Source organism: Thamnophis elegans, chromosome 7, assembly GCF_009769535.1.
Source record: "Thamnophis elegans isolate rThaEle1 chromosome 7, rThaEle1.pri, whole genome shotgun sequence".
In the NCBI taxonomy this organism is placed as follows: Eukaryota; Metazoa; Chordata; class Lepidosauria; order Squamata; family Colubridae; genus Thamnophis; species Thamnophis elegans.
In genome coordinates this window covers 25,483,856-25,550,568 of record NC_045547.1, presented here as the reverse complement: position 1 = coordinate 25,550,568, position 66,713 = coordinate 25,483,856, and the positions used below count along the sequence as shown (strand labels likewise).

Here is a 66,713-nt window from a genome sequence, read left to right as displayed (position 1 = left end):
GAAATTCATTTAATTTAGTTTGTCACTCATGTACTAGATAAAGAGGAATAAGAATAAACATGAATAACAACACAGGAAATGGGGACAAATAAATGGGGACAGGGACGGAAGGCACGCTGGTGTGCTTATGCACGTCCCCTTACAGACCTCTTAGGAATAGGGTGAGGCCCATGGTAGACAGTTTAAGGTTAAAGTTACTGGGTTTTGAGGATGTTCATTCCAGGCATTGACCACTCTGTTGCTGAAGTCGAATTTTAAGTTTGGAGCAGTTTACTTTGAGTTTGTATCTATTACGTGCTTGTGTATTGTTGCGGTTCAAGCTGAAGTAGTCATTGACAGGTAGGACAATGTAGCAGATAATTTTGTGTACTACGCTTAGGTCAGATGCTAGGCAGCGTAGTTCTAGGTTGTCCAAGCCCAAAATTTCAAGCCTGGTGGCAAAAGGTATTGGAGCAGAACAGAATTTTACTTTAAGCTCTTAGTTTCTGGGTAGAAAAGTCTTAAATGTATAGCTGGAGAGAGGGCTACTGATGAATATGTAGAGATACCTACATTTATACATGGGAATCAGTTTGGTGCAAGGTAATGATTAAGGTACCAGGCTAGAGACTTGAGTTCTAGTCCCATTTTAGGTCTGAAGCTAGGTCACTTTGGGACAGTCACAGTGGTGGGTTCTGGATCCCGTGGCAACCGGTACAGTGCAATGGGGCTGGGCATCCACCACATGCATGCACGTAGCACGTGTGCAGCGCACGCATGTGTACTTACCACCTGTGATGCTCCGCAATGCTCCAGCTGCTTGGCGGAGCATCGTGCAGGCCCCGTATGCTGCGTGTGCGAAAGCCCTAATCGGCTCAAATACAGGTAAGGAGGCTGGGCAGGCGGGAGGGCCCTCCAGAGCACCGTACCGGAATAGTACCTGGTGCTTTCAGCAGGCACAGGTACATCTGTACCGGGGCGTACTGGTCGTATCCCACCACTGGACAGTCACTTTTGCTTAACCCTAGGAAGGAGGCAAAGCCAAGCAACTTCCCCCAAAAAATTGGCAAGAAAACTGCAGGGAGTCATCCAGGTAGTTGCTAAGAGTCAAAAGCAGACTTGAAGGCACCTCCCCAAAAAGTATATATGCATAAAATGTGTGTGTGTGTGTGTGTGTGTGTGTGTGTGTGTGTACTTTTTATTTTCTTTTTTACTCTCGGCTATTCTTATTAAAAGTATTTTCTATGTTTTATTTCCATTCAATCTCAATCTGGAAATGAAAATAACATTTCCTGGATCTGGTCAAGTGGATTCTAATCCACAAAAACCTCCCGAATTACTATAATGAATATTGATTTGTTGAAGTCCATGATACAGTTTTTGCTGTAACATATTCACACAACAGGGATGCGTGGCTCAGTGGCTAAGACACTGAGCTTGTCAATCAGAAAGGTCCACAGTTTGGCAGCTCAAATCCCTAGCACCGCTTAATGGAGTGAGGTCCCGTTACTTGTCCCAGCTTCTGCCAACCTAGCAGTTCGAAAATACTTAAAAATGCAAGTAGAAAAATAGGAACCACTTTTGGTGGGAAAGTAACAGTGTTCTGTGCACCTCCGGCATTTAGTCATGTCAGCCACATGTCTATGGAGATTTCTTAGGACAGCGCTGGCTTTGAAACAGAGATGAACACTGCCCCCTAGAGTCGGGAATGACTAGTACATATGTGCAAGGCAAACCTTTACCTTATTCACAAAGAGCCAACACTTGGACAAATGTTTCTTTTTGTTTTTATAGATAACGTGTTCAAGGGGCACCTGGATCATAATTTCTTTGACACTGTCAAACTATTTCGTTTATACCACTGTACTTTAGCTCAAGGGATTAATAGTTACTTAATATTAATTTAAATAATGCCTCCATGAGAATCTCCAGTTTAATAAACACCAAGAAATGCAAAGTCATTGCAGTGCTCATTCATACACTTGGAAAAAACTCCAACATGTGTGTCCTTCACTATCTTCTTTTTAATCTATTGATCCCCACAAATTGTTTCTAAAATCCCTGTAATCTGTTTGAAAGCTGCATAAGACTTATGAGCTGTCAACAGATTCTTCTTCATTTGTGGAAAGAAGCCAAAAGTGGGAAATTGCCTTCTGCTTTGTAGGTGTTAAGTTCTGGGAGAAGAATGGATGTGAGGACAGAGTGATTTCTAACAGCCCTTTATTCAATACTGCCTGTGAGGCAACTGAACTCACTGGCTGACACAGCTCCTTTGATAGGGAACTGCTCAGCCAAACAACCAATCAGGAAAGAGTATTTTCCTGCTTCCATAGAGGACCAGAATGAGAACGTCAACTGACAACTATACACAATATACAGTACATACTAGCAGGTATCCCATAACACTTGCTTTCTAGATTGTCACAAACGTAATATTTTGAAAATCACACTTCAAAGGATTTTCAAGCTCTGATGAAAGGATCTCCCTCACAGAAGGAGTTTGCTCACATAACAGCAACTGCCTCAAGAGAGGCAATGGGGAGTAACTCAGTTCACATAGCAAGCAAGCTTGAAGAACTTGTTCATTTCTCTAATGTTGTCTGAACATATCCTGAAGTTATGATATGGGCAACTACCAAAGAAGCAATTTTTTTCCAACATTGTGTAATTCATAGTGTACTCATATATTAAAATGTAAATAAAACTGAATAAAAAAACTAAATTAAATTAAAAATATGACAAGGCATATGTGCATATTGACTAGTCCAGGGGTGTATAACTCAAGGAGCTGGAGCTGGCCCATGGGGTGCTTAGATCTGGCCCGCAGGGATGCCCTGGAAATAGCGATGGACCCCCATGCGGTGCCCCTGTCAGCAAAAATGGAGCTTGGGAGGGCCATGGGTGGCCCTCCTGCACTCCATTTTTGCTGGCAGAGGGTTGCAGGAGGCTGTCGCAGCTGAAAACAGAGCTTAGGAACATGTTTTCACTGGCAGAGCGCTTGAGCCACCACAGGCACCACAACATGAGTGACATTGAAATGGCCATGCCCACCCTGGCCACGCCCCTCCCCCCAAGATTAAACACAACCCTAATGTGGCCCTCAATGAAATCAAGTTTGACACCCCTGGACTAGCCCATTCCAAACCTGCAGTCAAGTAAGCATGACCTGCAAAGCACAGGTGGTCCTCATGTATTGACCATTTGCAGTTATGACAGTAATGAACAAAGTATTTTTATGACTAATCTTCATATTTATGACCTTTACAGGTCTGTAAAGGAAAGCTGAAGTAAAAACATAAGCACAGTCCAGGTTTCATTTAGCAAACATTTTGCTTAACAACTGGTCCCAATTGTGCTTATTGAACAAGGACTACCTTTATTAGCTATTAGTTAGGAAAAGCGTCTCTCAAGATTTTTCAGTAGGTTACTAAATGGACTGAAAAACTAGTCAGCATTACGTTTTATACTTGTGAAGTTAGCAAAAAAAAAAGTTAAAAGATCAGAAATTAAATGAGAAAATGCAAAATAAATTCCATTTTCTTTATTGAAGATTGGAGTTTCCAACTAAGCACATGGTGCACGTTTTCTGATACTAGCTAGATTTAATTTCTGCAAGTATTTGGCAGTTGACTTCAGAAGGTCTTTAGGGTCAGTCACATCAGTGCTGATGAGCTGAAGATCAGAATCCATAAAGGTCTACTGACCTTCGGAGTAAGTGGAAATCTGAACAAAAAAAGGTGGATTTATTTGATCAATCTAATTTCCATTGCTCTTCCCCTTCTAAGTTTCTAGCCCTCCAAGAAAATATAAGACTTAGTCCATTTAGTGTAGCAAACACATGCATAAATTTACAACATGGCTAGGAGGACAAAGGCCCAAAGGTATGTTGCCTGTAATACCAGAAAAATAACAGCCATAAGGCCCAGATAGCCTGATCTTTCATTAATCTGTCCAGTTCCCTTTTAAATTGGTTAATTTATCATGAGATGGCAGCAAATTCCACACTATTAATTTTGCAACTGTAATGCAAATCTCTGCCAAATTCTGTGTAAATCTTCATACATACAAGCAATTGCTATACCATAAGGAAACCCAATGATAATTTCACAGTATTTATTAGATAGGTGTTAACAGGAAATTAAAAGGAACCTTTGCAATGATGTTCCCATTTCACAGGAGTAAAATCAGCACAAAATCATATTTTGAATGCAGAGGAACCAGACTCACTGCTAAGCACCTGTAGTTGAAGCTCCTAGAGATACTGCAGATACTAAAGAACCTCTGTATATAAAAAAAAGTTTTATATAATCATATATATGTTCACTAGTACAAATAGATTCAATAGCTTCATTTACTAATCATTATTTAATCATTGTTAATTGAATTGATCTAATTGGTTGACTGTTGTTCCCTGAACTGTGCACAATCAATCATATTTGAGCTTAGAATAATGTGCAAACATTGTCAATGAACACATCCTCTAAGGGTGGAAATGATCACAGTACAATAAGACTCTAAATGAACTAAAGAAATTCACAAAAGGAAACTTTCTTTTCTTTTTTCTCCCCTTGTATAGACTAGGATACATACTCAACAACTGGAGATGAATTGAGGAAGAAAATTATGCTTAATCAAATTTGTAAGGCCATGGGAAACATCTTTCAAGAAACAGTTTGCTAGTGTACTAATCTACTTCCAGAAGTTCAAACTCATATTAGCACTTTTATTTAAGAAATGTATTTATGAAAATTCATATAGCCATTCAATTCACACAGAGCAAAATTCTATATCTCCAAAATATCAGACATGCCTTCCTCGTGCCATAGCCCCAGAGCAGCTACAGATTTCTTGAGGATTGCCTTCTATAACTTTTTCATTTTGATATTTGGATAATAGTTACCACCTGATCAAGATAATTATTGAAAATTCTTTCCAGATCCAATGATGAGGTATTAACCAGGAACATCTATTCTGTATAAACCTAACATTTTGGAGTTGTGGGTGTTGCAGTTTACTTTGGGTATTTATATGATTTAGAGCCAGTTTGGTATTATGATTAAGGCACCAGGCTAGAAAGTGGGAGATGGTGAGTTCTACTTATTCCTGCCTTAGGCACAAAAGTATCTGGATGACCTTGGTCACACACACACTCAGAAGGCAATTATTTATGAACAATTATTATAGAACAATTGTTTCTATGGATTCTCTTTATAATTAAAGAGCCGAGGTGGCGCAGTGGTTAAATGCAGCACTGCAGGCTACTTCAGCTGACTGCAGTTCAGCAGTTCGGCTGTTCAAATCTCACCGGCTTAGGGTTGACTCAGCCTTCCATCCTTCCGAGGTGGGTAAAATGAGGACCCGGATTGTTGTTGGGGGCGATATGCTGACTCTGTAAACCACTTAGAGAGGGCTGAAAGCCCTATGAAGCGGTATATAAGTCTAACTGCTAATACGGTATGTAATTGTAGGTGACTCCCTTCATAACCAAGAGTTATAATCTCTCAAGAGTCCCAGAACTGAAAATATTTTTGACAGTGAAATCTGTTCAGCTCAAAAGCAAATGACACAAAAGATGGAATACAAAATGGGAATGCCATTGTTCACTGTTCAAAAGCCTTCCTCAATAACTTTTTTCTTTAAATTGATCATTACCCGGGTTTTTAAAAAAAGTCTCTTCACGTCAGTGTTGACTCATGATGATTGCCTGGACAAGATTTTCAGAAATGGTTTGCTATTGTTTACTTTCTGGGTCTGAGACAATCCAAGATCATCCAGCTAGCTTTCATGCATAAGGCAGGTCTAAAACTCACAGTCTCTTGGTTTCAAGCCTGATGCCTTAACTCAGGGGTATCAAACTCATGTTGTCACAGCAGCATCATGTGATGTATTGGGACTTTTACCCCCTTTGCGAAACTGGGTGTGGGCGTGGCCAGTGTATGACACATTCATCCTGTGGGCCAGGAGTTTGACAGCCCCGCCTTTGTTGTTGTTAGTTGTGAAGTCATGTCCGACTCCATGGACAATTTTCCTCCAGGCCTTCCTGTCCTCTACCATCCTCTGGAGTCCATTCAAGTTCATACCTACTGCTTCGATGACTCCTTCCAGCCACCTCATTCTCTATCATCCCATTCTTCTTTTGCCCTCAATCGTTCCCAACATTAGGCTCTTCTCCAGTGAGTCCTTCCTTCTGATTAGGTGGCTAAAGTATTTGAACTTAATCTTCAGGATCTGGCCTTCTAAAGAGCAGTCAGGGTTGATCTCCCCAAGGACTGACTGTTTTGATCATCTTGCAGTCCAAGGGACTCACAGGAGTCTTCTCCAGGACCAACATTCAAAGGCCTCAATTCTTTCATGCTCAGCCTTTCTTATGGTCCAACTTTCACAGCCATATATTGCAACTGGGAAAACTATAGATTTGACTATACGCCCTGCCTTAACCACTGCACAAAACTGGCTCTCTAATTTATTACTAAGCGATCATTAAAACATTGGGAGGACAGTGAGAAATAGCATTCAGGAACAAGCATAGGAAGAGTCCACTTCCTTTAAAAAATGTTGAATTACCAAAGATTTCTGATGGGCTATGGCTGCAGGAACTGCTTACGTAATTATAGTTAAGAATAAGCAGCCTGTTAATCCTCTCCTTTCTGTAGCTACCTGGAAAAAAAATCCTGAAAATCTCTGGAGATTTGGGGGAAGTCTCTGCAAACTACCACACGTTATTCAGGATCAAAAAATATCTCCCCCAACTTTTTTGTGGAGGGAAACAAAGGTCTTGAAAAGGAGGGATGATCATATGACCTTACATTATCTTGTTTCAGAAAATTGCTCTTATACCAGTTGAGGAATCATTCCTACAAACAAACCATCAACTCTCTACAGATACTTTGCAGAACAGAGAGCAGGAAAGTTCTTCTTTAACTGGTTCCAAACTTATTTATTTTATGTAGTATACAGTAGATAATCTTTCTGACACATTTAGAAGTGTAATATATGTAAACCACCATTCTTGGTTCCTTGTCTAGATCTTAAAATATTTCAAGTTAATTAAGATAATATTGGTTCCATTTTTATTTAGGTGTGAAAAGTCTTTATATATATATATATACATACATATATATTGGATAACTGTACAAATAACACAATTCCATTTAAACCATAAACAGTTATCACCACAGTTGAGTGCTATCAAATATTTTATTTACAAAACAATTATTAAAACGCCTGATGCCAGATTTTCTTGTAATATCTTACCCATAGGGTAATAAGTCCACCATAATTACTAGGTGCTTTTTATATAATACAGAAGTATAACACCCTATGTTAATAGTTCTTCTACAAAAAAATTCACAAAGAACTATGAATTTGACCAAAAATACCAATGAAAAATAAGACTCAAAATTACAATTTCCCCTTACTTTACATAACACAGAATAGGTTTAAAAAGGCACAACTTTGAAATGTGTATAAATGTAAGGAATTGTCTTAGCAAAGGAGCCCAGGACCAGGCGTTATAAATTGGTTGTCATCTTTTATGATAAGTCTCATACATAGCAATTGCTTTCTTTTTGCTCTCATAAGGTTCTTATCATAGCAGTTGTCCTATAGGAGTCCAAATAACCCTCTTCTTGGATGTGTTTGTGCTAATTTCCATAGTCCTAATGTCCAATATCAAGACTTTGATAGATAATATTTAGGGCTCTTCCACACACCCCAATGGACTATCCAACTTCTAGCTATCCTTTAGATCAGTGTTTCTCAACCTTGGCAACTCCTAACATGTATGGACTTCAACTCCCAGAATTTCCCAGTTAGTATACCATTTCTCTAGATCACCATATTGGTTTACCAGCAACTTCAGCGAGAAAGAAGACCTAAAGATGTGTTTTCCATCCAGGGTCAGATTGAAAGCAATGTGAAGTTATGGAAGGAAGGATTTTACTAAGGCTGATGTTATACATCCAGTAGAAGCAGATGTTTTTTCCTACCTGGTCTTTACAATACACTTCTTTTCTTTCACACATACAGTAATGTTCTATAGAAATGGGGCAGCACCCCTTGTAATTAAGGATGCATTATGTTTAATAACAATAGAGTGATATAAATACTGATAACATAGTACAAAACACAGTAATTTAAGGCAGTGATCATTCAATATTACACATCTTTTCTTTAAGGTGACACTTATTTGATCAATGGGAAAGTGCACCACGATATAAAGGTACAAGTGAAATCCACCTAAACACAACTACCGTAATGTGCTGCTTTAAAAAGCCTCAAATATCATTAGAAACTCAGGGCAACAGTAACAACTCTGGAAAAAAGCAAGTGGAGGTTTTTAAAAAGAGACAAAAAACTTATTTCATTTTCCTTTAGTAAAAATTTGCTCATTCCAATGTGTTTTCCTTAAAGATCATTTACAACGTTTCAGTGAGAAAATATGGATGCTAATCAAACACTGCATGTCAAATATCTTTACAAATCCCAGATATATAAGCCAGTATTGTGATCACTGCATTACATGTTGCGTTGCATGAAGTCATTACTTGTCTGCCATGTGACACATCGATGCTGCAGGAGAAACTATGAAGAGCAGTACAGAAAAGGAAGGAGTTATCTTCCATTTTCTCTTGATTACCCTCCCTCTCAATCTGCTTTTTTAAATTTGGACTGCCTACCTTCCACCAAGAAGCTAAAATAAGCATGTGGAACAAGCATATGAAATGGGAAATGAATATTTACTTAGGGGGGAAGCATTGATATCCTCCTTTTGCCTGCTTGTAATACACTTTAAAATCTTATCTATTTTTTTTAAACAGAAAAAAAAACCCCAGAAGCAATCTGGTTTTAACCCTGGGCTTATTTCTGGCCCATAGGAAAACTGGGTGCTTCTCAGTCAACACTTCTAGCTGTTAAATTGTGTAGGTTGATAATGGTAAAAATGCTAAGCCATGCGCTGAAAAAGAAAGCATGTCCTCCTTACTGTAAGATCTCCCCTATCTATCTTGAGGGACTAGACATTTTTAAACTGTATTAATAGCTGCATTTGAAGGAGGGTTTCAAGAAGCTAACTCCACACAATTTTAACACACAAAAAAAATGGACTCAAGACAGGAAAATTAGAGGATTCTGTTTATGGTAGCTTAGTGTGATGTAGATTATTAAATCAAGACTTTTTTTTTTGATGACCAGACTGGATGAGTTTAAAATCCATTATGCTTCCATGGTGTGCTGAGGAACATAGGCCTGTCTGATGCAGATAACTTCTACTGCAATTGTAGGTTTATGAACAAGCAAAGCAGATGGAGAACATTCAGTGATAATTGAAATGACATATATTAGGGCAGATTTTATCATGTGGAGAAAGACACACAATGAAAGACACACCTTGGCCTACATAATGCTAATAGCAGCACTAAAACCTTGCTTGCTTGGAGGAACCATTGCACTGGCCTAGAGCAGTAGAGCATGCCATGCTTATAGTCACGTGCCCAGGAGATTTCCCATCTTCATAGTCATTACCAATGTTCACATAAGACTTCTGTTACTCTACTAACAGGCATAGACCATTTTGTCTGTGTTTTTTTTTAAATTAAATATGTAGGATTGATATTATTACCAGTCGCGTTTATTTTGCCCATCCTGTGGTTGCTTCCCCATTGATGTAGGCAAAGCCAGGAAAGTGTTGCATGTGCTCATATTCAGAATTTCTCCGTGTGGTTAACGGGGTGTACATGTCATTGGAATTTCCATATCTTGTGGAATGCATTGGTGGACTTGTATAGCAAGGGTTTGCTGAGGGCACCTCCGGCCAGCGAGGTGTAACTGGAGATGGATGCAATCTTGGGGTGCTGCTCATCAAGCATGGCTCCATCCGTGAAGACGGGCTATTGAAAGGGTACTAAAGACACAAAAGTATATTGTCAAAACATTTGTCATGCAATTACAGTTCAGATTCCTCTGTCCCTCCACCCCCCCCTCCACCCCGAAAAAAAATGCAAATTCTGACAGAGCTGTCTCCTTAACTTTTTATGGTGGGAAATATAGAATTATAAACATCTGGGAAAACAAAGTTGGCCTAGGATTTTTTAACCCAGGACACAATAAATCTATCCCTTCTCCATCAAATCAGCAAGCACAAGATAAATAATAAAGGTTTGCTATTACAATTAATATAAATATAATAAAATAATAAATAAATAAATATAAAATAAACATTCCTCTCATTGTATCACAAACTATCACATATTGTACAATTGTATGCAAACATTTAGGCACACATTAAACACTGAATGTTTTAATGAATTCCTAAGTGAAAAGTTCCTGATCTTGTAACTAAAGTTAAGGTGAAAAATCAAGCAAATTGGAGGAAGATGTAAATTCTACTATGTGGGAATAAGCGTTGATGTGAAAGACGTTTTTTCATTCACAGTTTCCATCTTTACTCCAAAGCCTTTTTGCTCCAGATTTCAGGCCTACCTGAAACCTATATCTCCTCACTTAAAAACCATATTCTTTATTTGGAAACAGAGAAAGGCCTAGTTTAAAAAGAAAACATTTTCAATCACACATGTTAATATTTGATGAGTCTTTTCTAGAAGGAAACCTTACATGGATTTATTTTTTTTGCTGAAAGAAGAAAAAATGATATTATAATTCACAGGTTGAGGATTAAAAAAGTTATAGACAAAGTGAGGGCTTGAAGGAATTTGCATGACATATAGGAGGGAGGATTGTAGGGTTGTGTTTGTTGACGAGAAGGACAAAACTCATATTTCAGCCCCCTTTTTTTCTTTTCTGTTTTTTCTTTAGATTTGGCTTTTAATGTATATAAAAGTCTTTAATGTATATAAATAACTTCTTGTATCGTTCATTGAGGCATGACACAATGCATAATACTGGGGCAAGACCATGGCTTCCTAGACCATGGTCTGCATTACCTGGGGCTTAATTCTGGTCCGAGAGGCCAGCCTTAAAATATCAAAGGATCGGCCTGAGGTGCCTCTGCTGGCCAAAATGGGCCACAGTTTTCAGTCTCCATGGCCTCCTGCAGGACTCTGCCGGCAAAAAACAGGCTCCGCGGAGACACCCTTTTGGCCGTCAAAGTACTGCAGGCGGCCATGGAGACCGAAAACGGTGGCCCGTTTTGGCCAGCAGAGGCACCTCAGGCCGATCCTTTGATATCTGGCCGCAAAGTACTGGAGGTATCTTTCCTATCTTCTCCCCTCCTGCTTGTCTCCACCCCCCCGGGCCTTGGAGAACTACCATGCTGATCTGGCCCGCAAAGAAATCCAGTTTCACACCTCTGACCTACGTGAAAGGCTACTGGCAAGGGACAGACTGCACCTCACAAGAACTGGAAATAATATATTTGGAAAATGACTGGCTCATCTTATCAAAAGAGCTTTAAATTAAAATTGAAGGGTGAGACTGGCCAATCTTAATGACTTTTAGAACCTAATGCCAACTAAAACCACTAGATAATCAATCACATAAGGAAGTAGGCACTAAAAAGAAAGAAGAAATAAAAAAATAAAAACACAATGAAATAGAGAGAGATGGAAAGGATGGAAATCCCGGTTACAAAGTAGGAGATATAAGGAACGTACCAAAGACACATAAAGGACTGAAATGCCTATAAACCCTCAAAATTTAGGGAGCAAACAGGGTGAACTTGAATTATTAGTACATGAAGGCAGATACGATGTAGTTGCCATTACTGAAACTTGGTCGGATAAAACTCTGTCTTCTCATTGGCAGTGCAGATTGACAGACAAGAAAAGAGTCTCCTTAAACATGGCCATGGATACAATGATCCATCATTCCCCATTTTATTAACATTCTGAGGCAAGCAAGGCCAGACAAAAAGAAAGGGCTAATAAACAACTGTAAAAACAAGGGGAACAGGGACACAGTGAGTTGTTTCTCTGTATAGCCAGCCCGGTCATTCCCCTCCCCCACTCCCCATTGATGCAGCTGCATTTATGAATATGTCATGAATATAAGAAAGAATAATTGCTGGAAAATAATATGCCATTGCAAATATGTAGTATTTTTTACAATAAAATCTGTGATGGCTGAAACTCCAGCATGGAAAGATTTGTACGGGTAGGTCAGCTAATTGCAAATGAGTCAGGGACTTTTTTTCCCCACTTCCAGTGAAGAGACTATTGAGAAACAATATTTTTAAAATCCGCCTTGGACCCTGCCTGCCTATTAACTCCACCAGTGAAGCATCTATTCAGCCTTGTTGGAGTGTCCAAGGCTTCACCATCTGTGCGGATGCCTGCCCAAGAAGCCTCAATCACCTTTCACACTCCGCATCCGGTTTAATGAAGGGTGCTTAAGCATGCTGATCTCAAAACACTGGGGCCTACTGATCTTTGCGTAGTATAAAGGCGATGTTTGTTGGAGAGCTCTTGACAGGAAATTACCATTTTCTGGGTCAACTCACTTGCCTTCCCCATGCTGTTGAACCTTGACAAGAAACACTGGCCCCTTTAAGTTGGGGTGACTTTAAGCTGATGGTTGTTAAGGCCCTTTCTCCCCCAAATTTGAAATGAGCTCTAGTTCTTTCCTGTTATTGTTTTAGAAAATGCTATTTTAAGTTCTCCTCCCGCCCAACCAAGATTGGGTTCTTGAAGATCAGGCTGAAGAATAATTTCTTTCTTCTTATCCTTCAGCTTACTGGTTGATTATGCAGAATTTAAGGTGTCTCTCTTCAAAGCAAAAATATTTTCCTTATGAATGCAACCCTTAACATGATAAGAGTTGTTTTCACGTTTTAGAGAATCTGATATAAAGCGAAATATTGCTTTCAAATATTTAGCCTTACAGAGTTGTAATATATGTCGCTGGTCTTTTAAAAATGCCCATTGGGTATGGAATGTATGTTGTAAAATCAAGACAAAATACAGATTTTTTTTTAAAAAATGATGTTTTATATATAATATTACAATCCTTGTTTTCCATGTCAAATGCTTCTCCATCTTTCACTTAATGTACAATATCATAGGATTATTGAAATTCAGACTGAAACCAAATTTATTGGTGAATTCAGAAGGCAGCCATATTGGTCTAGTGGTTAAGGCAGCAGGCTAGAAAGCAGAAGATTGTGAGTTCTAGTCCTGCCAGGCATGAAAACTGACTGGATGACTTTGGGTCATTTACTTTCAGCCCAATTCACCTCACAGAATTGTTGTGGAGAAAATAGCCAGAGAAAGGAATATTAGATATATTTGCTGCAATAATAACAACAATAACAACAACAATAATAAATACAAGTCAATTGTATTTGTGAACCAGTCAATTATATCAATGGTATTTGTGACCAATCTTTAAATGTTAACTTGACTGAGTTTCATGCATAATGAATAAAAGAAATGATGATGATAATGATGATGATAAAAACAATGATACCCATTGTCATCGGAGCACTTGGTACCATGTCCAAGAATTTTATAAAACACATCAGGAAATTGCAGCTTCCTGCAATAACACCAGCAAAACTGCAAATAACTGCACTACTCAGAGCATCGTACAACTTAAGAAGGTACTTGGTTGATACCTAAGATGCTGGCAGCCACCCGTATCAACCATTACCACCAGTCAATGGTATTTGTGATGCATTTTTGAAGGTTCAGTTGACTGAGTTTCATGTTTAATGAATAAAGTATATAATAATAATAAAAGTGGGATTACAAAATCCTGCTCTAGTTCAGGATACAGTCCTCTACTGTCCTGTTACTACCCTCTCTCAGTGCCTGGAGGCTATGGGAGCCTAGGTGTATGGAGCCCCCGAGATCCGGGACTTTGCCATCTTTAATTCTGGATGTGGTTGCACTACCCCAGATGGATCCAGTCCGCAAATTAGGGGTTCATGCACACATTTGTGAACTGGTAGGGAAAGTAAGTGAATACCACCCTTGATGGGATACAAATAACTCAACAAGGTGAAGGATGCAAGTGCTCTGAACCTAAGAGTTTTCCCATCCATGCTCCATTTAAAGAAAAAAAAATCTTGTTTTGTTCACAATTATTTTATTCTGCTCAAAAGCAGTAAACCACTGTGGAAAATAAAATAGGCACACCAAACCTGGAGGCCTCTGAAAGTCTCTGAAGGTTAATTGTTTACTGTTCATAAATATTATAAGAATATAGCCTGCAGTTGTCAGAACTTTGTCAATTTTCTTATCAACTAACAAACTTAAAAGCAAATGAATAATCAAACACTGAGTGGGCACATGTGAAAAGGGGCAGAGTTTGATCTTGTGGCCGCAGCTACCACCCTGGTTTTTTTTAAAAAATAACTTCTTGTGGCTGCCATGATGGATGTTTTATTTAACCCAGGTGTCCCAACACTCAGGGCTCTCAATGGATTGGCTTTGTTCAATGGCATGCCAGAAACTGAGCCCTGCAAACAAGTAAAACCCCATTCACGGGATGCAGGCAACACACAAAACCAAGCCCCATCCAGTCTGCAGAAAAACTTCTCTCCATGGAACAGGTCCCTGATGCCCAAAAGGTTGGGGGGGTCACTGATTTAATGTAATGAGCTAGGAAATTGATGGGGGAGGGATTGACACTGACCTGTGAAGAGTTTCTGTGATAAGCTGAGTAATGGAGGGGTGCAGAAATAGTGCTGTCATGTGGTAAAGATGGATATTGGCTCTGCATTGGGTGGGAGTGCTGGTTTCCGTAAGTACCATAGTTGTAACTTCCCGTGTACCTGGAAAAACATAGAAGAATCTTGGAAGTGTGTTTCATACAATAATCCCTTCCCCAAACTGAGGCTAATTGGAAAAGTTAGTTTGGTTTAGTGGCTAAGGCATCAGGCTACAAAGTCAGGTATTGTGAGTTCAGGTCCCACTTTAACCATGAAAGCCAGCTGGATGACCTTAGGCCAGTCACACTCTCTCATCCCAACCCACCTTTACAGGTTTGTTTTGTGGAAAATAGGAGGGGGAAGGGGTGTTGGAGATGCCACCTTGAACTGTTTGAAAAAAATAGTAATGATATCAATAGCACTTGGATTTATATACCACTTTATAGTGCTTTATAACCCTCTCTAAGCAGTTTACAGAGTCAGCATATTGCCCCCAACAATTTGGGTCCTCATTTTACCCACCTTGAAAGGATGGAAGGCTGAGTCAACCTTGAGCTGGGTTAAGATTTGAACTGCCATCTCAGCAGTCAGCAGAAGTAGCCTGCAGTACTGCACTCTAACCACGGTGCCACATAGCTCCCATGATGGGATATAAATAAAACAATAATTCAAAGGGGCAACGCTAAGGATGGGTGTTGTATGCTAATGATTACCCTTTCCTCTGCACAAAAAAAAAAGTATTAACCTACCCATGCTCTTCTCTGTGGTGATAAACAGGTATCCTATGTGTCACAGATGAATGAGGGACGTGAGGACTTCTCATGCAAGGCAGCGGTTGAGAGTTTTCAGCAGGTGATCCAGCAGCTGTAGTTACAGTATACGTGAGAGACCATGTATAGGACTGCATGGCCCCTACGTAAAGCAGAAAGGGTTAGTTAGCTTCAATATCACTTTATAATCTCCACTAAAATCAAATGCAGGATGCTCTGTAGATTTTGTAGATTCCAGGAGGAGGAGGAGGTCTTAAATTTTCAGGGTTGGATACTCCTGCTTTAAACGATTCAGTTTTAGGAGCGCAACTGGGGTCAGATTGAGGAAGACATGATTACAAATATAATTGTAATAGTTAGCTTTGTCTCCTATCAGATTCCAGGGTGGTTTACATTTGCAAATTGTTCCCAGAAGATGACTGAATAGGCCTGGTAGCACAGGAGTTGAAAAATGGCAAAGGCTAGAAGTATTTACCTTCCTCACATTAATATATAATTAATTAGTATACTCATTCCAAACAGTCTTTCCAAACCTTTTCCTTTAGTAAAAGTGGTAATCAGGACTTTATTGTAGGCATTTGCAAGTGGTATTTACTTACTCGCTAAGGCCATTTTCATTACCAAAGAGAAGGAAATTTTGATTGCTGCAACTCATAAATTGCATCTTACCCTGAGGTAAGATGGGCAGCCAATACATTTAATAAATAATGAATAAAAAGAATATTGTAGACTGGAAAATCTGTAGAAAAGACTAACCAAAATGACCAAGGATGGGGATAGGGCTAGAACAACAGAATACCAGTGATGGGAATTTGTTTCCATGTTATTTCTTTCCATTCCAAATGTCTTTTTTCTGTGCTTATCTCAGAAATACATCTGGTTTTCTTTTAAGATTCTTGGAATAATTCTTCTGCAAAAACTGAATGGAAGAGAAGCACTGTACAAAAAGCAGATTGGGCCACTTGCATTTATTAACATCACAAATCTTTCTCTTCATGTGCAAGTCCAGTTTTCCTATCGTTTGCAAGTGTACAGATATTAGGTAATTATGAGTTGATGCAAAAACACCAGTATATTCTTTAAGAGTTGGGTTATGGTACTTGGGCTACAAAAATTCAAAGCTGGGATGTCAGGGGTGTGTTCATCCATGTGAGGCTGTGTGAATCTGAATGGGGAGGAACAAACTCACACTCAATCCTAGCCTGAGTGGCTATGGATTTTTGTCTCTCTAGGATTTTTGCTCTTTAGTCCTAGATGATTGGTGCACAATCTTGGGGGTCATCTTACCTCAATAACTCAAAGAATATGTGGCCACTTTAAACAAGACAGCCATTGTCTATCAACTAGAGGAAAAGAAAAGGATTACCCAAGAGTTCTATGAACAATTATATAGAGAAAACCAAAACTATACAAAGGAAGGAATACTACAAGATCTGGAAAAGTCAGATCTGCGAAAGATACCAGAGGAAATAAAAGATATGCTCAATGAAGAAAGTATCAGAGATAATTGAGAACATACAAGGACAAAAGAATAATAAAGCTACAGGGCCGGATGGACTGCCAGCAGAAATATATAAAGAATTCCAGGTTATGCTTGTTCCAACGCTGTTGGAAGTTTATAAGGCTGTGTTGAAAGAGGCAAAGATACCGTTATCATGGACAGAGCCTAACATTGTATTATTACCTAAGGTGGACACAGATCAGATGTTTATACAAAATTACAGTCCAATCTCATTGCTAAATGCAGATTACAAGATTTTTGCTCTGATATTAGCAGAATGGTTGAAAAAAATCCTTACAATGTTCATCCACACAGATCAAAATGGATTCCTCCCCAGAAGACAAATTAAAAACAATATGAGAATTATGCTGAACATTCTCGAATATTATGAAGTGCATAATGAAAAACAGTTTGCACTATTTTTTCTCGATGCCCAAAAGGCATTTGATAATGTGAACTGGGAATTTTTGCATCAACAATTAGAACACATGGAATTTGGGGATAAATTTATAAACATGATTACAGCAATATATACAAATCAAAAAGCCAAGGTAATAATTAATGGTGAATTAACACAAAGTATAGCAATTCAGAAAGGTACAAGACAAGGTTGTTCTCTATCCCTGTTGCGGTTTATATTAACCTTAGAAGTTATAGCTAGGAATGTACGTAAAGAGGAACAGATAAAGGGACTAGAAATCAAAAAGGAACAATTTAAGCTACAAGCTTTTGTGGACGATCTAGTTTTCGTGTTAGAAGATCCTATAAAGTCTGGTATGAAACTCATTGAGGAATTGACAGAGTATGGGAAAGTAGCGGGTTTAAAAATAAATATGACAAAGACTAAAATGCTGGTTAAAAATATGACATCCAAATTGAAAGAGGGGTTAACAAAGAAATTGGGTATCCAAACTGTCAAAAAAGTCAAATATCTAGGTATACATTTATCTGCAAGGTGTTGTCCATCAAAGAATACAACTATACTAATTTGATCAATAAAAATAAAAAAGATTTAGAAAAGTGGAAAAACCTACAATTGTCCCTGATGGGTAGGATCGCAGTCATAAAAATGAATGTATTACCAAAATTTCTTTTCCTATTTCAGAATATTCCCATTAAATTAGAAAATGGTTTTTTTAAGGATTTGAATCAATTGGTTTCGAAATTTATTTGGCAGGAAAGAAAACCAAGAATAAAATTCTAAGCTATGCAAGACATTAAGGAAAAATAGGATTTGGCGTACCAGATTGGGAACTTTATTATACTGCGGCCACCCTAACATGGTTAAACGAATGGACAATGTTGAAAAATAAAAGATTACTCAAATTGGAAGGCCATGACCTCCAAGCAGGATGGCATGAAAAAGGATCTGCACACAAATATTTCAATAGACATTACATCAGACAGTCCCTGTTATTAATATGGAACAAAATTATACACAACTATTATACCAAAACAACCATTTGGCTATCTACGATGGAAGCATACATACACCCAAATTTAATTAATATGGAAAATATAGTTACATATAAAGAGTTATTGAACAGACAGGGGGAGATTAAAACTAGATTAGAATTGGCATCACAAGGGGTACAGGTAGAGTGGTGGTCCTATTTACAGATACAATCAAGGTTTGCACAGGATAGGAAGAAGGAAGGTATTGCCAAAGATTACACAACATTAGATAAACTTTTGATACAGACAGAAAACAGATTGATCAAAGTGTTGTATAGATTTTTGTTGGAACATAAGCTAGAGGAGGAACATGTCAAAGAAACTATATATATAAGACAAGACAGCCCTTGCCAGCTGTGCTCATTTCTTGATCAGGAGGCTGTCTAAATGATCACTCATACCTAATTCCCTCACAGATAGATCACAATACTGTGCTTTGCATGGGACTATCCTTGAAGACCATTCAGATGATGTAGCTCATACAGAATGTAGCAGTATAGCATGCTTTGGGCATGCCTTGGTGTGTTTATGTAACAACACTATTCTGAGAGCAGCACTGGTTGCCAGTTAGCTTCTGAGTGCAATTTAGGGTGGTTATGACCTATGACCTATGAAGCCCTTCCCAGTGTAGGGTCTGGTTATTTGAGGGACAGTGCTGTCTCCCATGGTTTTTGCCCATTTGGAAAGATTGGATAGATTCAGTGTCCCAAAGGTGTTTCAAGAGGCAAGTGGACTTTCTGGGTTTTTTTTTTCTTTGAAGATGTTTCTTTCCCTACCCAGAAAGTCCAGTTGCCCCTGAAAAAACACCTTGGGGACATCTGTGACCTGGATGACTGAGACTCTCCATAGACAATGTAAGCCACACAGAGTTGCTTAGAATTGGGTAGAATCTAAATTTCATTAATAACTCGATCAGTATATCCCATCCCTAATCTTCCTCCAGTTTTATTCAAAGGATTTGTTATGGCCTTTAAAATAAAAATGAACTTTGCAGCCCTACGCCTAATAATTCACCGATGCTACTGATGATTGCATAGTCTTAAAAAATTCTATTTTCATCCTGTATAAAATTGGGGTGAAATGAAAATTTCTTCCTCCCTTCTTCCTCACAGTTTTAGGTCAACATTATCCTTTCAAAAGTCTACAAACAAGCACTTCTTCTTAGCCTTACCAACCTGTGGTGGTTGCTAAGCCAGCATACTCTGGGGACTGACTGGTTATAGGAGAGGGAACGGATGGAACATCCACTGAGGTGGCAGATTTCGCTGGAGAGAAAGCAACAGGGGAGGGACTCGATGGGACAGGTTCTGCCACTATGATCTCTTCTCGTACTTCAGCTGCAGCCAGGAGAAAAAGGAGTAGAAAATATAAACATGAGAATTATATCCCAGCATTCTTTTCCCCCCTATTCATTATTCCCCTCCCACAGGATGCAACCACCTCTTCAATAAAATTATAAATGAATATGGCAAGCTCTTAAAACAAACTTTACTTTATCTCAAGGCACTTTAGTACAAACATCTGTCATGCCTTAAGACAGGGATGTCAAAGTCAATTTTATTGAAGGCCGCATCACAGTTGTGTTTAACCTCAGGAGGCCGGAGCGGACGTGGCCAGCTTGACTTCACTCGTGTCGGGGGCGCCTGTGGTGGCCTGAGTGCTCACGCAGCCCTCCTGAACTCTTTTTCCCTGGCAGAGGATTGCAGGAGGCCGTCACAGACACCTAAGCTCTGTTTTCGCTGGCAGAGACACTCTAGGACGATCCTTCGCTGTTTCCAGGGTGGCCCCCTGGGCCAGATTGAAGCACCCCATGGGACGGATCAGGCCCTCGGGTCTTGAGTTTGACACCCCTGCCTTAAGTGAAGCTTTTCTGGTGGGCCAGTCTTTCTCTCAGCCCAACCCACCGCACAGGGCTGCTGTTGAGGGGTAGGGGAAAAAGGAGGAGGAAGGAGTATTAGTGATGTTTGCTGTCTTGAGTTATTTGTAAAAATACTAAAGGTAGGACAAAACATAAATAAATAAATCAACAAACAAATAAAATTGCTAAAAATGAATATTAATTACTGATGATATACATAAAATAAATAAACCTAAATCAAATGAATTAAATTAATTTTCCGGAGTGCTTAGTGTAAATAATATAGTGGAACCAGTACATGTGCATTGAGAACATCTAGAATGGGAAGTCTAGGTTCAGACAGCTGAAGTTAACTGCCCAAACTATCTGGATATAACAGGAATTTAAATGTAACACAATTGCAATGCATCAAATGGGAGACAACTGGTGGGAACTGAGATGTTCTGGGAATGCTACTGCACAATAGCAGCTACTTTTGAGAGTAATTTGGAAGCAGCTGCGATTTTAATGTGCCTTTCTGATCTTCAGGGAAGGACTTGTTGCTATTTTGCTAAAGTGGGAGAGAGAACTTTGTATAAAGCAGTCTTTGGGAAAGTTTGGTGGCCACTCTTGATAAGTCTCCCCCTTCTGTATGATGCATCAGCTTATTAGCCTATAATGCCTTTCGCAAAAGGCATTATGCAAATATAAAAATTATTGAATATCAAGTGTGGCAGTAAAAGAATTGAAGATGATAGTTAGGGAAGGGAAAATCCCTGTGATAACCCTCTCTCCCTTGGTGCCCTAAACACATCCTTATTTTGCTGAATGGTTAATCCAGACCTGAAACAAGGCTGCAGATGCGAAACAGGAGTTCTCTGCTCTTCAGAGATTACATAGGGAAGTTGACACACTCTTCTACTTGGAAATCAAAGTTTTCTGAACTTTCTATGAAATAAGTTTAATAGTTTCTAAGGTTTCAAGCCTGCAAACTCAAGGGTTACCTTTGCCCTGATTTAGACAAGATAAAGGGAAAGCTCTAGAGGTGGGTTCCTACTGGTTCAACTCGGTTCGCCCCTGTTTGGCTGAACAGGTAGTAACTCAGCTGGACAGGCGTCCAAACCAGTTTTATCGGCGGTGCCATAGGCACTGCCATTTTGTTTTTTTGTTTCTGCACATGCATAGATGCAATTTTTTACTTCTGCATATGTGCACGTAGCGTGAAGCGCATCCTTGAGTGAACTAGCAGTAGAAGAAGCTGTAACCCACTCCTGGAAAGCTCATATAGTATAGTCTTTTGATTTATAAAACTTTCATCTAGCCCACGGGTGTCAAACACATGACATCAGATTGCCATCATGTGACATTTTGTGACATTTCCCCCATTTGTGGAGCTGGAGTGGGCGTGGCCTGTGGGCGATGCCTCCAAATCACGGGCTACCAGTTTGACACCCCTGATCTAGCCCATAATGTTCACTGGTGCTTCTAGACCAGCTCCCCGGTCTCTAACAAAGATGTAGTAGTTCTTTTTATCTGCAAAGCATCTTTGTAACTATTGAGCGTTAACCCATAACCCAGAGTACAGAAATACAAATAATGGGGAATTGTATTAAGTCAACACCAGTTAAATTTCATTATGACTTATTATAATGTGTGAGCATAGTCAGGCCTAATCAATTTTTGTCATTTGTACCACACACAAAAGTAGATGTTCCGTTGCCACATTTTTTCAACTATTCTAACAATAACAAACACAGATAAACATAGGACCATTTGGGGCGGATTGATGTCACTTCCAGACCTTGATGTAACCTTACCTATTCCAGTGCCACCTTTCATCGCCCTCATCAGTTCATTGGCTCTCTCCTGGCAGTGGAGTGATTCTAACAAGTACAACACATAGTCATCAAACATCAGGTGAATAAGGTGAAAAGATCCTGGTGACAAAATAATGTGAGGAAAAAAGTGAATGCCATTTGCATGAAACTCATTGGCATTTACAGTCCTGCTATTACTCACTTAATTGTGAGCCCCAGGGGAAAGAAAAAAGCTATGGTACCCAAGGGAGGCAGTGGGATGAACAGCTCTGGTTGCAGGCAATATGAGAGGTGCTACCAAAGACCCAAAGAGGCTGTCCATGGGTGTGAAGTTGCACTGCTCCTGCCCTCCTGCCAATCAGTTGTTTATAGACAAAAATGCTGTTCCTTTGAGTCAGTTTTGACTTCTGGCAGCTGTTCTCATGGTTGTCTCAGCCTTCCATCTTTCCAAGGTGGTAAAATGAGGACCCAGATAGTTGGGGGCAATTTGCTGACTCTGTAAACCACTTAGAGAGGGGTGTAAAGCACTGTAAAGTGGTATATAAGTCTAAGTGCTATTGCTATTTCTTGGCAGCCTTTTTTGAAAGTGCTCAATATTTCAAGGGCTAAAAGAACTGACAGGGCCAAGTTGATCTATCTGGTTAGAGTAATACTAGAATCAAGAGTTGTTGATTCCTGGCCTCATGCTTTAATCACTACACCAAACTGGTGGTTAGCAATAAAAGGAAATGTTATAAAAAAGAACCATTGTGGTTGTCAAACATACTGGGCACACCAATGAATTAACTGCAAATCTAGGGCAATCAAGGAACTTGCTTCATAATAAATATGATAAGGTCAATCTGCTTTGTGTCATCTCACTTTGGTGCTTTTGGTTCAGCTCTATCACTGGGCAGTGTGATCTTTTAACTATTCTTCCCCAGCTTCTCCTCAATTGCCTTCTAGTGGACAAAACACATTTATTTATTACACCCTGCTGAATCTGACAACTGAGTGCTCAGTTTAGAATAATGGCACCTTTAAGACGCAAAATATAAAACAAACAAATTAATAGCAACATAACCTGAAGAAAATGAATGCATGTGTCCTCAAACTGGTAAACTGGCAGAATCAGCTGGTAAACTGGCGCAGCTTCCAAATTTTATTTTATTCTTTTGTTAGACAACTATCCTACCATCCATCCAAGAGCTCAGGGTGATGAAGACAGCAGTTCTGTTTTTCGGTACAAGAATGACTTTGGAGGGAGGGACTGGCCCAAAGTCATTCAGGGAGTTTTTACAGCTGATGTATCTTCATGGTGTTCCTACAACCCCTTAGCTATGAAATCACACAGGTTCTGTCAGCAGTATGGCATACTGGCTCTACATGCAGGATGGAGGATGGATGACACTTGGTTTTTAACTCCGATGGTACTCATGATAAAGGCCTGCATCCAGATAGACTGGATTCGGCTTTTCTAATCTGCAGTTGAAAATTATCAGAAATGCAAGGCACCAGATTATGGAAGATAAAAAAAAATAGAGCACCCTTCCCTGGGGGACTAGAAAATTGCTGTGTCTAGAATGACCTTTATAATAATTATCAATTTCAGCCAGAGTTAATGGCTGTATTTTTCAATCTCATTTGATAATTTGATAATCTAGACCTTCTGTTATATATCAGTTCCCAAAGATTTGAAGCAAATGCAAAAAAACCTCCAGCCGATCTGACTTAAACTCAGTCAAAACCTGGACATGCTTGAGGACAATATTCTAGTATGATTGCCTTTCAGTCAAGCCTACCTTGGATTTTTCTTTTGTTTCTCTCTAACTTCTCCTAACACATTCATAGGGATCTCTTATCAAATAACTATATAATATGTAGGGAGAAATTCAATATTAAGATGCAAAAATAGCTCTGATGCCTACATTAGAGTTAACAATTTTTTATAATGTGAAAAAGTGTATTCTGATACTGTTTTCCACTTCCCTCCATGCCAACATCAAAAATGACTTCACATTTTGTCCTATGGGATTAAAGGATCCTTGACAGATGGCTGTCTAACCTCTAACTGAAAATACCCAATAAAGGGGAGATTGTCTGGATAGGCAATTCTACCATCAAACTCCTCTCATTGTTAATTTCAACTATTATCTTTTTATATTATGCCAATAATGAGGATGATCATTTTTGAGAAGAAAAACATTCAGGCTTTTTTCTACAACCCTAACCCTTTATCTGGGATGCGGTGGCTCAGATCAGGGGTGGGTTGCTGCCAGTTTTACTACCAGTTTTCAACCTGCACGTGTCAGGCGCCTGACGCACGCTGCACGCACATACACTTTTCAATGTAAGTTGTTCTTTGCACATGCACAGAACAATTTACAGTGAACTGCACATGTGCAGTCACTAAAATCCAAAATGGCAGTGACTCAGCGACAGTGATGAAACCAGTTAAGAGGCGTGGCAGGCCTGGGTCATTGCCCGTTCTGAGACCTAGGCCTGAATTCCACTACTGGTTCGGCCAAATTGGACCCACCTCTGGCTTAGATGCTGAGCTTGTCGATTAGAAAGGTTGGTAGTTTGATGATTCGAATCCCTAGTGCCACATAATAAGTGTGCTCCCATTACTTGTCCCAGTTTCTGCCAACCTCGCAGTTCAAAAGCACGTAAAAAATGCAAGTAGAAAAATAGAAACCACCTTTGGTGGGAAGCTAACAGTGTTCTGTGCGCCTTCGGCGTTGAGTCATGCCAGCCACATGACCATGGAGACATCTTTAGACAGTGCTGGCTCTTTGGCTTTGAAATGGAGATGAACACTGCCCCCTAGAATCGGGAACATTTACCTAACTCTTTATCTAAATCATCACTTTCTATTGTGATAGAAAGTGATGATTTAGATAAAGGATGAGGGTCGTAGGGAAAAAAAACAGAATGTTTTCCTTCTCCAAAATGATCATCACCATTATTATTGCCTTCAACTCCACTTGAGCTCATTTGCTCCTTGAAAACAGCCACTTCCCAACTTTGTACATATAGAAAGATATGGAACTTCTTCACTTTTTTTTTTTTTTAATACTATGGTACAAAATTGCTCTTCTTGAAATCTCAGGAAGAAAAAAGTACCGAAGCTAGGGGCACTATGCAAAGTCATATCCCGAATTACTCTTGTGCCAAAACAGGACCACATCAAGAGGAACTGCGGGGCCACTTTCTTCAGGTAACCTGGTCTTTTTGCAGCTACCTGTCAATAAAAAGAAACAAGTGATCCAAAATGTGCTTATAAGGTATCATCCAAAGTGCATGTCAATATTTTGCATATGCTACATTCTTGTTAGAGAAATACAGGCTGTAATATGTTGGCTTGCAAGGTGGTCTCTAGATTAGAGATCTTTGTTAATAGAGAATAGCATGAACCTATTTAGTTAAAATTGCAATTGTTGGCCAAAATATGTCAAATCTGATTGGTACTGGCCTTAATATTAGTATGGAATGTTGCATTTGGCACAACAGTATAAGGCTGATAATCTAATCTATATCTTCTTTGTCATATGAAAGTCTTAGTTGATAAAACATGATAAGCAACAGAGGTCAATATATACAGGCCAATCTGAAGCTGATGATGGCATATGGAAGAGTGTGAAAGAAGTAAATGGTAAAGAAGATGAATTAAAACTTGAAAAGACAGAAGGAAATACAGCAGTGTTTTGTGAAACTAAGTAAAAAGTAAAAAGTGTCATAGAGGTGATTGAAACAGGGATGGGAAGCTGGGAGTTCGCAAGGTTTCACACTGGAGTATAAGACAAACCAAGATTTTGAAGAGGCAATTTTTTAAAAAAAGGTTTTGCACTCTGCAGACCTCCCAAAAACGGCCCATTTTTCACGAAAACGGGCCCGTTGTTTGCCAAAAAAAAGCACATGAATAGCCTTTAGGAGGCTTGTAGCGTGCTCCTGGGGGCTGGGGGGGGGAATGAGCAAAAAACGGCCTGTTTTTTTCGTTCATTTTTGCCCTCTCCAGCCCCCAGGAGCACTCTGGAAGCCTCCTAAAGGCTATGCATGGCCATTTTTGGAAAGGGGGTGGGGTTTCAGGAGGCCAAAAATGCTGTATTCACTGTATAAGACACACCCAGATTTTCACCCTCTTTTTTGAGGGGGAAAGGTGTGTCTTATATTCAGAAAAATATGGTAACTTTTTATTGTCATATTTCAATTTTATTATTGTTCAAATCAGCTGTCTTCTATTTTTTTGCTATTTTGGGATTCCCCTGATAGATTTGTACAGTGAAAGCAGTACTCCAGCAATCCCAAGTGATACCAGATAATTTAGGCAAAGCCCATGAACCCAGATAAGCTCTAGCCAAGGTAGGCCACCTTAGAGTTTCCAAATCGGTGCTGAGTCAATATGCTCTTTCTCTGTTCTCCCATATAGTTGCAAGCAATCAATCACTTACAACTTAAATCTGTGTTGCAAAAGTTTACTGTAATTATTGTGACCCACAGCAAGTAGATCTGGTAAGCAAGTCTTGAAATCCAAACCATCAAGCACTGAAAACAAACAAACCATTTGCTTATACAAAAATATATTGGTTACATTGCTCAACTCCTTTGCTAAGAAGTTGCTGAAATTGGTTCAATAAATAATAGGTGTGCCATTGTTTTCAACCCATAACATTTAAAAATAAAAATATTATTTTCTGATAAAGTTCTTATCAAAAAAATTAATATGTTAGAACAGAGGGTATGGTAAGGAAAAAGGACTATAAACTTGTTTCATTGTTATAGAACAGTTACAGTTATCATATCAAAGATATATGGGTATGAAAACAACCCCAAGTCATGTAGAGCTTCAGAAAGAAACATACCGTAACACATGATAATATTGTTATTTCAAATAAAAAAGAGTTTACTACAAACACCTCACTCCCCTTCCTGCTACCAGATGACTCTGAGCTACTGTTCCTTTCCAGTTGTGGCTGGAGACAGCTGAAGTTTATTGGTAGAAATCATAATTTGCATGCAAAAGATCTCCATCAGTGGTGGGTTTCTACCAGTTTGCACTAGTTCTCCCAAACCGGTAGCTCTGCCGTCAAGCAGAGAGAGAACTGGTTCTTTGTTGCTTTGAAAGTGGGCCTGCCTGCCTGTCCCTGGGTTATATCTAGCTTTATTTCAGCTTCTGAAGCCCAGCTGATCAGGAGCTGCAGATTAAATTGCTGCTCCTCAGCTTTTTTCCTTGCTTTCTGAGCAAGTTTCTTTCAACTGCACACACACACGCTCAGCGTACCAGTAGGAACACCGGTAGGAACCCACCACTGGTCTCCATCATCTCCTGACTGAGAAAGATCTATTTGAAAGACCAAGGAGCTGCTGATTGTCAAAATAGACAGCACTTAAGTGATTGGACCAGTGATCTGCCTCAATATGTTAAGCTTCCTATACACCTGTACCAATGCTTTGGCCAATGAGTGATTGACATTAGCAATAGCAATAGCAGTAGACTTATATACCGCTTCATAGGGCTTTCAGCCCTCTCTAAGCGGTTTACAGAGAGTCAGCATATTGCCCCCAACAATCTGGGTCCTCATTTTACCCACCTCGGAAGGATGGAAGGCTGAGTCAACCCTGAGCCGGTGAGATTTGAACCGCTGAACTGCTGATCTAGCAGTAGCCTGCAGTGCTGCATTTAACCACTGCGCCACCTTGGCTCTTCATCACCAACCCATTGTCTCCCGAGCTGAAGGAGGGGGTGGTGGAAATCCTCAAGTCTGGAAATTGCTTCAAGAAATTGCCTTCAGCTCAAGTTCTTAGATTAAAAATTAACCAGTACTGGATTTAGAGCTCCACATGTGGAGGTTTTATGAGGTCTTACAAACCATGTGATTAGCTTCTTCCATCCTTTGCGTGTTTTACTGACCTTCACAACACATCTATCCACCATGGAATCTAGCCATTCGATGTATGATTCAATGGGTGACTGGTCTTCCAAAAGGTGATCAAATTCCTGATATACTGGCAAAATAAAACCCAAGGAATCCAAATTATTAATGGTGTTGTCTCTTAGATGACAAATGAAAGCAAATGTAGAATGAATAAAAATTGCTTAGCTAAATTGAACAACAGAACATTAATGCTATATTTAAGAAGAGAAAAGCTAAATTGTTTCTCATAACTATTCCTATTTATTTATTTAAAAGATTTATACAGTTGCCCAGTTTATAACCACTCTGGTTATATAAAGTCCTTCTTCCCTATAATCAGTAGTTTTGCATGATTTTTTGCTACATTTCCCAGTATTGTTTATCTATAAGGAGAAGTCAGACTCCATTCTGAGAATCATTCTTCCACAGCTAATTCAAGACTCTGACCCTTCAGACAGAAAAGGTCATGCATGAAATTCATTTAGAAATGCATCAAGAGGCTATTTAAATCCAGGATAGGCAACACCTTCCCATCAGGAAACATTCTATAGAAATGCAGTAACAGTTGCAATACTTTAAAAAAATTGTGATTTCAAGAGTGGTATGAGAAGTTTAGATATTATTTGAGCACAGGGGTTGTCTTCAAGGACATATGAGGAAAATAAGCACTAAGTATCGTTTGTTGTATTTTTACTTTTATAAATATTGTATTTTTTTTGCAACTGTCCAAATTATCTTATGATGCACATAAATGGTATCCTTTTCAAAACATGGCATTATTAAGTTGCAACCCAAACATTCTTACCATAAACAAATGTAGATATTTTGAATTATGCACGAATAAAATGGACAAAAGCTGTCTGATCTCTAGATAAACATGACTGCTGTGTTTCGTAACTATCACAAAGCTTTACAAACACATTAAAAATCATGGGACTATAAAAATATGGTTGGATGAGGTCAAAGGTTTATATGGACTGTAATTCTATGTAGACTGTAATGGCCAATGAGATACATGTTGAAAGCTCATAAATAGAACATCATGGTGAGAACTCCCTTCCACAGTTGCTTCCTGCTAATTGTACTTGCTACTGAAATATTATAGGCATTGGTCATTCATTGACCAGATTATTTGCAGGATTACCTCTCCCTAAGGATTCCTAACCTGTTTTACCAGATTGGATAAGTGGGTACATTTCTAGTTCCCTCCCTTAAATATTGCTATCCTTATAGGACCTTGTGCCTTCTCCATGTCAGTCCCTGCTGTTTGGAAGACCCTTCCTTCTGAGGCTTGGCAGGCCCCCACCCTTTTAACTTTCCAAAAATCACTTAAGATCTGAGTGAGATTATGAGATGTACTTGAAAAAGCTATGGTGGTGCAGTGGTTAGAATGCAGTATTGCAGGCTAGTTCTGTCCACTGCCAGGAGTTCAATTCTGACAGGCTCAGGTAGACTCAGCCTTCCATCCTTCCGATGTTCTTATTTAATATTTTTAAAAAATCCTGTAAGGTTTCTGAAAATAATTCTTTACTGTATTGCATATCAGTGAAATATTCACTTGTCGCAACCACAGTCCTATACTCGATCCTTACTAATTAAAAATTCATTAGATGTTTTTTCACTCTGAAAACTGAGATGAAATGGTATCCAGCAAGTGTCCTTCCTTGGAATAGAAGCATCCTGAACCATTCAGGGAAATGTCCAGCCTTGCTATCAAGTGCAGGCTTCTTCAGAGATAATTATCCATATAAGGAACCTCCAGTCCAAGTCTCTGCGTACTTGGAAAGCACCTAATCTGCACAGCTTTTAATTGGGCATACATTCAAATATACTGTTCCTTGAAAGAATGTTTGAAAGATGAAATCATTTCTTAAAGTGCAGCTAGAGTGTAGTCATGAAAAAACGTTTGCTTAAAAGGAATTGTAAAGTGGTAATTGGAGGAAACAGGTTTTGGGATGTTATAAGTAAGAAATGCTAATGTTCATGCTAGCCACTCTCCTGTCATATTAAGGAAATGTGAATCTAGGTACCATTTAGTTTTAAAAATACATCTAAAGAGGCAGAAATGTCATGGGGAATTCAGAATAGCAACTTTATTATGCATGCTTATTATTAACATTGTTATAGGATTTGCTTTTAGTAAATATACCCAAATTGCATAATAAAACCCTTGTATGGAAGTGCCCTCCCCTCTCTACTTTGCACTGCCCTCCCCTACTCTACTTTGCACTGTGATAGCTAAGCTGCTGGAGAGCAAAGAGAAATTTAACAGAAAGCAGAGAAAATGTTATGGAACCAATATTTCTCCCATGTCATCTGTGCTATCATCACATTCAGAGGAGGTGCGGTTGTGTGTGTGTGTGTGTGTGTGTGTGTGTATGTGTGTGTAGGGGGTCAGAATCTTTTATCATCTGAACTGATTTTGGAAACAACAATACTGGTACATTCTGTTTTGTTAACATTTGGAATTAATTTCTCTTAGTCGAAAGTCCTATAGTCTTACATTGTATTATAAGTTTCCTGTGCTCCTCTTGCGAATCTTCCATGGTGTACAGTGTTTGTTTAGTGATACTGTTAAGATCCACATTCCTCCAATCTTCCAGCATTTGGAATGTAATGTCTGCACTGTGGATCACAGTTCTTGAAGCCTATAATCCAATTTAAACAACTCATTAGCTTAGAGTTTATTACCTTAGATAATATCACATTATCCCTTTATACGGTTTTGTGGTAGGGTTCTGCTAATGTGATTTTTCTCCTTGGGTTCTGGAAAAGTCATGGAGTGCAGGAGGTAATTTGAATATAACTTTTCCCAGTCCAAATTGGAGATGTGGAAGTTCTAAATTTAAGGTAATACTATACTTCTGCTTCTTTTCATTTGAGGAAAAAGGCATGTTTGTCATTTGGAGAATAATCAGTTTCTTCATTATGTCCCTTAAATTCAGACTATTTGTACCTTGACGTTCACTTTTGAAATGATCGCAATGATTTAAATAGTACATTAATTCACAATTTCAAAATAATTGAAACAATAACTGAAATCCTCACACATCTATAATAAGTACAGTACCTGAAGAATATGTTCAATATTGGAACTAGGCTCTATTTCAGAGCAGGTCAAATACTAATAGATCTGAATGAACTTCTGTTAACATTTTGACCAGTAACTGGTCACAAGTACATAGAAAGGGAGGTGGGGTAGAACATTACAGAGTGTTTATAACTTAAATCTGAGATGGGACCTTCATGCATAACAATGGACTTACTCAGTAGAACTGCCCATATTTCCATTCAATCCATGCAAATGCTATTTACTTAGCTTTAAGTTAGTAAGGGAGGTGGATCTATGACAATGGCCATCTTGCCATGGCCAACTCGCCCCAGCCAACTTTCTCCGGCCAACTCGGCAGAACAAGACTTACACTAATATCAAAGAAATGGTGAAATAGAATAATTAAAGAAAGGATGCAAAAGGAGGGACAAAATGAAATGTGAATGACAAAAATTAAAATATTTTTTATTTTAAATAATTAAATTGAATTGTTCCTTTGTGAGTTGTCCTGCGGCAAGTTGTCAGTGGTGAGTTGGCCATGTCAAGTTGGCTGAGGCAAGTTGGCCCATTCCAACGGAAAGCTGAGGGGAATTTCATTGCAACTATCTACATTGCTTTTGCTACTGCTACTAAACATTTCAATGTAGTAGTGAATTAGAGGCTATTCAAAATATTGGGGCAAGACAGTTTTGCTCAAAGTGTTTATAAACTGCTTACAGTTTATAATTTGGTCATAAACGGAACACAAACAATTGATGAGATGGGGTAAAACTGGGACAGTAAGATAATGCAAATATTATTTTCAACGTGTCTCCTTTACAATTTACTGTAACTCTCCAGTTAGATAACAGCAAGGAAAGAGGTCTATAAAATGAGAAAATATCAGAAGCAATATTACAGATGTAATCAAAATGCTATTTAGTTTGGCATTCTGGATCTCCCAGAGGTCAGTCAGATAATTTTTAGGATTCAATGAATGGATATAAGGGTATAAATCCTATTTTACATTTGCTTCTTAGCAGCTATTATTTGAGGCCTGCTCTCTGAGGTTCTAGAATTTGCATTGAGAGATTAGTCATCATGAATAGGCGATTCTTCCTAGAATATGGAAAATAATTTAAGTTAACAACTAGCAAGCAGGTATGGCTTTTCTGCTTCATTTAACTCTGAATGCTTTTTTTATATCAGTAAACAAATCCCATGTAAAAGTTGTGATTTCACAAATGCATGTAAAGACTTTATCTGAGAACTAACATATGTGTGCTTGCTGAGGAACGAAATAAACTTATGACAAAAAAAGGATAAAATACCTGACATAGATGGTTTAACGATGTCTGCCTCCGAAGAATCTGAGAAAATCTTCTGGATACTGACAATGAGATGATCATTTATGTAGTTAGCTAGAATGATTACTTTGGCACCAAACAATACATCCTATATCTTCATTCAGTTCTGCTAACAGCGTATCTTTAACTGATTTTGTTTTGTAAGAACTTTTTCTTTCAACAATATTTATATCATTAGATATGTTTGTTATGGGAATATGCATATTTTAGCCATTTTAAAAAAATAATGTTTGGGATAGAAATCATTATCCAATAAAATCAATGACCTTAAATCCCATTGGAAGTTATCTATTTATGATCAAATTAAAGTAAAATGATCCTTAGTTCTGTGCTTCTGCAAAAAGTTCCATGTGTGCTGATATGCTAGTTCTCATGACCAGAAGATCTCTAATAGGGGTATTCCCTAGAAGTGTCAAAGGTAACCTTAGATTCATAGTATTCAAAGCCTTCTCATTTCTGAAACAATTCTACCCTAGATCTTCAGATTCCATCTGAATGAAACTGGATTAGTAATTCCACTTTCCATTCCAACAAAAATTGAAGTGATCCTCCACCATAGAAACTCATCCTCTCGTTGTTAGGACTATTGATACCAAGTGAACTAAGATTCTCTGGTTTATGATTAGTGATTGCAGTACACAAATGAGGATTAAATGTACTGTATGTTATGAGCCACGGCGGTGCAGTGCTTAGAGTGCACTACTGCAAGCTACTTCTGCTGAATGCTGGCCTGCAATTTGGCAGTTCAAATCTCACCAGGCACAAGATCGATTCAGCCTTCCATCCTTCCGAGGTGGGTAAATTGAGGACCCAAATTGTTGGGGGCAATATGCTGACTGTGTAAACCACTTAGAGAGGGCTGTAAAGCACTGTAAAGTGGTATATAAGTCTAAGTCTTATTGCTATTGCTATTATGTAAGCATATTGATAAGGCCATGTACAGAATGAAATCCATGATATCTATCAATCTCTTTATCTATTGGTCAACAGTATGACATTTTATATCCATATTTTCTTGGATAAATCCTAATATTGTAGATATACTGAGGTAGTCAACTTTTTATCACAGGTAAATAAATAGTATGCTGAAATCTATTGCATTGCTTGTAGGTATGCCAGAGATGTTCAAATACTACATGACTTCACTAAAGTGAAGAGAATCCACACTGATCTCTCCAGTTGCAACTCTGCTTTGCTAAGATCAATTCCAAAACATATACTAAAACATATTCATTTTGAGGAAAGGAACATGCCTTGGGTTATTTGAATAAATTATTAAATTACAAAATCATGTTGTTGAATGAGCCATTTTCAGAGTCTCCTCAACAAAGGTGCTTTTAATCATTCATGCTGATCAGTGGCTAATCCATCTCCTAAATGATATTTTTCCCTCCCTTTTTCAACTTCGCTCACATTTTCTGTCTTAAAAAAAACTTGTGATGTGGAAGTTAGCAGGTATAAAAGGAGCAGGATTTATGAAATAAAGCAGGTTTTCCCAAGATATAATGTTCAAGGCAGGCATCTACAGAGTGTAGTGCCCTTCCTATGGAGGTGGTATTATTTGATCATCTCCATTTTTTATACTTTGACACCTGAGGCAAAGGCCTTGGACTCTAGTTAGAAGAGGCGCTTGATTGCTTGCATTTGAGAGGATTTTTAATTTAGTCCACAAAGACAGGAGACTTATTAATTTATTGTAACCGATCTGACTTTATCACTATGACCAGTCAGAGATATACACTCCAGAGGTGGCTTTCAGCAGGTTCTGACCAGTTCTGGAAACCTGTAGCAAAAATTTTGAGTAGTTCAGAGAACCAGTAAATATCATCTCTAACTGGCCCCATCCCCATCTATTCTCTGCCTCCCGAGTCCCAGCTGATCGGGAGGGAATGGGGATTTTTCAGTAACCTTCCCCTGCCATGCCCACCAAGCCATGTCACACCCACCAAGCCACGCCCACAGAACCGATAATAAAATTTTTTGAATCCCACCACTGATACACTCATATTACTGAAAGAATTGACAAAATGAATTAGAGATGATTAGAGATTGATAAATTAGAGATGCAATGATATTGTTCTTTTAAACCATGTCAGAGACATAAGACACAGAGCAAGTGTTAACCATTTTTTCAGGCATGTATGTAATTTTGCATACTGAGACTTTTAAAAAATCATCAAAGTATCTCATAAAAGTCCTAAACATTTTTGGCCATATCATGCCTAAGATCATGTGAGATTTGTGGCATTTTTACATTTTGGAAGATTGCCAAAGCTTTTTTTTTTTGGTTTAATATATATTCTTTTGACATCAAAAGACACAGTGTTGCCTACTCCTTACATAAAATTAAAGAATGCCTTCAAGTTTATTCTAAATATTTATTTTCAAAATTTGAATAGCTTTTTTACATAAAATCTAATAATTATTCCAATCTTTCTTCATTTCAGCATCCTGATTTTGGAAGAATAAATGTAATTTTATAGATTAAAAAAATAGGATTGGGCCACCCTTAAATCTACTGATAGATCCTGCGCTATCTTCCACATGTTCTTGAGGTAGGTATATAAGAACTTAACCACAGCACAGAATATATGTGTTCTATAACTGCCCTTTCTGGTTTTTAAAAAAATTACTCATAGAACATAGAGTGGACTGATTTGATTAAGAATATTGCTTTACCACATATGTAGTGGGAATTGAATTCTTTATCTGGCCATTTTTAAAAAAAAAAATCCTTTGCATTTTTAAAAAAAAGTTCTACTGGTGCCAGGAATCATACTGCCTTTTGATTAATATCTTTAACTTAATGTTACAGCATCACAAACAATTTTTCCACTTGTATTAAGAAAGTATGTAACACGTACATTCAAACTTGATATTTCGTAGGTTTTCAGGCAAGTCATGAAGAGCTACCTTTAGCCATTCATCCAGTTGTTTGGCAAACTTGCGGATCACCTGTGTTAAGCTGGAAAGAAAAATACTATTTCAAGAACATACATTGAGAGTCTTTCTTAGCAGAAGAAAACAGGAAAATATTTGCTGTGCAACTCCCCAATTCTTAACCCTATAGTTCAAAATTGGTAAATCTTCCTTTCCTGATCTATCTCGTATTAGTTCCTCAACTTTGTGAGACCTAATTTCCAGTTACATTCATAGGATTGCACTGAGAATAGTATATATCATGTTATAGCTACCTAATAATAAGGAATCTGAAAAGGGCACCAAAGTATACAGAAAAAGTAATCTATAGAGTTCTGAAATGAATAACTACAAATTCTTGGATCTGCTGTTTCCCGTCCCCCCGATCTTTTTTTTTAAAGTTATATTCAATTTTTCAAAACTATGCCACTTTTCAAAATTATGATCCATAATTGCTGCATAACATTAATTTTCAGTGGTGTTTAATGTTTAGAACTTAGAAAAATAAATGTTATCGCTACTCCTTCTTCTTCTTCTTCTTCTACTACTACTACTACTACTACTACAACTACTACTGCAACTACAGTTATGTACTTTAGTTAACAGGAATAACTGAAACAGATTGAATTAAATGATTCCATTGCTATCTAGGAAATGTCGTGGTTAAGAACTGAGGACAAAAACACACTGCCTTGTTAGCCTCTCAAATGGTAATAAAACAGGCACACAAGACATACTGTACTGCTGAGGGCATTTCAGAATAGTGTAGAGGGTCACACCATTTATAAACATTGTTCTCAGGCCACAAGACCATCCAGAGGTCTCAGGGTTCAAGAAAGTATGTACAAGAAGATCTAGCCCTTAAGATACTCTGGTTGGGAAATATGGAGTAGAAGTTGAACTCATCAATAGACTACTAATTCCAGAAGGCTGGAATATAAAACAATGTAGGAATGAAGATCTGTAACACTCACAGAAAAGCATTATTTAAGATGGAATTTCAAGGAAGAAAACCTGATAAATTAAAAATGTTGTTGACTGTACTTGTATTAAAAAGACCGCCAGAATGGTAAAAATTTTAGAATTCAAAACTGAAGCATGCAAACTGAAGCATTGCCCATGTATTTGTCTTTCATTCCTAAATGACAAATTCTACCATTCCTTCCCTGACATTTGAACTCAGTCTGCAGTATTCTGTCAAACCCATTTGATTATATTATTCACTAGCTGATAACCCGGCGTTGCCCGGGTATTTATTTAAAGGGAGAAAATGTCCAGAACGAATGTAATTTCTAATGTTGGATTTTCCCTCTTACCAGAGGGAGCCCCCTTGTGGAGTACTGTGAAGCCGTTACCATGACAACTCCACCGCGCTGCATAGTAGAAGCCATTTTACGACAGTAAAGTAGAAGCTATTTTAAGGCACAACAGGCTGTATCTTAACAGAACACTCCCCTCCCAAGGGAGGTTAGGGGTGTCTTACCCCCACAGTATTTGTTTCCACAGAGTAAGTCATCTGTGTACCAAGTTTGGTTGAAATTGCTTGAGGGGTTCCAGAGACACAGACACAGCCATTTATATATGTGTGTGTGTGTGCGCGCGCGGGTGCCTATGTGTATATGTATATGTATATGTATATGTATATGTATATGTATATGTATATGTATATGTATATGTATATGTATATGTATATGTATATGTATATGTATATGTATATGTATATGTATATGTATATGTATATGTATATGTATATATTCACTTGGTCTTATGTTAGAAAAATTCTTCATTTAAACTGAATAGAGGGGCATATGTCGCAAGCAAACTCACACCAATACACTCACACAAAAATCGGTCTATAAAATATACTCACCTATCAGGTAATGCTTGCAAGACTGTTGGCATCAAAACTCCAGAAATAGCTTTATACAGTATTGAATCACAAACTCCAACTATATTTACTACAGTGGAAGACCCCAGTACAGGAAGCATGTGAGGTGGCATCCCTTGCCAAAAGTGCAGAAGAAAACTTTGAACCTAGAAATGCACCCAGACACAAGAAATAAATGGAATGTGTAATTGTTTTATTATTATTTGTCTATGTTCTAGAGTGGCAGAAAGACACTTCTGATTTTCTTTTTGCCAAACACCATCAAATGGTATGTTCCACCCATGGCAGTTTGCTGATGAAAAAGGAGATGGGGGAAGAGTTGCAAATAAAGGGTGGGTTCTGTTTTCTTTCTTTCATGTCCATGTACCACTGGGTTTCATTCTGCTCATCAGCCTTGCAAGATAGTCCAGATAAGAAGCATGCCCAAATAAACTATTTATACATTGTTGTGAGGTTACATTAACAGAATCTGGCATGTCTGAAACTACATTTATCCCCCCCTTGTATTTACAGCCCAAAAAACTAGGGTGGGTACATTGTGAGATGTTTGTCCCTTTCCATCTGCAGGCTCAGCTGCTTCTTATGTACATCTGTTCTCTTGGCTGTGGCTCTTCCCACATCTCCCAAGGGCATTCCCACATACCATTACACCAAGGGTGTCAAATTCAAGGCCTGCGGGCCAGATCTGGGCCGCAGGGTGCTTAGATTTGGGCAGAGGTGGTATTCTGTTGGTTCGTCCTGGTTTGGGTGAACCGGTAGTGGTGGCAGTGGGAGGCTTCCTCCACCCACCCAGACATTATTAAAAATGCTCTGTACATGTGCAGAAGGTTCTGCGCATGCCCAGAAGTGCCACATGTGAGCGAAATGAGTGCTCCCGGTTTTGAACTGGTAGCGAAGTTTAGAGCATTTCATGCCTAGATCTGACTCTTGGGGCCACTCTGGAAACAGTTAAAGTTTGGCCCGCAGTGCCTCTGCCAATGAAAACTGAGCTCCTGGGCTCCAGGACATCGAGCTGCCCATGCCCACCCTGGCCACACCCACTCAGCCCCCCAAGGTTAAACACATCCCTGATGCAGCCCTCAATAAAATTGAGTTTGACATCCCTGCATCAGGGGTGGGTTTCAACCGGTTTGCGGCGGTCCCCGCGAACCGGTTGGTTGGCGGTCCCCGCGAACCGGTTGGTCGGTGAACCCGGAAGTAAGTAACTTCCGGGAATGGCAAAGGGCCCACCCGTCCGCCCGCGCTCCTTACCGGTCTTTGAAGGCTTCTGCATTTCCATGCAGGTGCATGACACATACAGCGCCTGTGCGATTCTCCGCAAGCAGCTGGAGCATCGCGCAGGCGCTAACACGCATGCGTGAACTGCGCGCATGCACGAGGACGCCGCCGGCCCCGTTCCAACCGAACCGGTTGGAACGGGATAAGCAACCCACCACTGCCCTGCATTACATTAACAAGGAGCCCTAACAATTTTCCTCTGAAAGTACATGTCCGTTGACAGCAATTTGGTTCCCTTTCAAGGTTAACAAAAGAGTTTTCCTATCCAATATGGAAGCAGTCAAAATGAGGAAAGAGGCATTACACTGAGGGGTAGGAAACACTTAAATCATCCTGTATAGATTACAATTAACTTCAGGCTATCATTCATTGTAAATATATTTAAGACCTAAATCTAAATTAACATCACCTTGTGGTGAGATGGGCAGCAAATAAATTTAATAGATAGATAAACAAGCAAACAAATATGACCTTGCCCTGAACAAGAGATTTGTGCTATTAGAAGGAATTAGTTATTCTGGACTGACTACATAAAAAAAAATCATATGAATAAGAATTGAAAGAGAAACAAAAAGCAAAGAACTAGAATATGTTGTAATGTTGGAGTTTAACAGAGCAAGTTAGCAGGAACTTTGGAAATCAATATTCTGTACTAGTTTAATTGATCTTAGTGTTAAAAATGGCATCCATTTTAAGACATATTCACCAAACTAATATTGCAGAACTAATTATAAGATTTATTTCAAATATTATTGCATATAAAACTGAGCCATAGATATTCTCAGCCTTATGAATCATAAGTATATGTGTACAACTTTATATATAACTATAGACATGTGTATATAATAGATATGAAATACTATATGTATATCAGTGGTGGGATTCAATTTTTTTTTACTACCAGTTCTGTGGGCGTGGCGTTGCTTGGTGGGCGTGGCAGGGAAGGATACTGTAAAATCCCCATTCCCTCGCCACCCCACTAATCTGCTTTCCAGCTCCATTCTCCTGTGCAGGGCAACAGAAGAAGACCCATCTGATCAGCTGGGACACCAATCAGCTGGGACTCGGGAGGCAGAAAATAGATGTGGGGCAGAGCCAGCCAGAGGTGGTATTTGCCAGTTCTCTGAACTACTATAAATTTCCCAGTTTGCCAGAACTGGTCAGAACTGTTAAATACCACCTCTGATGTATATACTTAATAAATTTCCATCCTCCCTTTAATTCAGGAGCTCAATGTAATGTACAAAGCATGTCTTCTTATTTTCCACAGCTCTGTGGGAGCCCATGAACTGAGAAAGAATAACTTTCCCAAAGTCTTTCAGTAAGCTTCCATGACTGAGGGTATACTAGAGTCTGGATAAGCCCACTACAGGGAAGAGCTTATTTATTCTGTTTTCCATTTATATTATCTATTTTTATTTATTTTATTTATTTAGAAATTTTATATTGCTACCTACTAGCATATGATGACTCAAGGTTACAAGATCATAAAAACACAATATAAAAGAAAGAAAAAGAAAAAGGATAAAAAAGGAAAAGAATAAAAGAATACCCCCCCATTCCCATGCCAGGGACAACACATGTTAATATTAGCCATTTAATGGGCTCAATCCTGCTCTGGTTTACCCAGGCCTGATGGAAGAACCACAACTTCAGGGGCCTTCCTAAAGAGTTAGAGTGGCAACCAGTCTAATCTCCAAGGGAATGATGTCCCACAGAGAGGGAGCCACCACAGAGAAGGTCCTTCTTCTGGATATCACCAGATACATCTCCTTAGGGGATGGGATCTGTAACATTCCTTGCCTCCCTGCTCTTATCTATGTAATTTTAAGTAGTATAGAGGTTTTTTTTTAGTCTTCTATCTCATTAATACTTATGATCCAGAGGTGGGTTGCTAATTTTTTTACTACCGGTTCAGGTGCGTTTGTGCGTGACGTTTCTGTGCATACGCAGAATCCTCCAGGTGGGTGGGCGGAGCCTCCTGCCGCCTCTGCTGCTGGTTCGGACGATACAGGCCAAACCAGCAGCAACCGACCTCTGTTCTGATCTCAATTGCTCATCTCCTCCATCCTTTTATATAAGCCTCTTTTTTGTACTGCTGTCCTTCCTAATTTATTTTTCAGTACATTGCCTGATTGCACCATTTCTTCAGCTTCCCTGCCTTGAAGCATCCTGTTCCTTAGCTTCCTTTATTCTCAGAATCTTTTTATCCAACAGAACTAACACATTCTATTAGTTCCAACAGTTCCAATTTTCAGTGGGAAACATTTTGAACCTTCAGAACAATGTAGTCAGTCAATATAAACATTTTCATTACCATCGATAAGTATAACTGAATGAAAACTATCCTAGGAAAAACTTTTTACTTCATTACAAACCTCATCAAAGTTGGCTCTTATTACAGTATCAAGTATCCTTTGACAATGTGTTCTGTACATCATTATAAAAGTAGATACCTAGAAAAATAAAAAAGAGCAATTCTTATTAAGGATGTCATAATTTAAAACAGTAACATTTCTAGTATAATCTATCATGATCTCCAGTTCCTAACAAATTCCTAGCAGCGGAGACAGACGTGAAGAAGGTTTAATCCTTAAGGCAGCAAAAATACTATTATCAAGCTCAGGTCTCACAAGCTGTAACTATAAACCTTAATCCAGATAGAGCCTAACCTAATACCCACATATCTTGGTTTCCAGATCAAGCTGCTAAAAGGGTGTCGTCTTTGAGTCAGAGCGTTATATTTCAGAAAGTCTGTTTATCACCAAATGTACATTATTCCAGCAGAAGCATTCTGGACTAGAAAGTTACTCCTTCAAAATTCTGAATTCCCCCTCAAGTCCTATTCTTGAGAAATTGTCAAATTGTCCATCCAATTTCTCTCTTTGTCCATCCAATTTCTCTGTTTTAAATGTTTCTCAGTTAAAAGCATTTAAGGGAGGACGAAAGTATTTGGGGCTGGGCATGAGCCATTTGCCCAAATTAAATTATTCCACTACTACCACCACATATTAACTGCATGTGATTTCTTCCTCAGAATACCTAGTTGCAGCTTTGGGTTGTAATTAAGTTAGGGATATGATGCCAGGAAAAAGAATTGGTCCTCTGCCTTTTTGCACTAATCTACTTTCCCTAAGTTGCTGGGTTTGTGTTTTTTTACTAAAGAAATATTGGAAAATTCAATCATGGATCTTTAATGTATTGTCTACTATGAACCAATACAAGCCTCTTTCATCTATAGATGACTGAATAAATGCCATAAATTATTTGTTTCAAGTACAGTGAGCAATCAAGTCCTTCATAAATCAAGTCACAGTCTTCTTAAACTCAATCTTTTGAAGAGGCACTTTTTCATACTTAAGTTAGCCTTTCCTCAACTGAGAAAAAGCAGAGACCAAAGCAAGCCAATGAATATTTTACTAGCGTCACCTTCTCTTCTGGCAGGCTGGCTGGCAGATTTAGTTCTTTGACATTTGGAAATTCTGGCAGCAACGTCCCAAGTTTGGATCGTGGTGAATATGCCACTGTCTGTTTGATTACTTCTTTTTTTCCTGTTTCATTGACCCAGGCTGCTCCTTTCTTAGAATACATCACGTCATAATACTGGGAGCTTTCTTTCACTGCAATGCCATAGTAATGGTACCTGAAATGTTGAATACACACTTTTTTTAAAAGAGAGAGAACTTGTTCACTCAAGTATGGTTAAAAAGGAAAATTGCTAACAAAACAGACTTCATGCCAATTTGCAAGTTAATGCCTGAGTGCAAATTCACCATCAGAACATAAGCGTGAGGATTCAAGTTGCCTAACAAGCTGCATTTTCCATCCACAGGAGCACCCAGGAAAGATACAAATTGGCAGAGCCTGGTGCTTTTGCCTCAGCTCTAAGCCAGATATTTGGTAGAAGCAAACACCTTCTTCTCTACTGTGATAATAAATTTGTTATATGGCAATTAATATTTTTCTTAAGCTCTCTAATACATGCCCCTTTTAAGAATAGTCATAGAGTTGCAATTTTTACTATATGCTTTAACTGTAGATGGCAGCTTCCTTTAGAACAGAGGCCTTCAAACTTGGCAACTTTAAGACTCGTGGACTTCAACTTCCAGAATTCTGAGAGTTTAAGTCCACAAGTCTTAAAGTTGCCAAGTTTGAGGACCCCTGCTTTAGAAATTTGCAACTTCCTTTAGAGGTTTGCTGGCAGAGCTTTTAGTTGTTTGTATTACTAAGTATTGTGATGTTAGGAGGGTTGGATAAATTGAAACCTAAAGGTAATTTATGGCCTCTCAGACATATTTTTGCTGTGCCACTAGATTCATGCTGTCAATACTTGTTGGTATGCTAACAGACTTTCATAACACATTTTTTAAAAACAAAGTAATCCATAAAATAAGTATATTAAGCCTCAAGTATTTTTTTTCTAGTATGTTTTACATAATCTCCTCAAATCTGTCAAAGGGTTGAAGATTTAGTTTCAATCCTTCCGTGATGTCACCTTGTTTCTGTCACACCACCGTTTGCCTCCTTCTTTTTCTTTTAAAACGTAGCCTCCAATATAAACACGTATGTGCCTGAGGGCTAGTGATTCAATAGCTTACGAGAAGCATTGGGAAAAGATAAAAGAAGCTGTGGTATTGGTCCCTCAGCATCGACAGGTGTATGACTGCTAAACAAAAATTACTGGCTGAACTGGTCTATGACATCAGCATCCACAAGAAATGCTGCTATCTATTTAGCCAGCAGTGCTGAAATAGTGATTGTCCAGTGCCCCCATAAAAGGCACCGTGTTCTCGCATTCATTCTTCCTACACCCCTTCATTCAAGCCCTGCTGAACTCTACTTAAAAGGTATTACCTTCCTTAGGAAGCTGTGATTGGATGCTATTCTATTGCACAGAACATCTATAACGGCAAGTGTATATTTCCATACTCTATAAAACCGCTCTGATGCATTAAAATCGTCTGGGGATAAAAGGTTAGGAACATGGAGCCTTTATATGTCATGGTGCAAGAATACATTACAGAAAAGATAAATTGACACGATGGCAACACACTTCTACACCGAGCCCAAACACCATCATTGGACAATAAAAAATACTGCATCACACCAGTCTAACAGGAAGGCATAGCAAAGGGCAAACAACCAACACATATCTCACCTGGCTAAGGGAAGCAGCAAATCTTACCTGTCAAATTTTGATAAGCATTTATAATAATTACCCATATTTTATAATTCATCAGTATATTTGTATTTCGAAAAGATGCATTTGGTCTTATGTTTTTTTTTAATTGGGAACCACACATTATCCAGTCTGTTACTCCTCCAGTGTGAAATATGACCATCATGTCTCCTGCAGGCCATAACTATCAGAATTCCAGGAGAGATGAAGAGCAGATAAGCAAAGATGGGGCATGGGACCAAGCAGACAATATAATTCCAGCTTGTGCACCGATTGGTAACATGGCCACTACTCTTGGTATGTGGAATGGCGACTGCCACTTTTCTTAAGCTCTGGAGAATGGTAAAGCAGCGGCATACAAATTGTAGTCCAAAGTGACCTGGATTCATCAGGAAGCAGTACTTCTGTACCTTGAATAGCTGTGTGGAAAAGAAGATGTTGTCCCTAGTCGAAGCAACCTCTTCTATGCAATTATTAGCGGTATAGAAGCCTAGTCCTCCATTACAACTGACCATGCTATGTCAGAGTTTTTGCTTTTCTTATTGATGGGCTTTCTCCTCGCCACACATAAGTATTTGCCATAGACATATTGCATAAAAATATTCTGCAATCACACTTCTGTAACACGCTTAACCTTTCTATGATAATGAAACACTCATTATTGCTTACTTTGATTGGCCTCTGGTTCCTAATCTTCGTGTCGTTAACTGTGGAAACTGTTGTCTTATTATCTGTAAATTATAATTTAATAATAATTTCATGTTAAGAAACATAAGATCCTATTCCAGTCATGTATATTTAGTCATGCTTATTTAATTAAGTTTATTTATTGTCATTGCACATCGTACAACAAAATTAAATGCTATCTTCAGTGTACATTATAATTATAAAAATAAAACACAAACACACATCTTTCATATTCTATATAATTGAAATTGAAAACCCGACATTGCTTATTGCACTATACCATAGAATTCAATATAGTTACTGCCCTGGGATAGAAGCTGTTTTTCAGCCTATTTGTCCCTGTTTTTATTATCCTGTACCGTCTGCTAAATGGTAATAGTTTAAAAAAAAGGTGCCCAGGATGAGATGGATCTTTAAGAATGTTTTTAACTTTCTTAAGACAGTTTTCTCTTATTTGAAGAGAAAGTAAGAAAAAAATTAAAACAATTCATTTATAAAGAGCTGTTTTAAAATCACGTATTTTATATCACTGGAACATATTACAGAGCACAAATTATATATGCACACTTGGAAAGAATGGATAAAATTGCTATCATTATTATATATATGGTTGTACTATTGTCTATAGCTGTGATAGTTTATATATTTTGAATTTTCCTTACCTATCCTTACAATAATCATCTATTAAAAAAAAACAACTGGAGTGGAAGATTATTTGCAGAATGTACTATTTATTGATTTAAAAAGAGAGCTATTTTAGATAGGCCAAGTTTGAAATAAGAGGGTTTTCTATTTCAAACTGGAAAACTGAACTTATAACTAGAACAGTGATGGCGAACCTTTTTTGGCTCGTGTGCCAAAAGCGGGGGGAGCACAGGGGGATCATGCACAGGTGTGCCACACATGTGGGTGCTTCCCCCCTCTGCGTACAAGACCAGCGCTCCCCCTCCCACTTTTTTCGTGCTTTTTTCGCCCTCCCCAGGCTCCAGAGGCTTCCTAGAAGCTCAGGGAGGGCGAAAATAGCCTCTCCATCCCGCTGGAGGCCCTCCGGAGCGCGAAAAACCGGCCCTATGTGCAAACCGGAAATTCGGGAACAGCCTTCTGGTTTGGCCATAGAGTTGTTTTTCGCCCTCCGGAGCCTTCAGGGAAGCCTTTGGAGGATGAAAAATGGCCTCAAAAGAAGGCCAAAGTCAGCTGGCCAGCCAGCTGGCAGAAATGCCTCGCGTGCCCTAACAAATGGCTCTGTGTGCCACCCGTGGCACGTATGCCATAGGTTCGCCATCATGGAACTCGACTATACCTGTTTCATTTTTAATTTTCGCTGCACAACTCTTTAACTGGAATCCCACTAAGATTTATCTGATTAAATTATTATTATTTACATCCATTCCATAAACATTCCCCTTTTTTGCATCTTGTTAGACATGGAATCTTCCACACAGTCTAAGCCAAAATCAAAAACGTCTGTAAAAGGATCTGAGTCAAAGTATCATGTAAGTACCGCGATGTGCCATGATTATTTATCTTTCATTTTTACCACATTTGCTTATTGATTGATTGTTTGATTGACTGATTAAGTAACGGGGAACCAAAATGCTTTGCTTCATGAGCCTTCGAAGAGGGGAAAACATACAGATTTAATTCTGAACTAAAGGGTGGGGTGGGGGGGGGGGAAATCAGCAAACAGAAAAACACTTTTGTGGAGCTGTGAAAGTTCAGCCTAGCTATTTGATAAATGAGCAGACAGGCGGGCAGCCTCTTTCTCTGGCTCTTTCTTTTTGTGCTGATTCAATGAAGCCTACCTAAAGAACACCACATGCTGTTCCAGCTACTGATCTAACATTCCGCAACATCTCAGGCTTCCAAATTCTCTTTAATTACACATTAATCCCACCCATCTCTCTTTCAGTTTGGGCAGACAGAGATGGGGGCACCCAGGCACTGGGGATGTGGTGGGGAGAAGGCATTTTCTGAGTTTTCAGAGTGGACCAGAGTGCCTGATGTCATTTAGAATGCACGACAATTACTCCTCAAGTAGAATTTTTCTTCAACTACTCCAAAGACAAATAAAACATTCCTATTGGTTTACTCTTATTGTCTCTTGAAACTAGAAAAAACAATATACTTTGCTTTACCTTTTAAGAAATACAGGTCTGGAGCCCCTGTCAATGGGATATTAAAAATCAAAACTTATCTGTGCATCACACTGGGGACTGAGGATAAAGCCTGAATCCCCTTTTCACCCCAGCCTTGGTGAGGGAGAGTTAAACACCTTGCCTTATTTCATCTGTTGTACCTTGTTTGCCAGTGTTTAATTTTTATTGACTCTATTGTAGTTTCTTCGTTCAATAGTTGGGAGCTGCCCAGAATTGTTGGGAGTTAGGGGGCATACAAGTTTAATAAATTGTTATTACATGACATACATTATTATATCACATACATATGAGCCATGGTGACGCAGTGGTTAGAGTGCAGTACTGCACGCTACTTATGCTCTGCCGGCTGCTTTCAATTTGCCAGATTCAAATCTCACCAGCTCAAGGTTAACTCAGCCTTCCATCCTTCCCAGGTGGGTAAAATGAGGACCCAAATTTTTTTGGGGGGGATATGCTGAGTCTGTAAACCATTTAGAGAGGACTGTAAAGCATTGTAAACCAGTATATAAGTCTAAGTGCTATTGCTATTATCTTTCAAATCCCTGAAATTAGTTGCTTTTTATACTCACCTTTCCAAAACTAGCAGCATTGACAGGCTGAGTATCATTTTTCTCACAGAAATCCAAATAGTGCATGTAGAGGGCACTTCGAGGAATGCAGACACCTTCTGCAATCTCGTAATTCTCCTCCAGCCTTAAAAATGACAAAACAAAGACAGATATACTGACTTCTATGCACATCCATTCCATACCTATGTGTGTGTGTGCATGTGTGTGTGAGAGAGAGAGGGGCGAGGGGGGAGTTTCTACCGGTTCGGCCCGGTTTGGCCAAGTAGGTAGTAACTCGGCCAGCCATGCCCCCAAACTGTTCTCTCAGTGGCCCCATAGGCACCGCCATCTTGTTTTTTGCTTCTGTGCATGCGCAGAAGCATTTTTTACCTACTGTGTATGTGTGCACAGCATGCATCAAGTGCGCACACACCCGAAGCACGTCTCTGAGCAAACTGGCAGTAGAAGAAGCCAGAACCCACCCCTGGTGTGTGTGTGTGTGTGTGTGTGTGTGTGTGTGTGTTTGTGTGTGTGTGTGTGTGTGTGTGTGTGTGTGTGTGTGTGTGTGTGTGGGCTTGTATCCATTACAAGGTCTGAACCTTTAAGGGCTAGCAATTTTATTTTAATTTTGTTTTGTTTTCCTTTCCCCATAGAATTCTAGAATTTAAAGCTTGGAAATTCCTTCCCAAGTGCAGGACTCCATTGCCACAGTATTCTTAACAAGATATTCACCTTCTGTTAGATTATCTTCAGCAAACAAGAGTCTATCACCTCCTAAGCTAGTTTGTTCCATTGTTGAACAGATCTTACCAGGACCCAGATTGTTGGGGGCAATATGCTGACTCTCTGTAAACCGCTTAGAGAGGGCTGAAAGCCCTATGAAGCAGTATATAAGTCTACTGCTATTGCTATTGCTATTACCATTAGGAAATGCTTCCTGATGTCCAACCAAAATTTGGTTTTTTCGTACTTTAAACACAATATTTCTTCTGGAACATGTCTCAACAGTTCTGCCCTGACTACTACATGGTAGCCTTTCAGATACTTGAAGAAGCTTTCATATCTCACTAAAGTTTCTCCACACCTTCTGATAACCCTTAATCCTTTATTTCAAGTACCTTTTTTATTTTTTTTACATTGAATGCTTTTATAGATGAAAATTAGCCCCAGAATACTATAACATTATATGTTAGCTTTCTATCTGAAAAGAGCAAACATATGCTTACAAGAATCAACTCAGAAATGAATAGTAAATAGTAGATTGTCATCTAATGAACAATTTTCCAGGGACTGAATTTGCACATGTTCAAACAGACTTGTAAAATGACACATTCTTAGCAGTTTGCTATATTTTTATAATCTGCACATGTTAAATTGTAATGTAATTTTTAAAATTTTGTAAGGTATGAACCTATTCACCTTATTCGCTAATTACCATTTATGGTGTTGGTCAGAGTACGAATCCAACCAATGAGTAAAAGAAATACAATTTGAGATATCTTACTATTTATTTATGCAATTATTTGTAACTCAATTCCAAAAGGATTCTGTAATATCATTTATGTTACTAAAGTATAAAGCATTAGAAGAAGAAAAAAGTCACCAGTCTCCTCCATACCAATATGCTCCATTTTCTAGTAATAAATACCAAGGTCAACAGGCCTAGCATGAAAGGCACATAGGGAATCTGCCAAACCATCAAAGGCTTTCCAAGACAGTCTTTCAATGTGCTCCTTATGTATCCTTTCTGTAAAATTTATCCCTTAATAATTCTGCTTGTATCTCAAGGTGCTAGAGGACAACATCCTATTACAGCCAAAGGTCATGCATAGTTAGCACTCTGGAATTTATTTCTAATCTTCTCTTTTAAAGTTTAAGGGGAAAATGCACTTCCTTTGTAGTATAATTCATATTAAGCAGATAGCAAAGGTAAGCCTTAATAGTGTGTCTTCTGCCTCAATTCAGAGTTTAAAACTACCCTTGACCTGAGGACCAAACACCTAAGGATGAGACTATCTTCAAAAGATCCGTTTACATATAGAGTCACAATTACATTTCTATGCTATTCACACCAGCGTTATCCTTTCTCCTCCTTCCCCTTTCTCACTGTATTCCATCCACAGCATCCATCCTTCATTCTGTAGTAATCCCACCCAGGACAGAATCACAGAATTAGAAAACTAATTTAGGCCACTGAGTCCAGCCTCCTGTTCAGTGCAGGAATCAAGATTAAAACATCGCCAGCAGATGGCTGTACAGACTCTGCTTGAATGCATTTAGCCCATCCTTGGTAAAACAGTTCTAGGCAGTCTTGATTCTTACCTAGGTTGCTACAATATGGATTGTTATCAATTGGATTATTTACCCTAGGCATCTGCTCTTTAGAAGGCCAGGTCCTGAAAATGAAGCTCAAATACTTTGACCACCTAATGAGAAGGAAGGACTCACTGAAGAAGAGCCTAATGATGGGAATGATTGAGGGCAAAAGTAGAAGGGGGCAACAGAGATGGAGGTGGCTCAATGAAGACACTGAAGCAGTCAGCGTGAGCTTAAATGGACTCCAGAAGTTGGTAGTGGACAGGAAGGCCTGGAGGAACGTTGTCCATGGGGTCGCAATTGGTCGGATATGAATTCACAACTAACAACAACCCTAGGCATAAGCTAAAAGTAGCAACTCTGATTATGTCATGCAGCACCCAGAGCTCTTCTTGCAATTCATTGGCTGCTTGGATCTATTTTTGGAAGTATATAGAACCACTGAAGCATTACTAGAAGGGTAGATAATTCAGAAGAATCTGTGGTTCTAGTTAAATGCTCCCCTAAACCTTATTTCAGCTGTTAACACTGTTAGGAATAATGTTGATAATGTCCAATAACGTTAGAAGGATGAATTATGGAAGATGCATACTTGGGTCAGTGAAGAGTAAACTAGTTAGTGGAGACATGACCTAGAGAGAATATCAAATATCTAATGGGTTAAATTAAGCTTTCTACCTTGCTGTACTGTATACTACCTTATTAAACTGAGACATAAAAATAAGCTTCAATTAACACTAATTTAGAAAAATGTGGATTTGAAAATAATAATAATAACTTAAAGTAACCTGTGAGCTAATTAGCAGAGACTTTTCTTATAAAAATATGATTTTATATATCTTGCTATATTGTATGGAGATTCTCTTCCCCAATACTCCATTAGCTTTACAATGGTATTTTTTTCCCTTTCTACAAACTATTTCATTAAGATATTGAAGTGGTTGAATAGAATTGGTTTCTAAAGGCAGCATCTCTTCTTATTTTCTCTCTACCACAATATCATTGCTGCATTTGCCCTCAAATATACAGACACTGAACAAAACCTCTTTTCATAGGACACAGCCTGTTTGTATGCCATAGGTGCTAATTGGCCCGTCAATTTCTCTGACCAGGAAAGGATAGGAAGAAAGACTCTCAATTATTTCTCTTCATAATATCTAATGATTTTCCTCGTTTCTCTCCATTCTTTCATGGTGAATCATTAGTCTGTGCTAAACAATCTTCTGTTATATCTGAACTTTTCTTTAATGATCAAAAACCATTTTGATCATTGTTTAAGTTTACATATTTTTGTCATTTCAATAGAGAAAACTTTGTCATATTTTGAACTCTGGACTAGCCTGTAGTGTTACAATGAACTTGGACTATTTATTTTATCAGCAATGTCCTTAAAACACTATCTTTAAAATTAGGTGCAACATTGCAGTGTATTTCATTTGCTAAACAAATTCATTCACATTCCATTATATAATCTTAAAAATCCAAGAAAATTAGGGTTATAAAACTGGTGTTTCATTAGAATGAAGGCTGGATTCCTGCATTAAAGACACCTATAATTTGCTGTGTTGACATTTAGGTTGTGTGGTTACAGTCATTATAGATCATAAACTTTGGTTTATGGCCTAGCATATTGAAAGACATCACCCAATTATAGTTTATTAAATAATTTGCAGTTAAATGAACTGTGTTACAGTAAGAAGCCAGATGTAATTCTCCTCAATCACCTGTTGTTTTGATTTTCATTACCATTGTAATAAAATACTCATCTATCATTCAGAGGGCACAATACAGAGAGCTGTAGAATTTAATGGATACTATGACAACTTGGTCTGGATTAAAAAAAGAATGTATGTGACTAAAGAATGCATTCAGCAACTGTACATTTCATTGTAGTTCAACATTATTCCAGTTCCATAAAGAGCTGCAATATCTAAAAGATGTACTATATAGTCTTTGAAGTGTTAATTGGTACACCACAATCTTTCCCATCAATCTTCTTTTATATTGCTGAAGTATCACATCTCTTCCCCCATACTAACATAATCAAAAGGAATAGAATGTAAAAAGAAGAGTTTAAAATGCTGAAGGAGATAGCACACTGTATTTGGGGTCAGGTATCTATCAATGCTCTGATCCAAAGATATCCTCAAGGGTGTGTTCAGAAAAGTCAAATTGGTATCCAGGGCAGCGTGAATGAACCTAAACCTATTTTTTTAAATGTGCATCACATATTAAAATCATGTGGCGTCTTAACTGCACTACCTTGACTTTTTTTTAACCATACCCTGCGGTAAGAGGTTGGAACCTAGAATAAATAAAATATTTCCAAAATTCATGGATATCCTTAGGCTCTGGGTATCTTCAATCTTTGTGTTTGGATGGGGTTGCATTTTCCTATTCAAGATTGGTGCACAACTCGAGGGATCATATGGGATACACAGCTTCTACTGGAAGAGCAGATACCAACTATGGCCAGGAGGAACTTGCTCAAGTATATTTAGTGTGCCAGGTGCACTCTTTCTTGGACCAAGGGCACATCAGGCAGTCACTCATAACCTCATAAATGGATTGCAACAATGTGCTCTTGAAAATTGTTCAGAAACTACAACTCTAACAGAATGTTCCAAAGGTGCTTTTTCAAGAGGCAACTGGAGAGGCAACTGGATTTTCTGTTTTTCTTTGAAGATGTTTCGCATTTGAGTATTTGAGTATTTGAAAATTTATTTATAGGCCGCCCTTTTCCCTGGGGGGACTCAGGGCGGCTCACAACTCATGGGGAGGGGGATACAAACAATAACAAACAATAACACATAAGAGCAATACATAATTAAAAATAGAGCACGACATTCATACCATTCGGGTGGGGGTGAGTTACATTCTTTAACCCCAGGCCTGACGGGATAGCCAGATTTTAATGGCTGTGCGGAGGGTCTGGAGGGTGGTAAGGGTACGAATCTCCATGGGGAGATCGTTCCAAAGGGTCGGAGCTACTACCGAGAAGGCTCTCCTCCGCGTAGTTGCCAGTCGACACTGACTGGCAGATGGAACTCGGAGGAGGCCTAATCTATGTGATCTAATGGGTCGCGAGGAGGTAATTGGCAGGAGGCGGTCTCTCAAGTATCCAGATCCACTACCATGAAGGGCTTTATGGGTGGTAAGTAGCACCTTGAAGCGCACCCGGAGATCGACAGGTAGCCAGCGCAGCTCGCGGAGGATAGGTGTTATGTGGGTGTACCGAGGTGCACCCACGATCGCTCGCGCGGCCGCATTCTGGACTAGCTGAAGTCGCCGGATGCTCCTCAAGGGCAGCCCCATGTAGAGCACGTTACAGTATTCCAGCCTAGAGGTCACAAGGGCACGAGTGACTGTTGTGAGAGCCTCCCGGTTCAGGTAGGGTCGCAACTGGTGCACCAGGCGAACCTGTGCAAATGCCCCCCTGGTCACAGCTGATAAATGGTGGTCAAAAGTCAGCTGTGGGTCCAGGAGGACTCCCAGGTTGCGAACCCTGTCTGAGGGGTATAATGTTGACCCCCCAGCCTGAGAGATGGAACACTTGGCCAATTAGTGGGAGGGAAACACAACAGCCACTCGGTCTTATCCGGGTTGAGCACAAGCTTGTTAGCCCTCATCCAGTCCCTAACAGCTTCAAGGCCCCGGTTCATCACGTCCACCGCTTCATTGAGTTGAGCTTCAAAGCTTCTTCAGCTCTCAGAGATGTTTGAAGCTCTTAGATAGCTGAAGAAGCTTCTTGGATGAGAAGCGAAACATCCTCAAAGAAAAATCAGAAAGTCTAGTTGCCTCTTGAAAAAGCACTTTTGGGACAACCATGACCCGAATGACTGAGAATTTCCAGACCTTTGTTCCTGAATGCAGTGTCATGGACAATTTTAGCAGTGACGAGCAGTCAGGGGAGGCAGGGGAGGCACAGCCTCACCACTGTCAATCATGAAAAGGAAAAAAAATGTAAATGGGAAAAGGCGAGTGCTGAGGTTAGGCTAGCTAGCTGCTGCCACACCATGAATGACTGCCTGTTTAAAAAAGCCTCTAAAAAGTGCCCTCTACTATGAGGCAGGAGAACTGCATACCTCATCTAATCTGACTTTTAGGTGCTCGAGCAGAGTTAAGCGAGGGTTAAAAGCCTAAAAAATCCCGAGGTAGTTGAGGCACGCAGTTGTCCTGCCTCATAGCAGAGGGTGCATTTTTTAGAGGCTTCAACTCTGTCATTCTTTTTAAAGCTGCAGCATCGTGCTCACTCTTCCTCCTCTCTTTCTCCATTTCTGATGCCCCCCACCCCCACCCCACGCTCCCTCTTTTCCTTCAAATTTCCTTTTTTTCTTTTTTCTTTAATAAATGCAATGCTCAGGCATTCTCTCCTCTCCCGCGACACCCCACTGACTAAAGCACTTTCTTTCGCCCACCTGAGCTTGCGGCAGCCCGCCTGAGCTTGCGGCAGCCTGCCTGAGCTCGCGGCAGCCCGCCTGAGCTCTGCTGCGAGCACAGGCGGGTGAAAGAAAGTGCTTTAGTCAGTGGGGTGTCGGGGGAGAGGACTGCCTCACCAGCCATAAACCTCACCGCATGTCACTGAATTTTAGGTATGCTTTGCTGTGTCTATGTGACCCCAGCTGCACCAGTAAAAGTTCCAGGTACAATTCAAAGTGCTATTTATCATCTATAAAGTCCTTCATGGAAAAAGGTCTGGATTATTTGAAAGGCTGTTTGATTCCAATTGCTTCTGTCCATCTAGTTTGAATGGGTGTGCTCCAGCTCCCATCACTTAACCGGTATCATCTTCTGGGGCCTAGGAAGTATGACTGCTGGAGCCCTCGCCCTGTGGAATGATATCCTCACAGAGATCTGGTTGGCTCCCACCTTGATAATGTTCAGGAAATTATTAATGGGCCATCATGAATCTCCTTGTGTGTGGGTTTATGCCTTAAAATACTCTAATTATAAGCTGCCCAGTGTTGTTTGGAGTCAGGCAGCCTATAAATTATATTTATGCATGTATCCCTATAGTGTTCTAGATGCCTATGACAATATTTACTATGACAATAAACCTACAAGATTCTTAATATTAATCCCTACATAACTATTTTCAAGGCAACACAGATCAACTTAAGAAATGCCAAATTCTGTGTCAGACACAGAGCACTAAAAGTGCCTGGCTCACTTGTTGTGGAATAATCAATGAATCCATGGACAAAAGGCAGATGATTTAAGAGAACATAATTCGTCCAGTTCATGGTAGCCAATTCAAAACTCATATATAACTAATTAATCTGCGAAATTAAAAAAAAAAACCAGATGCACAGAAATACACTTTTCCGTGCTCTCAGCCATCTCCTCACTTCTTTCTCTTTGGTTTTCTCTAAATTCTCCTTTCTATTGGCTATCCTCTCCCCACCAGCACATACTCATCCCCTGCAGCTTCCATTCTCACTCAGCTGGTTAGGTTGGTCTCCATCATCTCTGCTCAGCCTTGATTGCATGGGCCAAACAACCTGAAATGAGATGCAGAGGATGTAGCTCACTCAGGTTGCTGCCACCATAATTCATTGGTCTTCCAAAGTCTTGGCCAGAGATGAAGCTAGAGCTAACATCAGCTAGGTAAATACACCATGCTATGCTGTAGTTTGCTAAGATAATAGTAATAATATTTTGCCAGATGCCACAATTAAGTTAAGTTCACACATTCCACTAAGTTCAAAGAAGCAAAATATATTATGAATAAGCATGATATATGGACCAAATCAAATTATGTTAGCTAGCCTAAACATAGTTTAGACTAGGGGTCGGAAACTTTAAACAATCAAAGAGCTGCAAAGGTCCTAACTGGAAGTCCCCCATTCAATTCTGGAGACAAACGGAAGTCTGGTTTCTCCATCACAGAGTCTCCTTCCAGCATGGCATCCTTTTCCCCCTACCTGTCCTAACCAAAAGCCCTATCAATTGTGGATCTGATGGGCAACAGGGAGCTGCAGCAGAGGGATGAAAGAGCCACATGTGGCTCCAGAACCGCAGGTTGCCATCCCCTGGTTTAGACTGTCTGGCACACTGCTATAGCAATAGCAATAGCAGTAGACTTATATACCGCTTCATAGGCCTTTCAGGCCTCTCTAAGCGGTTTACAGAGAGTCAGCATATTGCCCCCAACAATCTGGGTCCTCATTTTACCCACCTCGGAAGGATGGAAGGCTGAGTCAACCCTGAGCCGGTGAGATTTGAACCGCTGACCTGCTGATCTAGCAGTAGCCTGCAGTGCTGCATTTAACCACTGCGCCACCTTGGCTCTATACCTACTTTGCCTCCTCTTGATTCCTTTTCAAATGCTGTTCATGCCACTCCAGGCTTCCCCTGACTGGACCAATTGCAATTGTCACATTGCTTAAAAAAGGAAGAGGTGAAGTGCTGCTGGCATATTAGGAGGCAGAATGGTGTATCATTCCTTCCCTAATTATTGATGCCTCTAGTTCACAGTCATTGAATTGTAAGGACTTACAAGCTGAAGTTATGCAACTTAGAATCAAATGCAAACAAATAAAAGGGGTGATGGTTATTCTCAACATATTGTACTCTGGAGAACATGAAGTTCTTTTGCAGTGAGCCTAGACAAGTCAGGGCAGATATGACTGTAAGGACAAATAAGCCGTAAAGGCGCTATTAAAGATGGTGGCTTGAATGATAGTAAATGGCTTATTGCCTCTCTTGGGCAATTGGGACATGGTAGCAAATAATGGCTACATTCCAACAAGCTGAATATCCTGGGAGTTTTGGGATGTATTAACCTCTGTGATTAAGGATGCTACCATTATTGGCTTGTTTCCTCCGGAGAGAAGAGCTTTATGAGATAATTAGCTGTGACAATTTGGCTGAAACGAATCCATTAAATTATAGGAAAGACTAAGCAATTGCCTTCTGAGGAGGCATGGAGTAATCCAAAGTATTAGTTGCTGGACAAGAACAACAGTAACAAAAAATGAATTGCTGTTTAAATATTTGGGAAAGATTAACCATTTGTTGGCAGAGTTTAGGGTACCATAAGTTCAGAAAAGAATATGAAAATGTTCAACTAATCAGTTTCCAGAGGCCCTTCTCCATCTATGTTCATATGTTTCCAGTGATTAGATGGGTAACTAGAAGAGATATAACTGAACACTTTTAGCTGCCTACCTTGATTGATATTTTATAGTATTTTTGCTAGAGCTAACAAGCTATTTGTCTTTTGAAATTCTAGCAAAGCACAGATCCTTTACACATTTTTTTTAAAAAAGATATTAATCCTCAGACATTGAATTCTGAGCACAGAACAATACTTAATGAGCATAAGCTAGAATGCTTATGTAGTCAATAATCTAGAATAATGCAACAGTGCCAAAATTATTCCTACGTGTTTATTATGCTCTTGAATATTTCTAGTTTGCCTGAAAGTAGCTGCTTGAGAATAAATGTTTTTTTTCAATCTTACCATTGCAGAGTTGCTGGGGTAGAGTGTGGTTTGGATGCTCTGTTATTCTCTTTCTCCTCATCTGTTGAGGAAAAAACACTATTAGGGGGCATTCTTTCAGCTGAGGTACTTGAAGGACATGAGAAAATCCCATGAGAAATTGGGAATATTCTCTAATTCCACAGAAACAAGCTTGAAATATGCAAAAAAATACTTGAAGATTATGAGAATTGGAATGATTGTTTAAGTAATTGCCAGGCTGTACAATCTGATGCCTGTTCCCATGAATACCTTCTTTGGAACTTAAAGGAAATAAATGTTTCCATCTCATCCAGCCTTTCACATCTTTTCACCATATTGGGTCATTAAACTACCTTCCCTGTTTAGAGACTCAAACTTGGAGAAAAGGTACATCAGGACTTTCTACAAATAGTAAAATGCACCTCTTACAAGCTCCATGGATATGTTGCACCTTTCTTATTCTCTTTATTGCAGTTGTGACTATTTGAAAATATCATTAGAATCTGAAGGTTTTATTATACAGTAGACCAGGCATTACAATAGACATTTCCTTCCACCTTCATTCTCTTGCTGCCTCAAAACCAAATATTGAAGAATATGTCTAAACGGTTCTAAAGAATGAGCAGCCATTCCTACATTCAGTTTTCTGCTAGGGGTGTCATTATGGAGGGCACATGCAGGATAGCATTGTTCTACTTATTTTTTAAGAGCTGTTGTAATGATGCTATTCTTGGGAACAAGGGGTATTTGTCAGGTTTTCTTTGCCCAGGAAGAAAACATAATTCTGACATTGTTTTGAGATTGTCTACTAGTGGACTAGCATATAAGGGCTGTAACTGACCTGGGGGGGTGGGAGCTGTCTGACTGGGGATGTGTGGCCAATTGAGTGGGAGTGGCCAGCTTGACACCACTCCCCAAACTGCTGGCATGTTTCCTCTTTGCATTAGGTAAACCAGGCCGAAGCCATGCTGGCCTGATCTTTCCTCTTCACATTGGGTGGACTGGTCTGAAGCTACATTGGCCCGATCTTTCATCTTCACATTGGGTGGACCAGGACAGCCCTGCGGGCTGGATCCTAACCAGCCTTGAGTTTGACACCCCTGAATAAACTGTTGGACAATGAGGAATATAATCAAGCAGAGGTTGAATGACAGACCAATGGCCTGATTCTGTGGGTTCAACTCTTTTTTAGAAGATGAAGAGTGAGGTGAGCAACCCTACCTGGCAAAAACCATGTGGGACACATGGACTGGTCTGGGGAAGTATTAGTTCTCCTCCTGAGACTTACCAATTCAGAAGATTTATCTTGATGAACAATAAGTAGTCCTTCCTCAGGTCAGTTCTATGGTGAGAGACATGGCACTGAAGTAGAACAATGCTGTTACCTGGTACTGATTGATGTATTTGATCCCCTTCCCTCGTGGGTGGTTTCTCTTTCCCATTCACAGACATTGAGGAGACAAGAGTAGTCTCATCTGCTTGAGGCTTTCACATTAATCTCTTTCAAAAGGGAACTATCTAGGTTCAAATCTTTACAGAGGCCGGTGTCTGCAACTTGGTTCCCCGAGCTAGGATTGCTGTGAATTCAGTGATATCACAAAGGCTAGGAGATTGACATCAGGTTAACCCAGGGGTGTCAAACCCACATGGTCATGGCGTTGGCACGTGACGTATCAGGTCTTTTTTCCCCTTCGCTAAACCTGGCATGGGCGTGGCCAGTGCGTGACACATCCGGTCCAAGGGCCAGGAATTTGACAGCCCTGGGTTAACAGATATGAGTTAAAGTGCACTGAACCACCTCATAGGTAGCTTTAATATCACCTAGGTTAGCCAGTAAACTTAGCCTATTGGCTATTTATGATCAGTGTAAAACAAGCAAACAAATCATGAGAAAATAATTAAATTACATACAGCTGAATCTGCCTAATCTCTTTACAAATTCATTTAAGCTATAGGCTATTATCATCTTCTGTGAAACATTACTCATTTACAGGGGTAAGGCATTTATGTTACTATACTACTGCTACTACTATTATTATATTTCAATGCCTACATTTTGAAGCCCAAATCACTGAAGCTTTTCTGTAAGCAAACTTGTTCTTCATTGCATGTTGCTGCTTGAGAAATTCATACTCATCATTATATTAGAGAAGTTAAAATAGGAACTTGTTATGTGCAACTCCATATTTTAAAATGCTAATCAGTCTGGTTAAGGGTTTTTTTTACATTTTTATCCTGCCCACTAAAAATTTCATTCTTAATATAGTAGCAAAATAACTAAGAAAATAAATTATACACTGAAATAATTGTTGTTACAATCTTCTACTGTAATTCAATAGTGGTGTTTTTTTCAGAACAGGGAAAATGTTCATTAATATCTTAAGATGAAATACTGAGCAGAATTACCATATTTTTCAGAGTATAAGACGCACCAGAATATAAGACGCACCAAGGTTTTGAAGAATCAAATTTTTTAAAAAGTAGGTAGGTAGATAGAGGGATAGAGAGGGAGAGAAAGAGAGAGAAATACAGTAGGAAGGTAGGGAGAGAGAGAGAGAGAGAGAGAGTAGTTAGGTAGGTAGGTAGATAAAGGATTAGAGAGAGAGAGAGAAATAGAGAGTGTGTGTAAGTACGTAGGTAGAGGTATATATAGAGAGAAATAGAGAGAGAGAGAAATATAGTAGATAGGTAGGGGGAAGGGAGTAGTTAGTTAGTTAGTTAGTTAGTTAGTTAGTTAGGTAGGTAGGTAGGTAGAAAAAAGGATAGCGAGAAAGAAATATATAGAGAGAAATACAGTAGGTAGGTAGGAAGAGAGAGTGTGTGTAGGTAGGTAGGTAGGTAGAGGGAAAGAAAGAGAGAGAGAAATACAGTAAGGTAGGGAGAGAGAGAGTAGTTAGGTAGGTAGGTAGAGAGAGAGAAAAATACATATAGAGAGAAATGCAGTAGGTAGGTAGGGAAAGAGAGTGTGTGTAGGTAGGTAGGTAGGTAGAGGGAAAGAAAGAGAGAAAGAAATACAGTAAGGTAGGGAGAGAGAGTAGTTAGGTAGGTAGAGAGAGAGAGAAATATATATAGAGAGAAATACAGTAGGTAGGGAGGGAGAGAGAGTGTGTGTGTGTAGGTAGGTAGAGGAATAGAGAGAGAGAGAGAGAGAGAAATATAATAGATAGGTAGGTGTTTCTGCTGGCACAGCACTTGATCAATGTAATTCTCATCAATCAGTTAAAGAGCTTTCCAAAAGGAAAAAGAAAAGTTTTTGCACTCTGCAAACCTCCCAAAAATGACCCGTTTTTCACAAAAGGGGCCCATTTTTACTTCCAAAAAAGGCATGAATAGCCTGTGGGGGGGCTTGCAGAATGCTCCTAGGGGGTGGGGGGCAAGAAAGAGCAAAAAAAAGGCAGGTTTTTTTGCAAAAATGGGCCCGTTTTTTGTCAAAAAAAATGCATGTATAGCCTTATGGAGGCTTATAGAGTGCTGCTGGGGGCTGGGGGGGCATAAAATAACCTGTTTTGCTCCTTTCTGCCCTCCCCAGCCCCCAGGAGGTCTCTGAAAGCCTCCATAAGGGTTTGTACAGCCATTTTGGTGAAGGGGGCAGGGCTTCGGGAGGCAAAAAAATGCTGTATTCGGTGTATAAGACGCACCCAGATTCTCATCCTCTTTTTTGAGGAAAAAAGGTGCATTTTATACTCCGAAAGATAGCAATAGCAATAGCAATAGCAGTAGACTTATATACCGCTTCATAGGGCTTTCAGCCCTCTCTAAGCGGTTTACAGAGAGTCAGCATATTGCCCCCAACAATCTGGGTCCTCATTTTACCCACCTCGGAAGGATGGAAGGCTGAGTCAACCCTGAGCCGGTGAGATTTGAACCGCTGAACTGCTGATCTAGCAGTAGCCTGCAGTGCTGCATTTAACCACTGCGCCACCTCGGCTCCTCCAGATACGGTATGTAGGTTGATGGGCATCCTTAAATGGAATCCCAGATGCCCCCCAGCTGCATAGAATCTTCAGCAGAACTTCCCAGATGACGGGTGTCAAACTTGTTGCATCACATTGCTGTCATGTGATATATCACAACGTTTTATTGTGGCCCATTGACAGCCAGTGGACCCAGACAATGAGGAAGTTGGGGAGGAACATGGGCCAGTCCTAGGGACTGAGGAAAGCTCAGATGAGGGCTCTGTATCAGAGGCAGAGAGAGCTAGACAGCAATGAGTCAGAGGAACATCTGGAGCATGTTCCCAGTATGCGCATGCACAGAGCTGCCAGAAGACAAGAACAACTAAGAAAGCAGGTTGACTTGGGAGTAAAGCCATACCTTGGAGGTGATTGGCCCCTCCTATAGGAAACAAAAAAGGAGAGAATGGGCTTTTGCAGGAAACAATTTGTTCCTTTGGTTGTTTCAAGAGTGGAAAGTTCTTTTTGTGACTATAAGAGACTCTGTGCCAAGTGTGGCCTTGCTCTGCATTTGGAAACTAGTTATCTGGCAGCTCTCCATGTGAGATAAGGTTCGTGTTGATAAATATTCCTCTGAAAGACTGTTTCCCAAGCCTTGCTGATTGTGAATGAAATGAATTCACAGTTGTGTAAATAAAAGAGGTTTTGCCGGGACCAGGACTCTGCTTCATGCTTTTTAAGGAAGCCTAGGTCAGAACATGTTTTTCCCTTCATGGAGCTGGAGTAGGTGTGGCCTGTGTGGGATGCATCTGGCCTGTGAGCTGTCAGTTTTACACCCCTGAAAAAAGCTGCTTTGAGGAGTCAGGTGTAAGTTGTGGGTTGACTACAGTCCCAAGTCAAGGATGCCAAAACTCAGATGCCAGAATGCATGACACAAAGGGTTATTGCTCTCTGAATTCATTCTACAGCCATTTGGACTAACTGTCAGAAAGAAGGAAAGGATTCTGTAAAGGATTTCCCCTCCCCAAAAAGAGATTGTTATCTGAGCCTGCAATGGAATCTAAGCATCTGTCCAGCCCTACTTCTAGACTTTTGATGAGTAGGCTCTATTCCACCTCAGTAATAAAGAGTACCAGGACAGGACACCTTATACAAGTAAATAAGAAAAGGGAGAAGGCCATGCTTATCTCCCATGATTGTCCCTCTCCCATTGCTCTATTTGAACATTCTTTCTTTAACCATATTGCTCTAATACTCTCCTTCCCATTCCAATGATACCCCTGAGGCAATTAACGATATAAACCAAGTATTCCCCATTTGTTCCTGAAGCATTATGCTTCTTAAAGAAATGTCCACCTTTGCCATAATCATGTCCACTTTATGTGCCAAGTAGATCAATATGCTTTGCACTGCAGTCTCCGAAACAAAGTTGTTAACAGAGTCACAACTATCAGATTGCCCTTGTTCTCCACACAAAAAGGAAATAATGGGCTACCACTGGTATTCTGGTAGAGCTCTAAAATGTCACCCTGCCTCTTTCATCACACTACCTCCCAAGCTTCTAACTTACCTACGCTAGCTAGGTTGCTTGAGACCACTCCTATCAGGGTATTCCATATGGAAGGAGAAACACACACACACACACACACACACACACACACACACACACACACACACACCAGGGAATTAAGCAGCCAGCTTTTATGGTGGTCATTAGCAGAGTTTCAAGAAAACAATGAAATTATTTAAAATCTGAACTGGAACCAACATTGGAATGGTTGTGGAAGGTGGTGAGTTGAGAATGAGCTGTTGAGTTGTCTATGATTAGAACATTCAGTAAGAAATTCTCTTTATAGCATTCCTTCTCAGGAAGATAAACAATTCTCTTGGCAATTAATTTCCTTTTGACTGATAATGAAGAACCTTCAGTCAAGCATCCCAATGGGTATTGTTTTGGTCCCAGAAGGGAGATTCAGGCTTCATCTACAAAGCTAGTATCTTAATGGCTTATCTTTAGGTCCCTCTGCTCATATATACTCAGCTGTCCAATATATCTATATATATAAAAACAGCTGTGTGTTTGTATGTTCTAACATAACTCTGGAACACCTTGAGCAATTTCAACCAAACTTGGTACACAGATGACTTACTCTGTGGAAACAAATACTGTGGGACTTCCTGTGGGAGGAGCTGTCGCCGAAGGAGCTCAACGGAGCCCCTCTCAGAGTTCTGGTCTGTATATCTAATTAAGATCAATAGATATCACCCCTTTCTGACAGAAAGGGGCAGGCAGAAGCTCAGGTGCTAGGATTTATTCGTAGTTCACAGCCCCCTTTCTTTTTTTTTTTGGGCTGCGAACGGAGAAGAGATCCAGCGTAACTGAGCTCTTATCTCCAGCCAGTTCCTCGCAGCTGCCTTTTTGCAGCCCTAGACAGGCGACCCCCCCACTCAGGACAATGATAAATTGTTTAAAGCAACTTAAGCTAACACGAGCGGGTCTCACTCCTGTGATGTTTTTTTTTTATAACTATCTAAACACCAGCCTTGTTTTTCCTTTGAAACTTCTCTGGGCAATTGGGATACAAAATGGCGTTTTTACTGTGTTGGTGATTGATGACGTAATTAACCGGCTTTATCTCCCCGGAGACTGCTACTCATTAACAAGCAAAATCTACAAATAATTTATTGAGAACTGACCAGCTGAAGACACTGTTTATCTGTTTATTCTCAGCTTTTATCTATAATGCCTCCCAGGTCTAAGCAGGCAAAAAAATCCCCCCCGCATGTGCTTAAAGAACTTGTTAGTAAATCGCTGCCTTTGTCTCCTACACCACCTACTGGAGATTCCTTGACACAGGAGCTTTTCTTTCAAATAATTAATGACTTTAAACAAGAAATTAAAGAATTTGTGCTGGATTTATGCGATAAAATACAGACTAAAATTGCCCAAATAAAGGCGGATATGTTTGAAGTTACGTCTACTTTGACAGATTATATCGAAGAAATGGAGACTAAACTGGAAACTTTGGAGGGGGCTAATTTTAATTTGACTTCTAATATCCAAGCATTACAACAAGAGATTAGAGATACTCAAACACAACTTACAATGATAAATTATAACAGAAAGGCGTCTGCAATAAGAGTCAGAGGACTGCCTGAAAAGAAAGGAGAGAACTTGAAACAGACGTTTGTAGAAGCTTTCAGCCAAGCGGTGGGAGGTCCGGGACTCAATTTTGATTGGAATATTCGAAAAATCTATCGCCAGAATTCGCGTGTAGCAGAGCAACGACAGCTTCCAAGAGACATAATTATATACTTTTTCACAAGAGAATCCAGAAATGCGATCACTCAAAAGTTTTACAATAACAGGCTCCGAATCGATGGCCATGATTTGTTTGTCTTTAAAGAAATCCCGCTCCAGATGCTGCAAGCAAGGAGAGGCTATACTTTTTTAACCCAAGAACTTAGAAATCGTCAAATACAGTATAAATGGGAAGCTCCAGTTGGAATCACAGTTACATTTGAAAATCAAAGATTTCGTATTAATTCTGTTTCGGAAGCTCGGGACTTTTATTATAAAACTCTGAAGGCGGGGCTTCTTGACTCACTCGGAAACGCGGAAGGACAAGGTGAAGGAAAGACAAGCAGCAAGTCACTTGGTTACAAGAAGGAGGGAGTTGTTCTCCCCCTACTGGAGAGGCAGAAGAGCGGAAACTGAGGATTCAGTCATATTTTCAAAGCAGCGGGACACGTGGTTATAAGGCAGAGGGTTGCCTTCTCTTTCCGAAAGGGCAGAAGAGTAAAGAATATAGATCCAGCGATGTCTTTAAAATACTTTCTAAGCTTTTGGACTGATTAAAACTTTAGGATTTCTGTTTGGTATGAAATGGTAAAGCTGTGTACTGATGAGGAATGGAAAGAAGCATTGCTTATTCTAGACAGATATTATACGGGACTTTTACAAGACTTATTTGAATCTCAATCCAAACTGCGCATGAAGTGTTTTCTGTGAGGAAAGCGGGGACTAAGATTTATTTGAATTGCGGTTTGGGATGAATGGAGTTGGGAGGAGTGGGGCAGAAAGGAAGGTGGAGCGGGATATTGATGAAGGGATCTTGGGATTGAATGAATTGGTATGGATTTTGGGCACACATTTTACGGATTTACATGCTTGAAGTATAACATAAAAAGCTCAGGATTTTAAAGTGAAGAGCGAGATCCTAATCTTATGCAATTTGGGCTTGGGAGGAATGGAGACGTGAAACGAAGGGTAGGAAGATGAGTAGCGAAAGTATGATTAGACTGCTCTGTATTTGAAGATAAATTGATTTTTGTATAAACTAATATTTGAATATAAGGTTAAGAAAGGCTATCTGGAGAGTCTACAGGAAGATGGGGGTAAATATCAAAGAAGTAAGGGACGAGGACAAAATATAAATGGAATGATTCACACTGTTTAAATTTTAAGAATGATGGGAGGCTGAGCATAATGCAAAAGATTTTTAAATTTTTTTTTTTATTTACTTTTTCGTTTTTTTTTTTTCTTTTTCGGAGTGTTCTTTTTATTTTATTTTCATTATTATTGTTAATAAGATATTTTGAAGGTGAATGGTACTGAACTGTGCCGGGTGTGGGACCTGGGAAGTCGGAGGGGGTTAGGGAGGGGGGTTCATTGGGGGTGGGTGGGCGGGTGGAGATATAGTTTCAATATATAGAATAAGAAGAATACACTTGTATACTGTTGATCCTTATATTTTCTTTTTATTTTTCTCTTTTTTTTTCTTTTTGCTTTTTTCCTTTCTTTTTTCTTTTTAGCGTAACTGAATAGATTAAGGAATAGAGAAATGCACCATAGTGAGAAGTAGAGGAAAGGAAGAGGGAGAAGTAAGGAGGGAGGAAGAGGGGAATGTAAGGACGATGAGAGGGGAAGGAGGGTGAGGAAGGCGAGAAAGGAAGATAGGAGGGGAAAGGGAAGTAGGAGGGGTGATCGTTGGAGGGAGAAAGGAAAGTTGGAGGGGGAGAAGAAGGGGTGTATGAAAGCGATAGGTTGGGTTTATGAGTTGTGTTTAGGTTGGGGTTTTTCTTTTCTTACTATTATATTATTATTATTGCAAATATCCAGTATATAAGTGAATGTATAAAATTGAAAATGAAAATGAATAAAACATTTAATTAAAAAAAAAAAAGAAACAAATACTGTGGGGGCAAGAAAACCGCTCTGGGTGTGTGTTCTGTTAAGATACAGCCTGTTATGCCTTAAAATGGTTTCTACTGTACAGCGCAGCGGAGTTGCCATGGTAACAGCTTCACAGTACTCCACAAGGGGGAATTTCCCCTGGTAAGGGGGAAAATCCAACATTAGAAATTATGTTTGGTCTGGACATTTTCCCCCTATAAATAAATACCCAGACAACGCCAGGTTATCGGCTAGTTATAAATATAAAATGCTGTTTTTTCTGGCTGATGCATTTGTAATCTAACTCTAACTTTTTCTCTGCTTGGAGATGTGGATGGGTGCTCCCTGACTTTCCTAGATCTACACAGACATTATAAAGTTCAAGTCTTTTTTAACAAATGGGAATCTATATATTTCTATAGAAAATAAAACATACTTACTTTCATCATTAGAAACATTTGCCAGAGATGTGTGGCTGGAATAACGTTTGTTTTCACTTTCACTGAGACATCTTTCAATCCAACTCTCTGCAAAACATTTTTTTAAAACAAGTAATTAATCTGTATTAGACAATTTTTCAACATATCTGTGTAAAAGATTCAGAGAAGAAACCAGATTCATATTACACCCTACTTAAGCAAAAAAAAAAATGTTCTCAGCCACAGCTTCTTTGGCACAGACTGAAAATAAAACTAACATGTGACTTTCATGTAAAGATGTCAGATTAAACTATATCAAATATTTTTCCATTCTGGGGAAAAAACAGAATATATGTGCCTTACACTAAAAGGTACTATGAGCCAAGGCTTTCTAAGATCAATGTGGACTGCCTCTGTATCATTTTTATTTCATTTTCCAAAGGATAATAGCATAGTCATTCCAAAGCATATGGCTTTGTAAGACTGAGTCCTGTTCCCCGAGACAAAGTTCATGTATTCAACCGAGGCAAAAA

At 39.3% G+C, this 66,713-nt stretch overlaps 1 protein-coding gene across 1 annotated transcript; it reads right to left on the bottom strand.

Moving 5' to 3' along the window:
- Positions 1–9,607: 9,607 nt before the first annotated feature.
- On the bottom strand, positions 9,608–66,280 carry RFX4 (regulatory factor X4). Its single transcript, XM_032222001.1, has 17 exons — positions 66,202–66,280; positions 56,693–56,753; positions 46,933–47,056; positions 44,190–44,251; positions 41,771–41,984; positions 40,720–40,797; positions 37,046–37,209; positions 35,121–35,221; positions 32,221–32,279; positions 30,362–30,506; positions 27,855–27,949; positions 25,070–25,187; positions 21,965–22,084; positions 19,486–19,647; positions 15,334–15,496; positions 14,569–14,707; positions 9,608–9,880 (listed from the first exon to the last, which is right to left on the bottom strand). Exons 3-17 carry the CDS (start codon positions 46,996–46,998, stop codon positions 9,608–9,610), a joined length of 1,959 nt encoding a protein of 652 aa, XP_032077892.1. The 5' UTR covers positions 46,999–47,056; positions 56,693–56,753; positions 66,202–66,280.
- Between the last annotated feature and the right edge of the window lie 433 nt (positions 66,281–66,713).

What these genes read in the sequence shown, in the direction of transcription:
- RFX4 (XM_032222001.1), bottom strand. Translation starts at nt 46,998, where the DNA reads ATGCACTATTTGGATTTCTGTGAGAAAAATGATACTCAGCCTGTCAAT. An exon ending in CCAGCCTGCCAGAAGAGAAG is followed by an intron (nt 40,798 to 41,770) that starts GTGACGCTAGTA and finishes TTATTTTTCTAG; the next exon opens with GTATCTACTTTTATAATGAT. An exon ending in ACGAAATATCAAGTTTGAAT is followed by an intron (nt 32,280 to 35,120) that starts GTACGTGTTACA and finishes TCTCATTGTCAG; the next exon opens with TATCCAGAAGATTTTCTCAG.